Source organism: Puma concolor, chromosome D2, assembly GCF_028749965.1.
Source record: "Puma concolor isolate L17-30 chromosome D2, mPumCon1.1.hap2, whole genome shotgun sequence".
NCBI lineage: Eukaryota > Metazoa > Chordata > Mammalia > Carnivora > Felidae > Puma > Puma concolor.
Genome location: NC_141677.1, coordinates 69,682,709 through 69,754,797, shown reverse-complemented (window position 1 = coordinate 69,754,797; position 72,089 = coordinate 69,682,709). Strand labels below are relative to the sequence as shown.

At 41.5% G+C, this 72,089-nt stretch overlaps 1 long non-coding RNA gene across 2 annotated transcripts; it reads right to left on the bottom strand.

The window, feature by feature from the left end:
* Nucleotides 1-22,923: 22,923 nt before the first annotated feature.
* LOC147576166 (uncharacterized) lies at nucleotides 22,924-70,346 on the bottom strand. Of its 2 annotated transcripts, XR_015241831.1 has the most exons (4): nucleotides 70,182-70,346; nucleotides 68,801-68,964; nucleotides 24,200-26,644; nucleotides 22,924-23,299 (listed from the first exon to the last, which is right to left on the bottom strand). It is a non-coding gene; the product is annotated as an uncharacterized LOC147576166 (long non-coding RNA). The 2 variants fall into 2 exon arrangements; XR_015241832.1 differs by lacking the exons at nucleotides 68,801-68,964; nucleotides 70,182-70,346 and adding an exon at nucleotides 52,310-55,355.
* Between the last annotated feature and the right edge of the window lie 1,743 nt (nucleotides 70,347-72,089).

Here is a 72,089-nt window from a genome sequence, read left to right as displayed (position 1 = left end):
GAGCCTAGGTGGCTCAGTCGGTTAAGTGTCCAACTTCTGCTCAGGTCATGATCTCACAGTTCTGGGCTGACAGTGCGGAGCCTGCTTGGGATTCTCTCTCTCTGTCTCTCTCTCTGCCTTTCCCCTGTTCACTCTCTCTTTCTCTCAAAATAAATAAATAAACATTTTTAAAAATTAAAAAAAAAAAAACTGCAGGACAGTTCCTGGCATACGGTAAACATTTGCTATGAGTTAACTATTATACTTATCCTAATCTTGATGAGGTAGCTTGGGGCAAGCCGAGGGCAAAATATAGGCTGGCACACTGTCCCCACCCCCACCAGGTAGAATATGTGTGATATTCATTCCTCCGACACTCCTGGCTACCCAAGAACAGAGAAAAGGGGTTTTAAGTGCTTGCCATGGTGGTGTAGGGAACTAAGGCAAATGAAAAATTAAATTCCCTTACTGCCTACAGCCCATTGACAAGTCTTTGAAACAGGCAGACTGACCTCCCTCTGGGAGCTCAGCTGCCTGATGATGACACTTTGCTAGGGGCAAAAAGAGAACCTTTGCTCAACATCATCCTGACCCCTTGAGAATCCTGTAAGTCTACTTCCTTTATCTCAACTGTCCCAAGATATATGCTGGCAATCATACTCCAGGTTTATGGCTCCCCTCAATATACATCTGAAGGGTCTCATGACTGAGGTTTCATTAAATGGTAATAAATGGTATTTCCCTAGCAACACCTAGCCCCTCAGTGTCCTGGAAACCTTGCTTCCAAAATACCTTAGAGACTTATGCTGTCCCTGACCCCCTCCCAACCTGAGGCTATATAATGAATTACCCATCACAACCCCAGTGCAGCATTTCCTGCCCATGGGTCCTGTCCCCCATGCTTTAATAAAATCACCTTTTTGCACCAAAGACGTCTTCAAGAATTCTTTCCTGGCCATCAGCTCCCGACCCCATGAACCCCCATCATCCCCAAACGTCATCAATCTCTTTGCAAAACAGGAAATGTAACACCTGTCTTCACCACCACCTTTAATGGTTGTGGCTATCAAGTATGTTCTAGAGCTGAGCCTGCTTAGGGCAAGAGTAGAGAATTGGGCAGACTCAGCAACATGAGCATCAGGGTGTTGGGTCATGGGGGCTCTTAGCATGAAGCAGTTCCCCCACTAGGACCACTCTCCCCCATCAAAGATGAGGAGACTGAGGCAAGTGGGCCAGAGTGTTGATGGGACATGTCCAAGATCACCAAGCTAATTAGTGACAGGACCTGTTTTAAAACCAGATTTATCCAACTGTAAAGCCCGTATTCTTAGCCACTATTTTGTAGCACCCTTATGCCATCAGTCAAAAAATCAATTCTGCCATATATTACATGAAAAACATGTCAGTTACACTAAATGTCTATAGAATCCAGGGTATATACGACAAATTTTGGTTTTATATGTGAAGTTTTTGGTTTTTGTTTGGTCTTACTTGATTTGTTTCTATTTGACATCTTTATTCTGAAACAGAGCACGGGTGAAGAGATGGGGATGGCATGGAGGAACCTTCCAGATCATAGAAGACCCTCGTTACCCAGACTTTCTGTGGCTGATGATTACTGCAGACTCTTTCATCAAGACTCCAGGACCCAGGGAGGCCGTGGCTATGCATCTCCTTTGAGGAAGGGCTTGGCATTAAAGAATCCTCATAGCCCATTTGACCCAGTTATCTTGCCCTGGTGGTCAGAGAACATCTTTACCTTAAACTCTACCTCTCCGAGTCCTGTTAGACACTAATGCTATCTCTCTAAATTGCATTCAGAGCCTGTCAGTCATACTGGATTCAGATTTGAAGCTCATATTAATGAAAATTTTATTTTAAGAATTGGAACAGGGGAAATAACATATGCTTGCACTAATGGGAGAAAACAATAGCAATTGCATCTGCACGTTATGGTTGGGTCTCAGATTCAATGAACTCTGGAATGAGATGGAAAATATAATAAGCATGATTCTGAAAATTGAATAATCAGCATTCCATGTGGTTCCAATTGTAATGGATGGAAAAACATAAGCAAAATAAAAGGATTGTTTGCTCTTAAACTTTTCTGAGCCTGTCACCCTGAAGGTAGACTTCTCTCTTCAAACAATTGCCCATTGTACTGTGGGATAAGGAACACAACCTGCATAGTTGAAATATCACATTTTAAGTCAAATTTTGAAAAAAAAAATCCAGACACTTTTAAATTTATAGGATTAATCTTCTGTCTTTCCTCCAATAACAAGTAAATTGAATCTGCAAAATTACGTTCAGTATATTATTTTCAACTGTATAATTATTGTTTAAAGATACATGTCTTCAATTTCTTCTGTTCCCTTTTGAAACTCAAGTCCATTTCAAATCTTTTGTTAATAAGCAATTTAGTTCTCAGAGAATGGTTTCTTTGTGTTGGTAATTAAGTGTTATATTTACACAAAGGAAATAGTGAAATACAATCTCTTCCAAAAAGAACAGTCTAAAACATTCCACTGAATGCAAAAGCATGACCCTACAGTGTCAGAATTTCTTCTGGGGATGCCAAAAAAAAATCCTTGAGCAATTTTACAAGGAACTAAAAAGAAAGTCTGATTCCTCTGAACGATATGGCGCTATAGCTGTGATAGTTGAGGAAATACTGACACCCTTCATTAGCAATTGTGAAAGTGAATAAACAGCCAGTAAGAGACTTGCCACCATGGCAGGAGTTTGCTTCTTTGGCAGCAAATACCTTCAGTGCAAGATTTTTTTCCTGCACATTTAATATAATCACAGATGTGAATTTTTCCCTAAGGGGAACAATGGATGTTAGTTAATATTCCAATAAGCATGCATAGGGGTACGCCCTGACCATGTGACAGGCATTCTTCCCACGAGCTGCAGAAGCCTTCCAAGTCTTAGTGACATGAGGCCCCCCTCACTGGTATCCAGTCTGGTCAGGGAAATATGGGCAATGGAGCGGCAGGAAATGTAAAGCATGTTTAGGAAAGAAGAAGTGAAATATATATATATATATATACACACACACATATATATACAAAATATATATATACGAAATATATATATGAAATATATATACGAAATATATATATGAAATATATATATGAAATATATATATAAAATGATTGTTAACATATTTATTATGTGCTAAGTGATGTGGGAAACAAAGGCAGAAGGAAATGGCAGATAAAATTAAATTTCCTTCTGACCTGCAGCCCATTGACAAATAAGGCTGGCAGAGTAAAACGTTTCTCCAGGAACTCCCCACTGCCTTAATGTTAATGTTTTGCTAGAGGGAAAAACAACCTTAGCTTGACAACAGCTAGGCCTCCAGTCTCCTGTGTGTCTACTTTAGCATATGAAAATCCCTTTGGAAACTTCCCCTTGACTTTACCTCCCCCAACTCCATAGTGTATAACCAGTCTCTGCTCATGGTCAGAGGCAGCTCTTTTCTGCCCACGGGTCCTGTCCCTGTGCTTTAATAAAGTCACCTTTTGGCACCAAAGGCATCTTCAGGAATTCTTTCTTGGGGGCACCTGAGTGGCTCAGTTGGTTAAGTGTCTGATTTCAGCTCAGGTTATGATCTCATGGTTTGTGACTTTGACCCCGTGTCGGGCTCTGTGCTGACAGCTCAGAGCCTGGAGCCTACATCGGATTCTGTCTCCCTCTCTCTCTCTCTCTCTGCCCTCCCCAAATTGCACTGTGTCTCTCTCTCAAAAATAAATAAACATTAAACAAATTTTAAAAAACAATTCTTTCTTGGCCGTCGGTTCCAAACACCACCATCACCTCAAAACTTCATCCCTAAGCACAGTTGTAAAGGTTTTATTTGTGATATGTCATAGAGAGTGACCAACTCATTCCAGTTTGTGCAGGATTGTCCCTTTCTGGCAACTAAAAGTTCTGCATACTACACATGCCTCTCAGGCCTGGACAAACTGGGACTTCTGGTCCCTATATACAGTCCTTACAACGACCTTATGAGATTTAGCCTATAATCACCCTCAGTTTACAGATGTAGAAATGGAAGGTCAGAAGGCATGGGATCTTATCCAAGATTGTATAATTGCTAATACATGGGGGAGGGGACTGAGATATGAAATACAGTGCTCTGAACTACTAGGGCAAGACAAATCCCTCAGCTAAAATGGAGCGTCTTCATTGCACAGTTCTAAGTGACCAAAAAAAAAAAAGTTGGTATGGCATCGTGGTGGGATCCAAATTCAAAGAGTTTTCCTGTGGGTGCTGGAGAGCCATTAAAGGTTTCCAAGTAGCAGAACACGGTGGAAACTTTCCTGATTAACTTCATACAGAAGACACCAAAAAATTAGTTCAAATCAACAATTTGTCCAATCACTCTTCCTGTCTCTAGAAATCTGTAACCTTACCCCCACCCCCCCCTTTAAGGCTACTTCTCCCAAACAATAAACAAAGCAAAGAAAACATTTTGAAGATGCAATAAATATTCTTCTGTCCCAAATCCACTTCAGGATTGTTTCTCTTAACTTGTTAGAATTTTTCCCATGTTTCCCTCTAGAGCAGAAACTAGAAATACTTGGAAGGCTGTAAGCAGTTTGCTTAAACACACTTCTTTTATAGTTTATCATGCCTCAAATCTCATTTCCTTAGAGAAATAGCAGGTAGAAAAAGTGCTAGATCTAGGTTTTCCTCTGAGAGATGAGAACAGAAGCAAAGAAATTGTGTGGCATGATTTAGAGTCTCTGTGTGTGCATGCATCTTTCGTCATTCTACCAATTTCCTGTGAGTCTGCTTATTCCCTTTCATTGCCTTTTATTCTGAACTGTCATATGGTTTATTTTGAGATGGGGACTAAGTGGGGATCTACACATCCTATCTGTTGAGATGTATGTCGTCTGAGATCAGCATAATTCCATAGTCCAGTGCAGGACAGCCAAGCAGAGAAATGTCCATTCAAAGGGAAGGTGGCAATTTTCGTGACATGCCTCCCCCTGTCTGATTTAAGGAGGTACATTGTGCAGAAATCTGAAACAGTGAGCCTTTGTCCTGGGAATATTTAACTACATTCCATAATGTTTCCTGCCAAGTTGCCAGGTTCATACATTCTCAGGCTCTTGCTTGTTGGAAATTGAGATCAGTCCCTTTACAGAAACAACCTACCCTTCTCTGTGAGGTCTTGTCCAATTGGTCAGAACTCCTGTCCCAGGGTTTATTTGATGATACATTATATCAAGAAATTAAACAGAAACATCATTAGTAATGTTGACAATATTCCCCGCACACATGAAATATTTAATGAAAATCAGGAGCTGGGGAGTTGAATTTTGCACGCAGAGAACCTGTGTAAGATGGATGTTCTCTGATTGCAGATGCAAGCATTTTCCCCCCAAAGATCTTTGCAAATGCCTAAGAGCTGTCCCTTGTTTTGCTTTTAGTGACAGGGAAACATCCATTTATTACTCTCTTGCCTCGGTTGATCCCATCCAGAATAGGATATCCAGAGAGAATTTAAAAGTCCAGGGATGTTTTGAATATGGAAGCACAAGGGTAGAACCAGCCCAAATGGTTGGTGCCATCTGCAAAGGAGTTGGCAGTATGAATGACCAAAAGAATCCTTATTCTTCAGTGGATGAGTGAGCTCTCTCACATTCAAAAGAAGGTTGCTAAAGGAGAGTACACGTAGCTAAAGGAATTATTTACAGTGGGGATAGCTGAGGCTTCAAGTAAGAAATAAGAATTAAAAAACAATGTGGTTTGGTCCCCTAGGTGATTTGATGGGGCAGGTAGGGTTGAGAACCACTGACTACAGAAAGCTATGACTTAGGACTCTGCTCAGGCATTCCTGGTTTGCTTCTGTTTTGCCCCAGTCCCCACTCAGGGGACTGCCCATGATCAGCCTTCTCCTTCAGTCTTCATGTGTGTCTTTGGACTCTTGCCCTTTGGGATCCCACAATTTTCCCAGCTTTGAAAACCTCCAGCCATCATTGGCTCTACAGAACCCAAGGCTAGGCAATTAGAGAAGAGGGTTGGACTTTGATTTCCATGGAGTTTGTTTGGGCTTATGATTTCAGGGACCATATATATCTGGAAGCGCAGCTTTTAGTTCTGATGGCCAGTCCCAGCAGCGGTGTGCTGCCATGGGCTTTGATGAGAGCCTAAATAGGAAAAATCTGTTATCCTGTGAGGTGTGGGTAAATGAAAATGTCAGATGTCATGCCTCTGCTTTTGTTCTCTGGTGAGCCTAATTGGGTTCTTTCTATTAAAGGTGGAGTTCCTCACTTACAAAACACCAACCTGGTTAGATCACAAGAGATATAAGGCTAGTCCTTCTCATGCTGAGGACCTCCCACATACGTGAAAACACTGTAACTCCTCATTCAAACCATTAGAATAACTGTCATCAGGCTTCAGCCATTCTTACAACAAATAGATATTCAGCGCCTAGTGTAAGCTAAGTACTGTTATAGGCACTAGAGGTATTGCAGTGAACAAAGCAAAGGTGTTTCCACATGGAAGTCACATCCTGCTTGGGAAGAGAGACAATAAGTAAATAAACAAGTAAACCTATAATGTACGAGATGGCATTTTAGTTATGTATTACTGTGTAGCAAATTACCCCAAATTTAGGAAACAACAAAGATTTATTACCTCAAAGCTCTTGAGAGTCAGAAGTCTGGGAGCAGAGTAATTGCATGGTTCTGGCTTAGGATCTCTCTTGAGGTTGTAGTCAAGTTGTCAGGAGGGGTGCAGTCTTGTCTAAAGCTTTGCCTGGCTTGGGGAGATCTCCCTCCTTCCTTTCCTATCATGTTCCTCACCATGTGGACCTCTCCAGAGAGCTGCTCTCAAGTTGAGAGCTGGCTTCTCCACAGTGAGTGATCCAAGAGAAAGAGGGGTTAAGACAGAAGCCATGGTATCTTTGATAACCTCATCTTGGAAGTGACATGTCACTGATTCTGTTGTATTCTCTTGTCCCTAACCCTGATAAAAGTGGGAGAAGGCTACACGAGGGCAAGAATACCAAGACGCAGAGATCTTTGGGGCTCTCTCGAAGGCTGGCTTCCATGGATGGTAGTAAGTGCTCTGGAGCAAAAAAAGCAGAGTAAAAGGACAGAAAAGGCTGGGGGTTGGGATGGCTACTGATTGTTCTTGAGACAGATGGTCAGGGAGGACCTCACTGATACAGCGCAGAGCCCTGAAGGAAATGAGGGAGTGGTTTTATGACTTGCTTTTTTAAAGGTTTCCACCAGGGTTCACATTTTCGGGGAAGACTTCCCTCAGCTCCTGTCTCACCTATCAGGTTTGCTAGGAACCCCTAGGTATTCTCCCAGGGATCCCACATCTCTGAAAGCTCTTGTCATCCTTTGCTGTCCTCTTTCTTCCTCTTCCCCTACAGGGGAGCATTTCTTAGTGCCATGGACAATGTTTTGTTCATCTTTGCATCCCTAGTAAAAGATCAGTAAATGTTTGATGAACAAATGAAATAAATGAAAAGATGCACTTACTCTGCAGTCTTTTTTGGGGATTTAGCTTGAACCCCTCTTTAACAGTACATGGGATTTTTCGGGTTTTTTTAAATTAAACATCAGTTATCTTTTGTCTAAAGCAAAAAAGTCCTTTGACATGGATTGCTATAGCTACTTGAAACATCTAAGTCTCCCCCTCTGCTGCTAAGTCAATTGCATTGCCTACAGACACTGTTAGTTTATAAAGCACCATATGGAACAAAACTATGTGGCAACTTATTGAAAGGGAACATTTTGTGAGAAAAATATTTTTGTTCCCATGCGGTAACGTTTCTATTAAATAGCTTCTAAATATGTAAAAAGGAAAAAAAAAAAAACCCTCCAAGTGGCAATAGAATACCCTAAGGAATCTAGAAAGCATGCAAAACAGCAATATTATTTTATAATGAAAAACAGATATGAGTAATATTATTTCTTCCTACCCTCCTTTCTTTTGGCAATCATTTTCTTTCTAAATATATGTCCTTTGTCCACTAAATCACATGCTCTGATTCACCCACAGCCCTGGGCCAGAGGCAGCCACTTATACAAAAGAAGGTCGGTCACTCACAGAAATATGTCCCCCTTGTGTTTGGGAACTAAACCGTCATTCAGAACATCAGCAGTCGCTCTCTGTGTGGCTCCAGAGGTCTAGTCTGGCATGTAATTTAGGATTGCTCCCAGATTTCAGCCCTGAGAACTCAAAAGTACCAAAGCCATAGAAATTGTAATGCGCATAAGAATCCCAAGAGTACCTTGTGAAAAGCAGATTCTGGGGGGGATCCTAAGAGTCAGCATTTCTAACAGACTCCTGGGTTATTGTAGGTAGCGGGCTGGTGCTCATAACATGCTTTGCATAATATACTAAAATAAGTTTGGAGAGTCCGAAGTTTACCTGTCTGCCTACATCTGTACATGGTTTGAGATTATTGTTTCCTTTCTTTTACTTTTCTTTTCTTTCTTTTATTATTATTTTTTAATCATCCTAACGAGAGGGGAGCCTGGATGGCTCAGTCAGATAAGCGACCAACTCTTGATTTCAGCTCAGGTCATGACCTCACGGTTTGTGAGTTCGAGCCCCTAATCGGGCTCTGCACTGACAGTGAAGAGCCTGCTTGGGATTCTCTCTCTCTTTCTCTCTCTCTCTCTCTCTCTCCCTCTGCCCCTCCTGTGTACTCTCTTTCTCTCAAAATAAATAAATAAACTTAAAATTAAAAAAAAAATAAATCATCCTAATGAGGAATTCCCTAATAATTAAGAAACAAATTTATTTATTAATTTACAAAGTTGTTAAACCATATATTCTCCACAAGATAATCTATATTTCAGGTCTCTGTTCCCTTAAAAGATTAGTTTGAAAAACGTGTTCTAAAAACAAAAAAAAAAAAAAGAAAAAGAAAGAAAAGAAAAACATGTTCTGCCATACATTTTCACTGGAACAAATGCCAATGCCAAGGAATCTATACTTTAGAATTCAAACCAAAACTAAATCCTTGCCTCTTATCTCCACATCAAATGTTCTGTGTTTCAAGCAAGCATACGCCACAATTTCTCAGTCTTAAGATGTTTTTCTTGGACCAAACACCCAGACTTTAAAATCAGAAAACACATTAGGGTGCCTGGGTGGCTCAGTCAGGTAAGCCGCGGACTCTTGATTTCGTCTTAGGTCATCTTGTAGTTTGTGGGATCGAGCCTCGCATCACGCTCTGCACTGATGGTGAGGATCCTGCTTGGGACACTCTCTCTCTGTCCCTCCCCACTCATACCCTCTTTCAAAATAAATAAACATAAAAAGTTAAAAATAAAAATACAAAAATGAAATCAGAAAATGTATTATCAGAATCCAATTCTGGGGAATCCAGAATCCAATCCTACAGGGGTGGGTTTGGGGAGACACCACAGGAAATACAGGGGAAACTAAATTTGAAGAGCTCTCAGTTACTCTTTTCAAGTCACTTCCAGCTTTTTTCTATTTTATATGTTGAGGCTCAATTTTTAAATATACCCACTCTTATAATGTAAAGTGGAGAGGAAGCCAGGAGACTTAAACCTGTGTTTAGCACTAGCTTAGTCCCTATGTCCAGTTAGCCTGGGACACCACCCATGGCCTCCCCATGACTCGGTGTTTGGGAAAATGGACCAAACACTTTCAAACACTTTCACTCAAACTCTTGTGAGAGCAAATGAAATACTACAGCATTACTTGGGGAGTAAGTGCAAAGTATTCTCACATTCATGCCCTTTCTGGGGCAGGGGCAGGAAGGGGGGGTGCTGGGGTCATGGTTAGGATGAGAAGAAACAGTCTAGAGCCCAGGGCATGGTAGAACCTGCAGAGAAATTGCCATTGCTTTCCCAAGGATCATCCTGCCCTGGGAAAAAGTTTGAATGGTCCTATAAAGAAACTGGACCCTTTTCCTGTTCCCCATTAGGAACACTGGCGTCATCAAAAGAAATGGAATCTTTGGGGAAAGGGAGAGTGTTTGGCGTGTTAACATTCAGTTCTTTCCCAGCAGGGACGATGAGAAGACCATCTTAGAATATACCTCGTGGGAATATGCTAGAGAGTGTTTCCTGAACTGATAGCCTGGGAGCAAGCAGGACATCAGAAGCTGGCTTAAGTGAATTCATAACTCATTGTAACTGGAATCATGTCATCTGACTGGGATACTTTTTTTTTTCTTTTGGTCGATATAATTTCAACCTGAGGAGGAAGCATGGAAGAATAGAAATACAAGGAGCCTGGGTCGGATCTCCGCGTTTAAACTCTGGTTTAATCCCTGCTCTGTCATTTACAAGCTGAATGAATTCAATTTCCTCCCATATAAAATGAGCATATGTTGGGATTTGAGCAGGTCAGTAAATAATGCTTTTCTTCTCCTCCAAATGAGAATCTGAATAAAATAAAACCAGACACGAGTGGAATTGAGGGGTCAACGTCAGTTTAATAACTGGCACGTCAGGATTTGGGAATACAGCCTGGATTCATAGCCAGTAATTCCCAAGATTCCTAATATTTCACCCTTTCCAAAAACCAAACCGAATTAGGGCAAAAGAGCTAAACAGTCATAACCATTTACCTTCCCCAAAGGTTACTCTTGGCGACACAGAAAAAGATAATGGGCATCAGACAGATCAAGTCACTTCCAAAACGAGAAGAGAATCAGGGATTCTATGGTCTTAAGTCACCTGGGAAAAAACAGTGGGCCAAAGGCTGTGCAGACCCTTGGCCATCCTACCAACTGAAACAAGGAAGCAGCTTCTGTAAGAGAGAGGCTGGAAGGGTCTGGGATAGAAGCCTGAAAACATGAGGACAGAGGAAAGGGTTCCCCAGATACCACTCCTCTCCCCCACCCACCTCATAGCATTGGTGAAATAAATGCCATCAAGGAGACGGAGGAGTACGAGAAAGCCAGTGAGCGAGGCTTGGTGATCATTCCTTCTTCTTTCTTCTCTCCCCCAACCTGCTTTAGGAAATGAGAGAGGCCAAGTTGCGAAGCAGCTTCCTGAGACCCTTTCCGGAGGGCCGCGCCATCTACCTCAGTCTCCCATGTCCAGCTGGAACCAGCACACCTCCTGGTTCCACCAAGCACCTTGGGCTTACACCACCGTGGTCCCCGGTCCTGATTATTTACTGGCCGAAAGAATCCTTGCTGGGTGATTCTTATCCTGCTGCTGTCTTCCTAGCAGGAAGTTTTTTAGGCAGAGAAACAAGTTCTCCTCCCTTTGTTTCCAAATTACTGCTTTTTCTTGCCTCTTTTCTCTTCCCAGTCTCCTTTGCTGAGTTCTTTTTAATGAAGGTCGGCATTTCCCAGGTGTGGTTCTTTCTCTTTTCTTATTTCCTTCTGCTTGTTGCCTCTGGATGGTCCCCTCCCCATCCCATGTTTTCAACTACACAAGCTGCATTTGACCCAATTCCTAATCTGTGTCCTGCCCTACCTGCCCGGCTCACAGCCTCCCATCTTCAGCGGCTGTGCCCCCACCTCGATTCCCTTCCAACACCACAAAGGTAGCTCCCTTTCTTACCTTCCATCCCTCAAGCTCCTTCTCTTTCTTGTATTTCCCGGCTCTAGTTTTCCACTTTCCCCGAAAAAATATCTTCAAATTATCCTCAGTTGCCAATTCTTTCTTACCCCCTGCCTTTAATAGACACTCAGTTCTGTCAGTGCCTCTTCCATCTGGCGCTTCTCACCATGATGGCTGTCACTGGCTTAGACTCGATCCTGGTCTTGCACCTGCCTCCTTGCAATGGCCTCGGAAATGATCTCCCAGCTACGAGTGTCAGCCTCTCTAGTATATCGCCCACCCTCATCGACAGGTAAGGTTGTCTGCAAAATCTATGTCTCCCCTTCCCACACACACACACACACACACACACACAACTTGCAACACACCCTTGAGTCTCTTCACCTCATGCTCTGAGTCTGAACTTCTCAGAATGACCAACAAGCTTTCTGGCATCCAGTTCCCATGCCTTGTCTCCCATTTATGCACCCTACACATCTTAGGACCCGACGGCACTGAATTTATATCACCGTTCCCAGGACAGTCCATGCCCTTTAACACTTCTCTGTTTATGACCTTCCTGTGCCCTCCATTTTGAGTGTCCTTCCCCAACACACACCCCTACTCACTGCCTTGTAAACATATTTTTCTTTTAAGGATAATCTCAGATGTCTCTGCCTTGGCAAAGCCTTCCCTGACTTTCCTGCTGGTTACCTACATGCCTTCTGCATGCCCTGGATATTTAACTGCTGTAACAGTCACGCATAATCAAATTGCTGGTCATCCATTGGCATTTACGATTCTCCCATTATTAATGGTAGCTTCTTGAGAACGGAATCATTTTTTTCATCTCTTTGTTTCCAGCATCTCGATATTGACCCCCTGTTAGGTATAGTCACTCTGTCATTCACTGCACGCAAAGATAAATGGAAGAATGAAAATTGATTTACTTTAGTGTGATAAAGTGTTCCCATTAACTGCAGGTCTGAGAATTAGGAAACACAGCCCCAGGCATTGGTGTTGCCTGCACTTAGCCTTGTGAACTTAGACAAGTCCCTCCTCCAGGTGTTTGGTGTTTTGGTTCTTCAGTCGGAACAATGGTCAAATAATAACTAAACAACTCTCTTTCTTTTTTTTTTCTTAACAACTCTCTTAATGGGTATTAATGGCAACATGAGAAATTACATGTTTCAGTATATTTCCATGTCTAATACACAAGTTCAGTATGATGCCATATATCAATGTTACATAAAATTCACTCTGGCCAAACATCTAGGTGAGTTATGTGAGATACTTTGTAATAAGTGAGTAAAAAAGATGCTATATATGCAGAAAAAGATTTAAAGACTTAAACAGAACTCAGTTTATGGTTTTCTTATTAAGCCATATATATTATCAATTAACAGTCAGTAACATCCTGACTTTATAGATAGGCTTGCTTAGATTCTTTTTTTAATTTACACAAGGATTTATTTTTAAGTCAGACCTCTCCTGGGCTCTGAATTCGGGCCAGCCTGTCTTCAAACTTCTTCCCGACATTCTGAGAAATAAAGAAAATAAACAAAGAAAGAAAATAGAGGCGAATACACTGCTTTGGTACTAGAACTCACTCTATGTTAAAATCTCTCTGAAGAAAATAATTCCAAATACAGAAAACTCTTTAGGCTCTGAGAGTTCATCACAATATTTTCTCCTGCAAGAAGAAAAAAAAAAATAGAAACAACCGAAACATCCAACAAGAGAGCAATGGTTAAATGCGTTACAGCATATTTGTGCCATGGAAACAATGCAGCAGTTATATATTCTGTGACAAGATTTGTAGCAATGTAAGCATTTGTGTTACAATTTTATGTGAAAAAGCCAGGTGAAGAGCATGTGTACAAGATGAGGACAAGTATCTAGAAAATAAGCATAAGAAACCAGAAGTACACCTGCATACCCTTGGCTATTAAGAACCATCTTGTTTTCAGGAGTAGGAACACTGCACCCAGAACTTTTCACCCATCGGCAGACTCCCTCCACCAGTTTCCCCTGTGGGAAGAGGATTTCAGTACTCTCATATTCCCAGCCTTACTTCATTTCTCAGAAGGTTTTTTTTTTAATAACTCATGTTTGATTACCAAAGTAATTTATGTTCACTTGAAAATCTCCCTCATTTTAAAGTTCCTTAACCATGTCTGGTTTGAAGTGAAATTGGAAAGTGATTGTTCTTTCAGCGACCAAGACTTTTGGCAGCTTGCCTCTGAACAGAGCTCGGCATTACATAACTCTCAGTTTTGTAGAAAAACTTTCTAAAAGAGCCAACTTCTAGAACCCGTCATTTCAAAACGGCTCTTAAGCAGATTGTAAATGTATTTTACCACCACCGTGGTGTTACTTCCAGCATACACACTTGGAAGTGTGATACCATTTATGGGTTGCTTTAATGCCTTGTAGTAGGTGGTGAATTCTAGATAAACAAAGGGATCTTCCTCTCTCCCCCAAGAGGGCTGTTGGTGAAAAATTACCAACTAGAGGGAATAAAAAGAGAAGAGTAAAGCCTACTTAAGAAGAAGATGTGGGCCAGGGGATGCCCATCTTCTCGATGAGTCAGGCAGCAGATGGGTGAATACACCTGACATGTAACATTCATCCCAGTTCTGTCATATGTTCAGAGGCTCTGGGGTCCTCACTGGTCTGAATAAATCTTGCCAGGGCCCCAGTGTAGATAGGCTTTCATACCAAATCACCTGGCATGACAATTATAGTCTGCAGGGCCTCACCCCAAACCCACTCAACTGCAATCTTTGGGGTGGGCTTCAAGATGCTCCATCTTAACAGTGTTTCTCTTCTTTCTACAGAAGAGAAATCTGAGTACCAACATGGGAACTTGACTTGCTTAAGGTCACACCACTGGGTGGTAGCAGGACCTCCTGACCTCCAGGTCAGTCCTTCTCTATGGAGAAATTAGGCCTTAGGACAGACCTGTGTAAAAACAGAGGGCTGCACGTTATGGGTGCCCAGGTCAGACACAAATATACCCTAAACATTGGGCTACCACCACTCCCGTCCTCCTTGGTTCACAGAGGTGTCTCTCAGAGGTTTTTAGAGGGAATGAAAGAAGAAAATTGCAAATTGAAGCTGGGCTTCTGCAAACACATGTCTTAGAAAACTACTCCTCACAAGGTAATCCATGAAAACAGAACTCCATTATTGAGGAAGTCACCGTATCCTTTCTTACTACCGTGAATCATCTCAAGATGTCACTTGTCATGTGAGCCTATAAAGGCACTGAGAAGTCCTACAATAAATAAACCCATTTAACTTTCCTTATTCTGGTAATTCACTGACATATTTGACAGAAGTGTGTGTGTGTGAGAGAGAGAGAGAGAGAGAGAGAGAGAGAGAGAGAGATCGTTAATATTTTTGAGAAACTAGTGTTCTAGAGAAACCATCTAATCATCCAGAAGTCTCCTTAGTCAAATCCATGTCACCAACATGAGCTGGCTAGTTTGGTGGGAAAGCACTAAGCTCAGAGTCTGGAGAGCTCTCTAACACTTGCTAGTTTTGAGACCTTGGGAACATCTCTTGCCTCATCTTACAACTGAAGAAGCCGAAACTAAGAGATACATGCCTTTTCTGTCCATTCTATGGGGTTGTTTGTATGACCACACAGAACTGCCCACAGAATAGGCAGCACTATACAAGTAAAGTTCCATCATTGCTTCTCTTCTACTCCTCCTCATCCTTCTCTTCCTTCTTTCTCACATGCTCCTCACTTACGAGGTCATCTCCATCCCGGAGACCTCAACCTGTCTTTAATAGCAGGGCCTTGACAAGATGACACCACGAATTTGTTGTGATACAAGTATGGCACCCAAGGGTGACCAGCGGATTCTGGAGTTGCTATCATATCAACATTCTCTTGTCATTCATGACAAACTCTCAAAGCATCGACTATAAATGGTAGTGACTCAGGGGTCAAATCTTTCTCACTGAATTACAGGTCAGTTATTCACATAATTGATTTCCTCTCTAGAGACACTGGCATTGCTAACACTGTTCCAGTCAAATGGCAGAGGATGGAATCATTTTCCTTGGTCTGTGTTCCAGTGGGTTGTTCTCTGACCAACACACTTTTATCAGGAGCAACTCCTTCCCTCCTCCCTAAGGGAGGGACCGTACTGTAGAGGAAGGGGATGAAGGCTAGAAATGGAGGCATCAATCTGTCACACACTGACCTTAGGGAAATAGTCACTCATGTGTGTCATTGGCCTGATGAAGTGTGACCAGGCACCATGCTTCATTCATCCCTGTGCCCCTCAATGTTTGGCACGGTTCCTGCTACCTCCTAGGTTCTCAGGAAGTATTCCTGAGTGAACAGACGAACAAATGAATGAACTATATCCTACAATGCCCAACATATTTTCTCTGCTTTAATGGGGCCTCCATGAGCCATCCTTCTCACCCATGATTGGCCACACCTTATCATGAGGTTGAAACATTAATACACTCAGAAAACGAGAAAGTAGACGTCCAGAAATGAATAGAACAATCTTTGGACTCTCAATGATCTCACTGTGCAGTAGGGGAAATTTATTGGGCCACAAGTATCCCAGGGTAAGGCATGGCAACATGGGAGGTCATTTTATTTCCCCCAATAGATTTTAAGCTCCCGGAGGGTAGGAGTCATCTTCGGTGTCATCACCAACATCTTCATCTTCCTCTTCATCCTCATTGTGTAAACTCCATGAGGACAGGGAGTTGCATGCATTCCAAGCACTCAACACAGCCCCTGGCACATAACAGGTGCTTTTTAATCCTCAGTGAAGTGAATAATTAGTATCAAGTCTAACGTTTTCTGCCTGCTTCTTTCCAGGCACTGTGCCAAGTACTTTATGTTCATTATTTTAACAACAGGAGGAAACTAGGAGCAGAAATAGGTGCAGAAATGTCCTAAGTTGATGGAGACACACTTCTTACCTAGGCAATCTGACTCCAGAGAACATGCTCTTACCCACATCCCTCCACATTATGAATATCCACAGCTCCCTCTCATGCTTTGCTATGTCCCTCATGGTTCCTTGTGGGATGAATGGCGAATGTCAAGTACATGAAAGGACAAGATTCCAAACCAAATTAACGGCCTTGGACTGTTGACTATACCTATCCCTGCACTCCTGTCCGACACCAAACAAAGGTTAATAAAGGAACAGACACAGGATTAACCAGATAAACATGCCAATCTTAAACCCTGCCCAGTCAGGCAGCTAACAAGATTTTTATTGACAGGAAAATAAAGACTTCAGAGAGAAATATGATGCATTCTGCCCTGTCTTTAAGTGAAAAATGAGTTGGTCCAGGGACGTAACAGATCATTTCCCCTTTCAAAGACACTCTCTCTAGTTTCTCTCCAGTGATACTGATGCAACCAAGCAAACAGCAGGACCACTGGTTCAACTGGGACAGGGGGACAAAAAGCCACTGGGACAGGGGGACAAAAAGCATGATGGCTGGGGACAAAAGGGAGGGAGCTACACAGCTTCCTAGGCCTGGAGAATGCCCATGCCACTGGGAGGGACATCTCTGTATGTGCCAAGAAGTGTGCTGAGCATTTCCCCCTTGAAATGCAAACAAGAATGTACCTGGGCAAGGGCTAATATCTGGTGCCAAGCAATATTAAATAGAAAAATATTAAATAGCAAAGCCTCCTATTCTCAATAATTATATTTAATTCATGTCAACAAATATCTACTAGTCACCTACTCCGAGCCTGGCCCTGCGTTAGGGATTTATTTCCTTTATGCCTGAATTACCTAATAATAGTAGAAACACCTAATAGTATGTGACACTTTGCAATTTACAATGTGCTATTAACATCTGCTCATTTTGATTTGGCACCCAGGCAATGGGATAAGCACGGCAGAATTCACTATGCCTGTTTTACAGTTGAGGACACCAGGGTTCAGAGGACAGCCACTAAGAGCTCACACTTATTGGGTGCTCAACCTATGCCAGGCACCAAGCAAAGAAGTCTGCATACGTTATTTTTACAACGACCCTGTAAGGTAGTTACTTTATTATCTCCACTGTACAGACGAGAAAACTGAGGCCTTAAGTTTCCCAAAGTTGCTCAAATAGTAGGTGACAGAGTTGGTATTTAAACAAAGGAAGTCCTATACCCTTGCTCTGAAATCCAAGGCTCTTCTGTCTTCAGAGGTTAAATAATTAGCCTAACATCATGCAAACTTCCAGAGGTAAGGCTCTCCTCCTACTACAGCTCTTTCCTTTATTCCTGCTGGTTGAGGGAGTTATTTATTAATATTGGAAAGGGTCCCTGCTTTAAAGGCATTTGTCATCTGGTAAGGGAGACAAGACAAACGTAATACAGAGATGATATCAAGGCAGGGCCAAAGTCTAGCTTTTCCTCAATTAATAGGATCTCCAGGCATAAAATACTGTTTGTGTTCAGAACAGAAAGAAAATCAATAGGTATGCAGTCGACTACGAGCAAACCTTCCTTGAGAATTTAGTTGCACTAATATTTCACTTGCCTTGGTGGAGGCATCTGCCCCTAGGGAATACTTAGTTAGATGCCGCCCACACCTCCTTGCCCCCGTTGCATTTAGGCAGAGCCATGTGATTCATTTTGGATAATAGGTTGCAGTTGGAGGTGACATGTATCACTTCCCAATGGAAACAAAAAGAGCACGTGAACTTTCCACATGCCCTTTTTTCCCCAGCAACATTCCAGGTTACGAGGGCCTTATCAGCCTATGTTCCTGAGTTTCTTTGAGGAGAAAAGGCTCCCGCTGAACTTCACTGGATATTTATTCTGGAGGAGAAATCACTCTGTTGTGTGTTAGCCCCTGCAATTGGAGGTGAATTTGTTGCTGCAGCAAAACATAGCCTATCCTAACTAATGCAGAGGGATGAAGCCATTTAAAAGGAAAACACACCAAAGAAAGGTTGGGATTTAAGTTATGCCTCAGAAATTCTACACAGGGGTAGGTGAACATGGGAGGCTGGAAGTCCAGAAGAGAGAACAGCCCCCAACACTTAGCAGAGGGTGTGTGTTGGGAACCAGGATTGGCTATAATGGGATTGGGGAAATAGGGTAAGGCCAGAAAGAGCTCTCAGTGCCACACCCGGGGGTTAGAATGATAGCTTGATGAGGCTGGGAAGTGCCTTAAAGATCATCTTATAGTTGAAAAGATATAATCTTGTCATTGCTTATTATCTAATTATAAATCATGACAATGGTGCTGAGCAAGAAGCATAGAGCACTTTGCAGCCCATAAGAGAAGGCCATGGTCAAGTTTGTTGGATAGAGGAAGACTTCCAGGAAGCACTGGGAAGCTGAAAACCAAGGACTAAGCTAAACAGAAAAGTAGCAGCACATGCCAGGCAGAGAGAGAGGCAGTCTGCAAATGCCAGGAGGAAAGGGCAGGACATTGACAGTGCGGAGAGACAGAGTCAGGGAAGATGAGACTGAAGAGGATGGTTTCCCATTCCTTGCCATGACCTACCAGGCTGCAATAACAGCCCCGTTGAGAGCGATGGGGAGGCCCTGGCCAGGTTGCAGGAGCGAGGGCAAAAATGAGCAGTAGATTTGACAACAAACTAGTTGACCCGTGGGGAACAGATGTGAGGGAGGTCAGACAGCATGGGAACAGTTAGGAGCTACTGGGCTTATCCAGGGAGGGGGTGGCAATGATTTGGTTAGGGGGCTGGAGGGAAAGGTGGGAAGAAGGGGATGGATCTGAATGATGTACATGAAGTTACAAGGTCGGTTGGGAATGGAGGGTGAGGGAGAGGAGGGGCCAAGGATATCGTCTAGTTGTACAATCGCACAATTGTGTGGATGGTGTTGATGTTGACTGAAGTAGTAGAAAAGAGAGAAGAAGCCATGTTTGTGGAGAGGGAAGATAGTTAGGTTTTGAGCCAGTTGGAAGAATCCAGATGGCGCTGTATAGATGCCAGCCATCCAGGAGGGCCTGGGGATTGAGGAGAAATGGGTCCCTTCCCAGACTCCCGATCAGAAGAGTGGGAACAAAGCTGTCACAGTCACCCTGCTGGCCACATTTCCAATGAGCTGACTCAAAGATCAGAGCTACAGTGTTTGACCCTTTAATCTTCTCAGTTTTGCACATTTTATGCTTTATTAAGCCCCAGTTCAGCAGTTGACTTAAGAGCCATAATAAGAACTTTTTACAGGAATAGACACACAGAGATCATACTGAACTCGGGCGCTAGGGCACAGTTAAGCATCTGGGGGTTTCCACTGTTTACAGGAGAATCCCATCAACATCCCAGAGGAACACAGGATTTCAAGGCTCAGGAGGAGGAATAATTGCTTCTGGCTGGGAACATTAAGGAAGAATTTGCTGTGAAATTTGCATTTGAGTTGCATCTTGGAGGATGAGTATGATTTAAACAGATGGAGATAGAAAGGAAGAGTTTCAGCAAAGGCAACAGGGAGGTAGGTAGAAGACATGTTTCCTCTCCTGGGCATCCTCCACTTTGGTGCCTTGTCCTGAGCACAGAGCCCTTATGATCCTTAGTTGGCAAGAGTGATTGCCACCTGGAAAGGGGGCTTCTGATCAATCTGGGGGTGACTCCACTGGCTGAAGCGAAGTGGCTGAAGACAGGAAAGGCAACACAGAAAAGTCATTTCATTGTCCACCCATGTTCCTCTCTTCTACATCCACACATGTACCCTGAGCCCTAGAGTGCCCGTCCATTATCCCCTACATACACACCCCCGCTGTCCTCTGTCTCCCTTTAAATATGCTCTTTCTTCTGCCAGAAATGCCTTCCCTCCTCCATCATCATCTGTCCAAAGCTTCCATGTCCTCCGTGAGCAACTCAAAGGCTAGACCAGTACTCCCCCTTCCTTCTCCAGCCGGAGATGATGCTTCCCTCAGGGCAGCTTCCCTGCACCTCTCATTCGGTACCTTTTACTTTCTGAGCCTACATTCAGCTTCTTTGGGGTCATGCTTTGATGCTCCTTGAGGCAGGGACTATATCTGGCTCCTCTTTGGAGACCCAGAACAGCCTGGGACATGCATGAGAGCTCCACACAGGTAAGACAGAGGACAGAGCCTGAATGTAGAACTCCTGGGTCCACTTTCCAGTTCTGAGTTGCAAAATACACAGGAGCAATGCAAAGCCAATTACACTCACTGAAGAATTTTATTCCATAGCCTGAAACCATGAGAGTGCAACTTTGAGCACCTCAAGGCTCTAGAGCTAAATTTGTTATTGCTTCGTCTGAATCTCACAGCTTTATCTTGTGGGACAAATTGCTTCCTGCCAATATATTGGTAGTTTCTCGAGGGCCCAATATGCTCCACCTGGTGGTAGAGGAAAGATGACTATGACAAAAAAAAAGTGTCCCTCTGCCCAAGCTGAAGTCCAAAAGCCACTGTGTGAAGGTGTCTGGGCACACCTGTGCATGTGTGTGCACATGTGACCGAGGGCATGGGCAGAGATGTGGGTGTGGACGTGAGCATATGTCATGGCCTTACCAGCTCAATCCTCTATTTCAGAAAATTTTTGCAGAGATGATGAGTGATGAGAGACACAGAAAGAGGGAGAGAGATCTATTCCCCAGGGGTAATCGTGTTACTGAAAACCACCAGCAGTCATCGTGTTTATCTTTCTCATTTATCCAAACCCCAAACAGCCCTCTGCAGCAAATCGCATTTCAGCAGAGAAGATCATTCTGTCTGTAGCATAAACTTCTCACTGCATCTCTCTCAGGAGCGGCCTCTCTAGGTAAATATAAATCTATTCTAATGGCAACATTTGCAGAAGTAATGTTATTTGCCCTGATTTAGAGAAAACACAACATAGGCTCTGGCAAAGCTGATCTTTTTTCCTTAGAAATTAATCAAAAGCACATAATTCAGAGGCAACACGAATGTTCCATTGGCAGAGTGGAGCACTGCTGTGTGTGTGTGTGTGTGTGTGTGTGTGTGTGGCGGGAGGGGTGGGGACTGTGATGAATTATTCCAGCCTTCTAACCCCTCCTCTGGGGAAGAGGAGTGGGCTCCCCTTTTGTTTCCCGTCATGCAAGTGGCTTCTGGAGACCCAGTTCATGAGATTCATAGAGTTGAGAGAGTTCAAATGGCTATTTTCCACTGAAGGACCAAGAAGCTGTACATTTTGCCCCAAGGGAATATAAAAGCTCAATCCATCAGTGACCTCTGGTGCCTCTGCAGGAGAGCCTCTGAAGGTGCCGAAGCAGGCAACTACCTGGCGGGGAGAGGGGAGGGGGCGGCAGGGGAGATAGGGTTTAATGCCCACAGCACTGTGGGAGAAGGTGGGGGAGGGAAGGCACTACCTTTCAGGGTCCATTCCACTGCTAGCCCCTGAGGACAGGGAGACAGAATTTGTAATCAATGATTTTTTAAAAAATTACAGTACAGCCCTGTTTTAAAGTGCCACTCACTGCAACCAGGACAGTAAGGCATCATGGCTCCAGAGTCAGACTTACTATCCTCAAATCTCACTTGTACCACTTACAAACTAGGTGATCCTGGGCTAGTTACTTAGCCTTCCTATGCCTCAATTTTCTCATTTGTAAACTGATTTGATAAGAGTTGTGAGGTTTAAATGAGTTGATGCATGCAAAGGACTTAGAAGGGCATCTGGTACAGTAAGCACATGTGCTATCATATATTATTGTTATTTGCAGTATTGATTAAACCATCATGTGAACCTCTTGCTGGCCCATGCTCCTGTAACAACCACATGACAGGAGACAACCAAATTTGTGGATTTGCAAACCCCATAGGTGACAAAAACAAAAAACAAGCAAACAAAACAAAACAAAAGCTCAAAGAGCTCAGGATGGGAGGGTGGTAAGAGTTAATCCATCCATCCCTTCACAGTCTAAGATCTCTCTGGATCCAGGCCAAAGACTTGCTGAAGCATTCTATTTTTCTTGGGTTGGTTGTTAAAAATCAGCTTTTATTGTCAGAGGCCATTTTCCATCTTCTGAGCAGAAGCAGGCTTCTAACTACATTTAGTGTTGGAAGGAGAATACGATGGAGAATCAAGTCCAAATTTAACATCAGTGGGTCATGTGATTTGTCCAATTCCCTTCTCCCCCTACATGGCTTCAGTTTCCCCATCTGTACAACGAGGAGGTAGCGCCAATGGCCTCTAAAGAATCATCCAGCAACACCCACAGTCCATTTACAGCCCTGGTCCTCTGGGTAGACTCAGTGTGGTAAGAGACTTTGGCATGGGCAACACGTTGGGGGTCACCACTGGCCCAGGACTCAGGCCAGAGAGGTGAGCAGAGCAGAGTCATGACCTTTTGGCTGTTTGTATCTGAGTGGTTTGGTTTGTGTCTCAGCAGACAGTGGAATCATAATGACCATGAGCCTCCTGACTGATCCTTACTTGAGTGCTTTTATAGTGAGACCCGTAACAATGACCAAAGTAGAGGAACAGGCTTCTGTGGATCAGCCACTTCCCTCCAGAGGGCTGGTGATTATCAGACTTCTTCACTGTGTGACCCTCCAAGAGTCCCCAGAGTGCCTGGGCTCTGGTAATCTCACCTTCCAGAAGACACCGTTCATGGTACAGGCCTCGCCACCACCAACAGCCTCTGGGAACTCGGCACTTCGTCTCCGTCTTGTACTGTGGCCCTTGTCAGACCCGGAGCTGGTGACCACCCTTGTAGAGCTGAGGCTGGCCCTGTTTCCCCTGCATTTCTGTTTCTTGAAACCACTGGTTTCTCCTCCATTGCAATTTCAGAGCAGAGTCTGAGGAAGCCCATGTTTCAAATGCAGCAGGAACGGTGCCATCTAGATAAGGCAAGAGGATTGAATATGTTCTCAGCTATCAGAGAGTGGATCATTCAATAAATCTTCTAATAAGGATGGAGTACTTGCCATGTACTAATAACAGTAGGGGAGCTTTGGAATGTGAACCGGTACTCGATATTGTGGAGACCCTTTACACTTTTTATCTCTTCAAAATTTACAGTAACCTTATAGAAGAGTTACTAGTACAGTTCACATTTCACAACTGTGACACTGAGTCTCCAAAAGCATTAAGAACATCACCAGGACTTAACCCAGAGATATTACAACACAAAATACAAAGAGGCAGAAAGCGTGGCCTCTGCCTCATAGAATGCACATCCTGTTGGAGAAACAGGATGTGGGCTCTGCCTGGCTTTGTCCTGTGCTGCTATTTGGTGTTTTAATTCCTTTGATAGATAAGATAATATACTATGCAGATTATGAGATATGAGAGCCCACTCGCTGGAGCCTAGAGAAGTGGGGAAAGCTGAGTGGGCTTTTAGGCAAGCTTTGCAGGATAGAGAGGGATGCTCTCAGCAAGAGGAAACAAGATTAGGTGAGAGAAATAGCACTAGCAAAGGCCACCCAACTGGGCCATTCAAGATCCCATTTCCTTCTAGTTATCTTGGCCTGAGGATGCTGATTTGGCTCATGAAAAAGGAGTTCGGAAGCAAATGCTGGGGTATTCCCTCTTGTTCAGAGCTACTGCTGGCCTGGAGAACAAGGGCTGTCTGCATAGAAATGTGTTGCGGGAAAGAGCACTAAGAAAAGGTCTTAATGATATGTGATAAGGCTCAAATTAAAGTCAAGTGGGATATTCCTAAGAGGCAGCTCTTTAAACATTTGCAGCAAATGTCACTAGTGGTAGAAAATATAAAGCCGCACTCCCAATATGTTTACCTGTTTGGATTTTTAAAATTTTATGCCATGCCTGTGTGATTCTAAAATATATCCATGTTTATTTCAATTGACCTGTTTAATAATTCCACAGACATTTGTTGAGCCCCTATTCTGTGCTGGGAACTGTCCTGGGCACTGGGGGGAAAGCAGTGAATACACAACAGTTCCCATTCATGACATTGCATTCCAGAGTTTCTTCTCACATTTTGGTAGAAAGTGATAGTTCCTTGGAGATGTAGACATCCATCCTGAGCTTCCTGTAACCCCAACACCTTGCCCGTGGGGGTAAGATGAATCTTGGATTAAAGAGGGGTCTGTAAGCAAGGTGAAAGTAGAAATGCCCTCCTGGTAGGCAGCAAAGACTATCTGATACCTTGGCTTCCTCTTACATGTTGAATTTCAAGACGGAGCTATTAATAAATGTAAAATGAAAGCTCCTGTGTTTTGATTGCCTCCTACCTGACAAACACTGTCCTTGGCACAGTAAAAGCCATTAATTCTACTTGGCCCCAACCCTATGTTTTCTTCAAAATCCCTCTCATATCCTAAGATTACTTGTTGTAGATTACTGCTTGTTTATTGTGTTGCCTCCCCAGTTAGAATACAAGCTCTAAGAGAGCAACACTCATGTTTGCCTTGTTCATTGTCCGAACATCTAGCACAGCACATGGCAGGTAATTGGTTCCCTAATGAATATTTTTGAAGAAGTAAATAAATGAGCTCCATTACAAGATGAGAGACTTTCCCAATTCTTCTATAGCCGTTCTTCCTATCTTGCATTTGCAGATAAAGGCTAGGTAACTCTCTCAAGGTCACTTGAGGAGCATGTGACACAATCGAACTTTAAACTTAGTCTGTCAGATTCCACATCCTTGCTCTTGTCCCCAGTGCTATAAACCCTTGTCCTTGTAAGAAGGCACCCTTTGATTTAATGATTTCTCTTCTTAGACAACTACAAACAAGTAACTGCAAATTGTAGCCATTCTTTCAGTCTCCTCTGCTCGTGCTCTTTTCCTGGGTTAGAACCTTCTCTATCCCTCTGTGCAGAGCTTCCCCCAACATATACACATCCATGTCCAGAGTTCAGTTAGCACACCCACCTTTCTGAAGTCATCAATCACTCTATTCCCTGCCTCCACTGTTACACCCTCTACCTGTAGCTTAATTATCCCCACACCTAGACCTCATCTCCCCATGGAGAATGAAAATCCTCATGGGTCAGGAATACCCCATCACCTTGGGAGGCCACATAGAATAATGGTAAAACCTCAGATTCTAGGACCAGACTAGCTGTATGCAAACCCCAGCTCTTCCTCTTGCGGACTGTGTGATCTCAGGCAAGTTTCTTCACTTCTGTGGGCCTCAGTTTCCTCATCCGTAAAGCGGGAATAATAATGGTATGTAGGGCTATTGTAAAGGTGAGTTAATATGTGTGAAACTTAATGTGAAGCACACAGTAAGAGCATGTAGATGTCAACTATCCCTTCTCACTTATCTTCTTTTCCTTTTCCAACTGTGCCAGGCACTTAAAGAATATTTTTAAATTCCTACTAACATGAATCTGCTAATTCTCTGGCCACCTCCTCAGTGTGTAGCATTTCCCCCCTACTACACTGCAAGTTCTGAGGACAGGCATTACTAGTGTTTTCTCCTTCCTCCCTTTCAGGGTCTACCATAGTGGGAAGAACTCAACAGGTACTTAATAAATCCTTATGGAAATGAACAAACCAAAAAGGCCTTGGGTTTTGGGGGAAAATTCTCATTTGATTTTCTTTTCTGCCTTTCCTCTCTCCTTTAATTGCACACCTCTCCTTTCTTCCTGAAATCAGATTAAGCCCCACTGAGCCTAAACCAATAGTGTTTCACGTCATTTTCCTAATGGGTATGAATTGACTGTAATCCTTTTGTTTTGTGGCCACTGGCAGTTGGTCAGGCAGGTGACTGGGATGGAGATTTTAATCACTCCCAAAATATAGTATTAGTTTACAAAATGTCAGCCTTCCACTGCACTGGAGAGTCATTTATGATGACATTGCAGCTGAAGGAAAGCGCCCCAAGAAACCTTAATTGGCCTTCAGCTGATTTTAGGAACCAGGCCTTCCTTGTAATTTGCTGCAAAACTCATACAATTCTCTGAAATAAGATCAGTCATGGGACACTGCAGTGAGAACATTACAGAAAATAGCTCAAGGACAGATCTGTGCACCACAAATTCATTAGGAAGCTACCACCAGACCCAACCTCCAATGTACTTATCTTTGGGAAGAACTCATTTCTTGTCAAGACTTCACTTCAAAAGGCAATGGGAAGAGGTGGTCCCAACAAGATTTCTCAGCTGCCATTTAATCCACACTCAAGGGAACCCAAACAGCAATATTGATAACAACAGAAAACAGGAAAGCTGATTTCCTTTGGGCAGAAAACGGTTTTCCCAAAAAGATGCATCTGAAATGGAAATTGAAAACGTGAGAGCATTTCAGCTGAGGACATTCCAAGTGCTACCTGCACTCACACACACACAGATCTTATTAACTTAGAACAGGGCTGGCAAACGGGTGCCATTTTGCATAACGTTTCTCTCTTTTTAAAAAAAAAAAAATTGTTTGTTTTTGAGAGAGAGAGCATGAGCAGAGGAGGGGCAGAGAGAAACGGGGACAGAGGATCCAAAGCAGGCTCCCTCTGACAGTAGCAAGCCTGATGCTGGGCTTGAACTCATGAACTGTGAGATCATGACCTGATCCGAAGTCGGACGCTCAACTGACTGAGCCATCCAGGTGCCCCTTGCATAACATTTCTGATAAATTATAGTGGCTGCTAAGAACACCATATCCAAAGGGATTCTTCTGTTGCATTTCAGCTCAACAAGAAAGAATGCGGTAATCATTCAGCAATGTCTGCTGTGGCAGAGGAAGTGAAACCCATGTATTAAAGGCTTGCCATCCTCAACTTGGAATCATGGGGGCAGGATGGATTTCTGATGCAAGTGTAGAAATATCTATAAAGTTCTGTTTCATTATTATTTTCTATTATTGCTTTTTATTGCAAACAGTAGCATAAATCATAGATATGAATATCCAAAGTTGGAGCACTTATTTCAAAGTTTCTGATCAGTGGGCTGTCCCATTCTCTGTTTCCTTTTCATGAGAGCCATTTTGACAAGTTTGCCAGTGAGAGAAACAGGTCTATGCTGAGGAGGTATTTTATGGTAATAAAGGAGAGAAACTTAAATGCCAGTGTCACTCATGACAAACAACTCCCTGAGTAAGACTTCCTTGAAGCAAACTTCATACACCCGCCCCCTATTTCCATAGTGGGTTTAGTTAGGAAGGCCCATAAAAGAGAGGTCTTGCTCATTCTCACCAATTACTGGGAGAATCAGCTGGTGAGTAACTTACCTGTCCCCTGGAACTTGAGATCTGTGTCATTGGTTCAGAACAGTCGAAGGGAACAGGGAGGAGAAAAAATCATGTCACCAAAGGTAACTCAGGCTCCCTGCTGACACTGCCCCCAGCATTGGCTCTGACAGACATTTGGCAAATCCACCCCTCCAGTACTGTTCTCAGTGACAGCTTGAGAGGGGGCTGGGGCAACCTTCACTTTCTTGAGAGGAGTCAATGCAGCAAGAGTCAACTTCTTTGCACATTTTATGGGGATCTGCAGTCTGATGGAAAAGGCATCATGGATTCAGGACAAGGGCAGGTTTCCCTGTGCATCTGAGACTGGAGTGCCAGAGACCAGCAGCAACTCAGGAATAAAGATGGTGCAAAGATTTCTAAAGACATTTCACTCTTGTCAAAGTTCAGTCCTATAAGTTTCAGTGGAAGTTTTAGATATAGGGAATGTAGGATGGCTTTTCTGGGAAACAGCTGCCAGCGGTTCCACCTTCTGGCTGAGCAGCTCCCCTTTCTAGCTGATGAAAGCAAGTAGGCTTCTTCGGCATCACCAAGAAAGACATTTGGAAAAAGGCAACAGAGTCGGACTAGATACTGGTTCAGAAAAGTTATTGTCCTCCTTTCCCTCCCCACTGTGACATCAGTAGTTGCAGAATCAGCCCTGGTTTCTAACAAACTTCTTGATGGAAAGCTGAACAATTTTTCTGTTTTACCTTATGAAGTGGAAAATCCCCAAAGGGGGAAGAAAAGGACTACAGTCTAGTTGGAAATTAAGTTAAACTCAATTAATTTACATAAATGCACTGGCTTGCTTTGGTATTGTAATTAATTCTTGGTTCGTAACCTGGAGTTTGTCCCTGCAGATTGTGTCCCAGAACACGCCATTGCTCTAATCTGGCTGGCAGCCTGGCTTCAAGGGCACCAGTGGATTGATTGTAAGCTCTCTGAGGACAGAGACAAGGCTGATACTGCTCTGTTGGATAAATATGTGTTCACTGGGCAAATATTTATAAAGCATCCACAGTGGTTGTACATCAGCACACGCATGGTGCCTAAAAGTAAATAAAATAGACAGGTGCCTACCTTCATGGATCTTACGTTCTAACTGAGGAGAGATAGATTATAAACAAGTAACCCAGTCAATAAACAAGATCCATTCAGGTGGTGACAAATATTGTACTATAAAGAAATAAAACAGGGTATAAAAATAAAAAGCAATGCCACAGGAAGACGTCCAAGAGCTGAGAAGTAAATGATGGGGAATCAGCCATCACTCCTAGCAGGGGCTATGGTGTGCGAAGGTGCCATGGGTAGGCAACCTTGGCATGTTCCAAGGATAGAAGGCAGACCAGAATAACTGGAACCTGGTAAGTGAGAGGGAGAAAGATGTAAGAGGGGACTAGTGGAATAAAAAGGGACTTGGTCATGATATGGAGTCAGGATTCTATCCTAAATCCCACGAGAAGCCTTTGGAAAGTTTTAAGTGAGAGAATGACATGATGTGACAAAAGTTCACACTGGCTTTTGGTTGCAAAATGGATTACACAGCATAAGAATGGATGCGTTTTAGATGTATATTCTCATTCCAAATCTGGGATGGGGGTTAGTTGTGGGACAAGAGTAAAGAGGCAAGAAGTTCTGCCATTTCACAGCCATGATAAAAGGGCAATGGGAGAACTACAGGCAGTCGTGTGCTGGTCAGTGTTTAATAACTGGCTTTCTTGGGGGTGGGGGGTTGAGGCCAGTGGAGGGAAGGGGATCCGATTTGTAGAATTTGCTGATGTTCACGGTGTAAATACTTCTACCATGGTTGATTTCAAACTATCAGCATGACCTCGCTGAATTCAGAGTTAGAAAGAGATGCATACAATGGAGTCTCACAGGTCATGATGGATTGATTCTGGCATACCACTGTCTCCAGTGCAAAAGCTTCTACTATAAAATAATCTCATCTGGGGTCATGACAAGTTATAGCACACCTGAGAACACTAGGCTATAGTGTTTAGGGGAAGTCACACATCCATTAGTGCAAAAGGGTCCAAAGTTTTACTAAAACTCAGAAAAGGAAAACTTTAAATGATCGCTATGAGTAAAGTATGGGGGATTCTTATAGCAATAAAACTATTCTGAATGATACTGTAATGGTGTGTGCACGTCATTATACACCTGTGAAAGTTCCATAGCATGTCCAACAGAATGAATCTTAATGCAAATTACGGACCTTAGTTAATAATATCAATATTGGCTCATTTATTGTAACAAACATACCACACTAATGCATATGTTAATATGTATATGTTAATCAGAGGGAAGGGGTATCACGGAGTACGTGGGAACTCTGTATTTTTCACTCAAATTTTGTAAACCTAAAAGTGTTTTAAAAATAGTCTATTAATTTAAAAAAATATATCAAGAAGATATCAACACATGTACTTGTGTAAATGTGAATGTGTATACGTAGGCATTTGGAAAAAATCATCTTTCATGTCTCAAAATATCCCATTTCCTTGCTATTATATTATGGGAGGCTGAATGATGGCCCCTAAAGACTACACCCTAATCCGCAGAACCTGTGAATATGTTCTTTACATGACAAAAGGGACTTTGCGAGACGTGATCAAGTTAAGGATCCTGAGATGAGAGATTATCTTGGATGATCCAGTTCAATTCAATGTAGTCACCTTTTATTTTTTTATTTTTTTTAATTTATTTTAATTTTTAATTTTTAAAATTTACTTATTTTTTTAATTTACATCCAGGTCAGTTAGCATATAGTGCTATAATGATTTCAGGAGTAGATTTCAGTGATTCATCTCCTATGTATAACACCCAGTGCTCATCCCAACAAGTGTCCCCCCCAATGCCCATTACCCATTTGGCCCATCCCCCTACCCACAACCCCTCCAGCAACCCTCAATTTGTTCTCTGTATTTAAGAGTCTTTTATGTTTTGTCCCCTCCTTGTTTTTATATTATTTTTGCTTCTCTTCTCTGATGTTCATCTGTTTTGTACTTTAAAATTTTTTTTAATGTTTATTTATTTTTGACAGAGAGAGAGACAGAGCATGAGCGGGGGAGGGGCAGAGAGAGAGGGAGACACAGAATCCGAAGCAGGATCCTGGCTCTGAGATGTCAGCACAGAGCCCTACAGGGGACTTGAACTCATGAAACGCGAGATTGTGACCTGGGCCAAAGTTGGACGCTCAACCGACTAAGCCACCCAGGTACCCCCATCTGTTTTGTATTTTAAATTACAAGGGTCCTTATAAAACAGAAAGCAACATCATAAGGGAAGCAGAGGGACACAGAGAGAGACTGGAAGATTCGAAGCTGCTGCCTTTGAAGATGCAGGGTGGGCCACTTACCAAGGAACGCGGGCGGCCTCCAACAGCTAGGAAAAGCAAGGAAACTGATTCTTTCCTAGAGCATCCAGAAGGAATGCAGCCCTCCTGACCCATTTTAGCACTTTTGACTTCCCAATTATAAGAGAATAAATTTATATTGTTTCAAAACACTAAGTTTGTGGTAATTTGTGGCAGCAGTTTGTGACACGGTAGGAAGCTAATATATATTCCTTCTACCTGGGATTTGCCCTCTCTGTCCCATCAAACCACCAGGTATCTCTCTGGCTTATCCTGTTCTTTTAGCTCCTCTCTTACATCTGTGCCTCCTGGGCCAAGCCCAAACAGAACACATGCCACCATCTTGCCTCTATTCTTAGTCTGGCACAATTGCCGGCTGGCAGATGACGATACTCAACAAGCATTTGTTAAATGAATGAACGAATGTTGCTTCCAAATTCATCCCACACTTAAAAGGATGATGTGGGGGTTTTTGTTTTTTAGTATTTGTTTTTCAGTTGTGCTGTTTGCTTTAATCTACCCTCTATCCCATAAGAAACCACTCACACACATGGTGACTTCTAGCTGTAAGTACACATGGATTCATTTTTTTCTTTTTGGTTTTGACCTGCCCCCGTGGTTTGAGCTCTTTATGGGGCTCCTGTTCCCAGGACTTCCTGCTGGTAAATTCCATCTCAACTTCTTTTTATGTGGGGCATCAATCTAAACTAGAATCAGATGGAATCTCTATAGAGCCCCAAAATATACAGCTGTGGGTTGGGGTCAAAAAGAGACAGTGACTGATCTGGCTGGGCTAGCACAATGGTTAGCATGTGGAACTAATAAAGAAAACCGGGGAGCTGCACAGGCTTGTTGGATTCATAAAGAGGAAAACACTCCCAAGTCACAGATATTACCCGTGACCCAGTCATCCATCTCAGATATGCAATGTCCTAGGTCACAAGGGGACAAGGCGACAAATTGTAAGCAGATGAGACCTCGAGATGAAAAAACGACTCAAAGGATGTCTCCTTCTGAGGGTGGGTCATAGAGTCTAGGAGTACACGAAAATGCATTGCAAAGAAATGTAGATTCCCGGTAGTCCCACTTCTCTTTTGAGTTGGGTGAGTTACTTCTCCTCTCAGACCTTGGTTTGCTGAAGACCACACAGAAAGCAAATGGCAGCATGAATACAACAAAAGAGGCACATTCATTTTTCCCTCAGGATAAGTCGGAAGGCAGTGAGATGATGAAATGATCACATCGACTCTCTAGATTTTAACATTGAATCATTTTGCTGTTTTAGTTATCTGCAAAATGACTGAATGCAATCAACCAAGAACACACGCCCCCAATTGGGAGGAGCACTCACTGTTCCACTGAGGTGACAGTGGCCATGGGATGATCAGCACTTCTCTCCCTTGTCTCTCTTGGATTCCATCCCATGAAGCTGGGAAATGCCAAGTGTCAAATAATTCCAGTTACCTAAGCCCTGCAAGATGGAGCCTTTATTTCCTGAAGATAACACTAAGAAGAAGACTTCAGAGAAGGCACCATTTAAATGTCCCAAATTGGTTTGCCTGACGACAGGAGCAGAGAAGGAGGAGGAAGATACCAATTAAACGGAACCCTCAGGCGCAGATGTCTCATTAGAGGCATCTGTTGAGTAGAAACTGCTCAGGACCACCTCCACTGTGCCGGACCTCATCTCCAGTGATTGCCCACCTCTTGGCATGACCCCCAGGCTAATGACAGAACATTATTTCGGTCATCCCAAATGAGACCCCCACTGCCGTAAGCAACATTTGGCATTTCTGTAGGGGTTCATTTAAGACTGGCTCCCCACAGTTCTAGGCAGAAAAATTTATATCAGCTTAAATACAAGGAAATGCTCCCAGCTCATGCATGTCTAAGTAACATTGGCAGAGTCCATCTGATAGGAAGAAAGGCACTTGTGGCTTTGTAGTACTGTTTTGTACAGAAAAACCTCACACACTGGTGTTCTCGTGGCGCTGAGCTTCCGTCCTAAACTACCACCCATGAAATTATTAGAGGAGAAAGTTCACAGAAGCAGAAATACAGGTTGACAACCATAGGGAACAAGTTTGATCTCACTTGTAATCAAAGACGCCTAAGTTTTACACAACAATGGGAAAACACTCTTGTCTGCAGGATATGAGGGGATATGTACATATCTTACTTATTTATATATCAGAGCTGTTGAAGTTGGATGTAATAAACATTCTCGTAGTGTGCTAGGGACACTATTTTACAAAGAAAACCAGTCATTTTTATCAAGAACACTCCAAAATCATACCATTTCTGAAAAAAGTATTTGAAGGTAAATACCCAACACTTAATGCACAAAAATCATCAACGAAGTATTATCTACAGCAGCAAAAATAGTAAGAGGAGGCATTCTAGAGAGCCCCTAGATAACTATGGCACACCCACATGATGGAAAACTATGCAGCCCTTAAAGTGGTATCCAAATACCATCTTAAAAACATCTGAAGATGTTGTGAGATATAAATATTGTTGAATTTAAAGAAAAGGATAAAGCTGTATATACAGTCTGCTGAAGACTTCTGGGGGGAATACTGTGTAGTAACGTAAGCACATCGAAACGCAGCTGGGAGGTAAGGTTGTGGAAGATGTCTTTGTTCTTATTACTTGGCATTTTCCAACTTTCACAAGCACATACTATTTTCATAATCAGGAAAAAAAAGGAATTAAAGAAAAACTATACTTCACAACCCAAGTAACAATGAAAGTGCAAGGAAAAACGTTGCACATTTATACCTCTACTCTAGGGAACATAAACTACAGGAAAACCCACATCCTGTTTTAATCCATATGCAAATAAAACCCCTTGTTTTTTATATGCAGATATTCATGAATACGGAGAATCTGGCAGCTGAAGCTAGTACTTTGATGTATGCCAATGCACGCAGAGCTATTAGAAAGAGGATTTGTGATAATCCTGTTGACACAACCCAGAGAACCTTACCTATTCCAGAGCTCAACTGAAGCCCAAAAATATCATAGAAAGCCAAACAGCATGGGGCAATTTAGCAATTAAGGGAATTGCAGTAAACAGATTGGAGGATGGGCTCATTTATCCCCATTTCCAACGTTTCAATAGCAGATTTCTTTGGAGGCTAAGAGAGAGTAAAATACTGCAAGCTAATATTTGCTTTGAGAAACAGTAAGGGGCGGGAAATGTTTCCTTTGCCAGTTTGGAAAGGTTAGGGTAATGAAAAGCTACCAAAAATGCTTTGGGATCCCACAGAGCGGCACGTATCACAGGACAGATCGTGGCTCTGGCCGTGGAATGGTCCTCTGAGATGAGACCCCATGCACAACCCCAAACAAACTTGCCCACAACAGATTCGGGAAAACTCTAGATTGTTTGCAGGAGGCAGTTTTTACTTCCCTGCAAGAGTACTGTCCCATGGAATCTGCTCTGACTTGAGACTTTTGATAATATGTTTTGCCAGAAAATACACAGGATGATAGAAGAGAATATATTTCAGGAAGTTGCCAAAGAAAAAATTCCTACGAAGATGCAATTTTGTTTTAAAGGCCCAGTAAGCAAGTAATGTGAATGACAGTGGGCAGGGGGCAGTACAATGGAGTTTCAGCACTAAATCTGAACGTTTCATGGCTTTTCCTCCCAGAGACTTTGTTTCCATAACTATAAAGTGGGAGGCAGGAGTATAGCAGGGTCGGGGAACAGGGAGGGGTTTGCATCAGGTGAGTTCTGTGTCCCATTACAAGGTTAACGTTCCGCTGACCCTAAGGAAGAGGATGAGAAATCTTGCTTGGGGTGGAGGAGAAGCATCTCGCAAAGAAAGAGATTATGCAAACCATACAACCTGCCTGGGCAGCGCTGTCCACATCATTGAGTCGCAGTTGATGATACTGCACAGGACCGTGTGGGTGCTATGGTTTAACCACACCAGCACTCAGTTGCCTGATATGAGGCACTTGCCCAGGAAACCAGAATCAATTGCTCTGTCTCCCAGTAAATCTCAAACTGCACATTACTCAGGGAATCATCCCTGAGCTCACAGTTGTTGGTGGTCAAGCTGTCAGCACTGGGTGGCCTCATTCACATTCAGTGTTGGATGCTTGCTCCTTCTGTGGGCAGGGAACAAAGCTGCTGCCCCAGGCAGGTCATGGCCCTGCATGCCCCCATCAGCCTGCTGTCTTACTTAGAAATTCCCCCTGGTGCTTAAGTCTTTCACTGGTTCCCGGGCCTCTTTCCATCTTGGGGCAACAAAGCCCCCAGGTGACAGAGAGAATCATGGATTCATCAAACCAGCTGTGTTCACAGGCAGTTGTTTGTGGTCAATATTTTGAATATAACCCCTGGCTACGCGTCACTAAAAAAACAAGTCCCTAAAATATGGAGAAGGTAATAATTACTAACTTAAATTCTTGCCCCAGTTCTGTCACACAATGAACTACTGACTTCTCTGGGCCTTGGTTTTCTTTTCTAAAGAGTGTCTGGGCCTGTTGAGAAGGATTTTGCTGTTTTATTTTGTTTTACTTTAATCTGTGTCAGGGTTAAAGCAAACCCCGTGAAACTGTGTGACAGATGTGGGCATCTGTGCATGTTTTTCTTACAGAGGATCCACAGCTTTTCAGAGTCTCACAGGGATCCATAATCCAAAAGTCGATTAAAAGCCACTTCTTTAAGCAGATCCAGAATTTGTACACAGGAGGGGCCTGGTGGCAGGATGCTGGCTGGCAAACAATTGTCTTGAAGCTGTGTTTGCCCAGCAAGCACGGTAATTTTATTTACACCATATGACACAGATCGATAGGAGAGGCAGAATTTTCTAAAGATGCATTACATCAGTGTAAGCAAATGGTGTGTATTTGTCCCTGTCGTTGGTGCCATTTTTTACCAAGAGTATCACTGCCTACTGAGGATGACTATGGAGATGAAGGAGAGGCCAAAGCACTCCCAGGTCACTTCTTGGCTCTAAGACCTCAAAATGTTCCATAATTTCCATTTGGGATTGTAAGGTCTGGAGAAGATCCAAAGAACGTGGTGCCTGTCCACAGAAGGCAAGTGCAGGAAACCACAGGGTACAGAGGCATGCCACCAGCAAGGCCAAAGAACCAGACGGATGGGCACCTCAGCAGAATCCGCCCCATCTCGTAACTGTCTCTTTAAAAATCCCCTAGCCTCTGCATCCTGTCTCAATGTCACTTTTTGAGAAGACTGCAGTGACTTTACCAGCCTACTGTATTCAGGTGGTGGTAGGAATAAGTCATGGAATGAATTTAAAAAGATGGTAACAAATTTTGCCAAAAGAAAAGTTTGATTAGATTTGCATAATCATGATGCTTTCAATAATGATAATCCCCACTTTAGGCTTGAGTGTCAACTCTCCTGGAGGTGTTAACATCATTATTCCAAGGAACCATCCACAGGAAAATACACAAAAGTAAGAGAATATTGTGTCCAAACCTCTGTTGGGTGATGTGAAATCAGCACTAAGTGAGCTGATGGCACATCATTAAGTAAGAAATTTTGTTTCCCCATAGGCTTCCCTGGAGAACGGCATTAACTCAGAAAACTTAGTTGGGGGAAGGCAACTCTTTCCTGGAAAGCATAAATGTGCAAAGACTATGTTTAAAGTTCTTGTGGACCACTGTTCAGCCATAATGACCTCCTAGGGGAGTTTCCCAAGCGCTCACATGGTATCATTACATGACAAATACGTGGAAATTTAGAATGGCTATCCAGGATGGTCTTAGGATGATGAACACGTTGGTGACCTCCCAGTGACCACCATAAAAACAAAACCACCATGACAACTACCAGGCACACAATGAAACACAACACTGGAAAGAAGTTAAATGTCCAATGTTAGAAAAATGGTAGCAAATTATGGTATGTCCATAAGGTAATTATGATGCTGTCATGAAAATTATGCTCATGAAGAATATCTAAGGGCAGGAGAAGAAAGCTTCTGATGTGTTAAGTGAATAAATCAGGATTAAGAGCTATATATAAATAAAGCATGATCCCAGCTATGTTTAAAAAATAATGATCTAACAGAGTAACCATTAGTAACATTTGTTATACAAATGACTTTTTTATACAAGTGACTTTTACTTTCTTCTTTACAATTCTGGTGAAAAAGATAAACATTTTAAAATATGATCTTTCTGATCAAGAAAAACTTTTGAATTTAAATATCTAAAAGTAGAGTTTCTCCTAAAATTAGGAGGACATATGCCTTTTATCCCCAGGATGTTAAGCTGCTGTATCTGATGAACTCAAGGGAAGGAATATCAGGTCTACTGCCAGCAGGAACTTCAAACTCCTTACCAGCCTTCTCTCCCTGTTCCTTCCCCTCCCCCACCCCCCCCCCCCCCCCACTGCTCTGAGTCCCCAAGACAGAACACAGTAGAATACAACAGCCTTTGTCATGTTCCTACCCAGTGAATTTTGGCACAGTTGCAGGTACACATAGTTCCCCTACTTGCGACCTCTAATGGGCCCTGAGGTAGAATGCCATTTGTTGCTGGCACTTAGAAGCCAACCGGAAGCAGTGACACATGTACAGGACGGAGAATGGAAATCGTTGCAGAGACAAGATTCCATTTCCACTATCAATTGTCACTGAGCCTGGCTTTGAGTACTCTTCTGCCAGAAGCATGTTCTCCAAGTCAGGTATAGGAGAAAAGGCACAAGATAAAATCCTGGTAGAACCCTAGTTCTGCTCTTATGAACTGTGGGGCTTTGGGCAGATGGTTCAACCTCTCTGACCCTCAATATCCTTTCTGTAAATACTATCTACCCCTAGATAGTTGCTGCAAGGATTAAATGAGACCACATATATATATAGTACTCTGGCCAAGGCCATCTGTGTGCTTTGGCATGAGTCAACCATCACAACTAAAGTGAAGGCTCACCTGGTGCTCCTGCTGTGGAAATATATTGATCCTAAGGGACAGCATCTATCCCTAGTGAGCACAAATCCCTCTGCAGAAACATGGGAGGAAATGGCACTAATGAAAGACAGTCTTCAATTAAGGGCTCAAGTTAGTGGTGCCAATTCCATAGGGAATTCAGACTAGAAAAAGGCAAAATAAAGACTGCCATAATCAGAAATGGCCATGGAGGAGGTTGCATTTGAGCTAGGCTTTGGTGACTAGGTAAGAAAAATATTTTTTCTCTATCTTTCTAAGCTAACACAATTATTCTTGGTAAAATGCACCCAAATGACCATCCTGCAACATTAAATATGAAGTCATAAAAAGGAACAGCCATATTTGTTTTAAATAGTTATCCTTTCCCTTCCTCCTTCCCTTCCTTTCCATCCTACACCCATTTTTCATTTTAAGGAGTTTAAGGTTAATGTGTTTGGGGAATTAGGTGATCAAGAAAAAATATCACAAAAAATGGGAATATTTTGCAGATTATAGAAGTCTACAAGTTATTACGGTGGACTTCTCTTTTAGATGGCAGATGTACTTGGTAGTCAGATGGTCAGATGCTAGTCTAAGCATCTCAGATTTTACCCTGAGATGTATCTGGTTTGATAGCAACTTAGCCCATTTAGGTACTCACAGTCATTTTCAAGTCCTGTGTAGAGTTCCACAGTCCCACAAATATCCCTAAGAGAGGAAGCTGCTAATCTAACTGGCCCTAATAATTCTTGAAGTATGTTCCTCATTGGCTTTATTTTGTCGACCAACAAATATTTACCAATTTGTAAATATGGGAGAACACAGCATGCATGGCTTCTGTGCCTGGGGACACAGTGGTGAATAAGGAAGAGTAAATCCTTGCCTTCATAGAGCCACATTCTGGGGAGAAATATCATGCACACCCATGTAAACAATTAAATGCAGAAGATGATTTCAGATGGTAGAATGTGTCACAAAGAAATAAGGCAGAGCAACAGATGACCTGTAGATGGGTACTCACCGAGCAAGGCCTCTTGAAGGAGATGTCTTTTGAGCAGAAACCAGAGTGACAACAAGCAGACTTGTCTCCTTAATGACTTCCAGCCATGTTCCTCACTTCTTTAGAGGAATGATAGACTCCGTGGAACAACACTCTCTAGCCTTTTCTGTTTACCTGCTACTCTTTTTCAACAAGTATTGAATGAGGCCCTATCATAAATGATTTATAGGTAAAGGAATAGTACTGCAATGGCCAAAGCACAGAATGTGCAAAAGCATCATTTATTGCACTGTGCGGGGTTTCCCTTCTAAAACCTCTACCTCCCCAATTATACTAGGGTCAAAATGACAAACTGTTATGGCCATGTAAAATAGTAACTGGAGAGAGCTCTCTGAAGAAATATACAAATACTTCTCAGAGAGAGTGTGCTGGTTCATAAAGGAAGACTTGAAATTCTCCAGGCAGAGAAGGGTAGAACCTTCTGACAAAAGAAACATCTTAATTCATATGACTAGAATCAAAGAAGTATTTCTGGGAGAATGAAGAAGCTGAGACACAAAATGGAGGTGGGAAGACCACTTGAGTTATAACTACAAACAGACTTGGATGCTTCACTAAGTCATTGAGACATGAATCCTTCGGCAGTGATGAGAGGAGGCTAACCTGTTGTGAGACACGGCCTGATGATTGCACTGGGAAGATCACTATGGGTGCTGGTTGAAGGTAGGGGATCCAACCAATCCAGGGGAGGGAAGGTCTGACTGGGCCACCTGCTTGCTGGACAACATTAAACACCCAAGCCTGGAAGATCTTACCTGGTAGATTGGGCTTAATGAATTGTATGAAAGATAACAGGCAGATGTTCAAGCAAGATGGCTAAGTCGCGGTCATCATGGTTTGAGAAGACTTCACTCATTCATCTCATAATTCGTCTTTCATTCAACAAATTTAGCTAAATTAACACTTCCTGTGATCTAGCTGCAGGATTTGGCACTGGGTGTGGAGCATCAATCTTGATACTGTTTGTCCTCAAGGAGCCTTCAGTCTTGAGAAGGGGGTAGACTCCTCAACAGACCAGAAGAGCAGCCAATCCACCCAGAAAATCCCCAGAGAGGGGGTTATGTTCTGAGCAGTGAACTAAAGGATGAGAAGGTATCATCCAGGTGAGAAGCAGGGAAGGCTGCTCCAGACAGAGCGCAGCACAATTTGAAGGACACTTCAGGGAGTCACTGTGACCAAAGTGTGGGCTTCAGCACAAGGAGGGGTAGAAGAAAAGCCCAGCAAAATAGATAATGGACATTTTCTGAATTTCTGTGGAAGAAACAGAGGGGAAAGGAGAGAATTCAGGCTAATGATACAAAGCTTATCATGTATTTTCCTGTAGGCTGAATTTCCTGCTGCCTATCCCGAGGCACGGTAACCACCAGGTGACAAAGGAGAAACCAGGAACTTTTTAAACTTTTCTTTCCTTTTTTTAATACCAGACTGATGAATCAATAACATGTCTGGTTCCCAGGGCAAGCTCTCTATTTTCTTTTCAGTACATTTGTTTTATAGTTCGAAATGTGTGGCTGGGGGATCTTAACCTTCTCTTGATCTGTGTCCATCCTCTTCAAGGCCGGCTGTTGCTCAACCAAGCAGGACTACTTTTCCAGGGGAAATCAAATTGATAGACTCTCGCATGTCCTGCAATTTCACCTGCCATACATTCCAACCACCAAAGAGAACGTCCATCATCACCAAGTGGAGGAGCTTCACTGTAGTCATTGCCAGGGTTTGGAGAGTACACAAAAAGTTGGGGCAGCACTGAAGGCAACTCAGAGCCTCTAAGAATTTGCTCCCGGTGGCAAATATGACAAGTGTCAATCATCTGCTTCCTTCAGATACTACACAGTGTGTTAAATTGTCCATAGATCTCCTCTTCTAAAAACACCTTATCAGTGCGTAGCTAAAACAAAAAGCCAGGGACATCTGAATAGTCTGAAATACTCTTTCCTCCTGCTACCCCACTGGCAGCATTCGTTTTGCAAATCAAGGATAGAGATGGAATCACTGACCTGCACCAAACATTTTTATAATCTTCTATCTCTAGACAGCCCATGCAACTTGAGGGAATCAAGCAGGGGGAAGAAAAAAATCTACAAGAACCAACTTGCTAATTGTGCCTTAATCTTCCTTGTATCCCAGAGTCTGACTTATAGAAGTTAATTTTTTTTTCATTGAGTGTCTTTTTGAGTGATGACAGCTTCACGGGCAGGTAGCTGTGGATATAGGGTTGAGACATAAATTAGGCCAATGGTTTTTAATTATTTGTGGCCATAAAATTCTTTCTTTAAAAATAAAAATGATAGGACATGTGGGTGGCCCAGTCGGTTAAGCCTCTGACTCTTGGTTTCTGCCCAGGATATGATCTCATGATTTTCTGAGTTGGAGCCCCACATCCGGTTCCACGCTGACAGTGCAGAACCTGCTTAGGATTCTCAGTCTCCTTCTCTCTCTCTGCCCCTCCCCTACTTATGCTGTCTCTGTCTCTCTCAAAATAAATAAATAAACATTAAAAAAATCTTTACTCCCTCTCTCTCTCTGCCCCTCCCCAACTCATGTTCTGTCTCTCTCTGTCTCTCAAAAATAAATAAATGTTAAAAAAATTTTAAAAGAAAAGGTGGGGGGCACCTGGGTGGCTCTGTCAGTTAAGCTCAGACTTCAGCTCAGGTCATGATCTCATGGTTCATGGGTTCAAGCCTCACGTTGGGCTTTGTATTGACAGCTCAGAGCCTGGACCCTGCTTCGGATTCTGTGTCTCCCTCTCTCTCTCTCTCTGTCCCTCCCCCGCTCATGCTCTGTCTCTCTCTGTCTCTCAAAAATAAATAAATGTTAATTTTTTTAAAATCTTTAAAAAATAATAAAAAATAAAAAAGACAAATACTAGGAATTTCTGATTAAGTAAGGAGTGGGGCCCTGAGTCACACACACCCCTCTCCACCCATGTCTGGTTGATTCATGCTAAGCACACATGAACTTAGTTGTGCTCACTGCTTTAGTATTGATGTTAATCTTTCCACTTTTGTTTTTACCCACCTTTCTTGTCTTATTACTTAAATAAGACACAAAGGATAGGTCATCGGCTGCACTAAGTAGACTTCCAACCAGGAAGTGTGATACCTGTCTCCCTCTTAGAAATACCCTCATCCAAGGGGTGATTCCTCTGGAACTAGAGTCTCCCCGTCACTTGCTACAACTTTGGGTATGACTACATCTCTCTACATCCCCAGTGAGGGGAGAAAGGCTGACAGTTTACTACGCTAACAATTTTCGTTGAGTCCTTCCCTCATCCCACACCCCACCTCCAGTTGTCAGATTTGTATACATTGGTACAAAATGGAGGGGGGTGACTAGGTGGTAGATGTAGTAGCAGAGCTATCAAAATCCTCAAGAGGCATTGTCCTTCCAAATGTTTTAGGCTCCCTATAGAACTTGCGGTACAGAACTTTGCCCTTTTCTTGGTCCTAATTGTCAATTTCCAGACAATAGGAAAAGTCCCATTTAACATCTTCATATACAATGAATATACTCTCGTGACTACAGGAGTTTTAAGAAGATAGGTGATACATGGCCCTTCACTTAAGAGAACGTCTCGGTCAGTTGGAGGTCAAGGCACACATGCATATGTATACACACTCACACACATGCACACACACAAATGCTAGCAAGACAAGTCAATAGGCTCTGAGTTCTTAAAGAAGTAATTCTAGAGCATGGAATAGACTGTCCATGTTGTGGTTCAGAGGAAAAATGAACACTTTGGATTGGGTGATCAGGAAATGGTGGGCCTGAAACTGTACTGTGAAGGATCACTGCCAAGGTTAGGGTGTTGTGGCAGAAGACAATGTGAACAGAGCATGTTTGGGTGGCAGATCTGCCATCTGGCTGGTCTGGAAGGATCACACAGGGGAGTTGTAGGCAGTCAAGGTTGGAAAGTCTTGGTGCCTGACTGTGGAGTCTGGAATCTATCCTCCAGGCAGCGGGAGAGCCATATGGGTTCTTGAGCTGAGACAGGACAAGATGAAGGCACTAAAAGGGGAGACATAGAAAGGCAGCAAGTCCAAGTCCTTCCTTTAGTTCTGTTTCAGAGTTGGGGATGTGATTTCATCATTTAAGCAGTCATGAAAAGACCATCCTTAATGAAAAGTCTGGACAAGAGAGTCACATGAGAACAGGTCAGAAAACAGGAGATGTCAGAGGGCATTTGCAAGACACCTGGCAGGCACTCATGGGAAAGGCTGGCCCAGGTACAGGGGCCAGAATGAACCAAACCCCAACCTTCTGTCTTATTTCTTTTTGCCCCTAAATCTGGATATGCTTCCTCCTAAGCCCTGTTTTCCATTATGTGCTCTAGCTGACAGATGTCATGACTCAAAATAGACTCCATTAATCACACCCGATGTTTTCCTTAGCACTTGCAGAGATGTTGGATGTGTGAGCCATGTGGCATAAAACTCCACATGACTTCTCAGGGCCTGTCAGAGTGACGCAGTGATGGAAGAATGACAGAACACTGAGGAATGCAGGAATGAGGATGCTGCTGAGATGTCCATGAACATGGTTCACAGAGCTGCCACATGAGGTCACTAAGGCCCACAGTTATTCATAAGATGTTTGAAATCCTTTCATTCACATATGATTCTGACTTCTTCATCTCTGGAGGCTCAGATGACCAGTAGCTATGCCCTGTTCTTGGACTCTGGGATCTCATCCTCTTCAGCACAGCTGTCTGCCTTGGAGATTATGAACAATACATAGAGACTGGAGATGATGGTGGCAAAGACCTTAGCCTGGAGCTGTCTGACCATTTGATGGAAGAGGTTGTTTCTAGATTCTCTGGTCCCAGAAGTTGGGCCTGGGCACTGGGCATAATGGCACCCATCAGCTGAGTAGGAGACATGGACTGGTTTTCCTATTAGAGAGACTTTATTTCCAAGGGTAGATTGTCTCTGAACTAATAGATAAGGAGAGAATGACCCCTTAACTTTTGATATAAGGAATTTCTTAATTTCTTAATTCCTTGAGTTGGGCTTCTGCTGTCAAGTCAAGAGAGGGACAGGGGGGCCACACCACTGAAGCGCCATCCCTTGGCTCATGCATGAAATAGCTGATTGCTGAAGGCTGGGACTTCAGCCTGGTTCAAGATCAAACTAAACTTCTCTGGTTTGCTGGTATGTTGGTAGGAGTTTCTGAATTCCAAATGGACATGGCTGTGTGTATAACAGACCTGGTTTCTGGTGAGGCTCTTTTATACCATATACTCCCTTATACACACACAAAGAAAACAGGTGTCTTTTTAAAGGCACATCCCTTGCAGGATAAACACTGAACACAAAAAGAAACGCTAAAAAACAAAAATCTAAATTTTAAACTGTTTACAGTAATCATATTGTTAGTTGAGGTAGTGGAAATTATTATTTTGAGACATTTATGTGTATTGTGAGATAAAACAAATAAGTAATTATGTGATATTCTAATTCTTTTATTTCAGGTGTTCTTGAGAACTGGATTCTCAGAGTAGGAGAAAGATATGGTTGTGAGATAGCAGACCTTAAGAAAAACAGTGTTGATTTAAAGAATTGGTATGAACTCAAGATGTATTTTATTTTAAATCAAACAAACAAAACAGAACATATTTCTTAGTTCTGCTCACTAAAAAGACTTATAAAGGTCTAGAAATATTGAGCTATTCCTACAAGCAGAGACAGAGAAAAGGACCTGGGTTCAAGTAGTTTTGGTGGAGTGGGGAGGAGTGATCCCAGGAAGCAAGAGTGAGGCATCAGGGAGAGTACAAAGAGAATGAGCAAAAAGCCAGTCAAAGGGTGTGTTATCAGGGTCGCAGCAATGGACAGTGGGGATTTGATTCTATGAAGCCCTCTGAGAAGGGTACAGAATGCCCCCCAGAATTGTCCATCTGCACACAGGAGGCCAGGACATGATCTCCCATTTCCATTTCCCATCTGACGAGCTGATAATGCCAGTACTGATAACTCCCTATATTTCAGAGAAGACTTTGAGGCAGAAAGGGGAACCATGCATGGCACACCCTTGACCAGTGACACTTACACTGTCAGTGAGAGTCTGAGATCCCACAGAAATTCTGCCATAGCGGCAGTTGAAATCAGAGACAGACAACCAGATGTGACACAGGGCACCAAGAGCTACTACAGATCCATGTTGTAATATTTACAGATGAAATGCCATATACCTACCTAAGACTGGTTTCTAAGTAATATGGAAGGGGGTACATGAGGCTATAGATGAAATGAGTGTGGCCAGAAACTCATAATTGTTTAAGCTGAGTAGAGTACATGGTCATTTGTTAAACTATTATGTATTGTAAGTGTTTAATATTTGCCATAGCAGAAAGTTATATGAGTGGGGTGGGGAGGCAGTGAGGGAGGAAGCAAGGAAGAAAGTAAGGGAGGAAGGGAGGGAGGAAGGGAGGGAGGAAAGAAGGAAGAAAGGGAATAAAGAAGGCAGGAAGGAAAGAAGGAAGGGAGGGAGGGAGGGAGGGAGGGAGGAAGGACAGCAAAAAGAGTGGGGTGTGAAAACAAAGAACAAGATCTAAGGTTTTTCTGGCTCCACTGAATTGGGCAAGTCAAATAATCCTTCCTAGTCTTGGCTTTCTCATCTAAAATCGAACCGGTAAAAAGAACCAACTTCCTAGAATAAATATATACATAATGAAAGTGACTCACTGTTCAGACAATGCCATATACACAGTAAGTGCTCAATAAATGTTAATTATTACCTTATTATTATGAAAACTCCAAGTCCTGAGAGAACAGGAAAGGGTAAGCACACTAATCCTCGTTGACCAGGGAGTGTGTCCGGAGCAAAGCGATTTTGCAATAATGCTGTGATTCTGCTCAGCTAACATAGTTTGAAATGCTCAGAAGAAAAAAAAAGCCAGAAAACTGTATTGTATGTGTGCCTCTGAGGGGGAAACTTGTCACTGAAATAGGAGGCCCCAGCTGCCCAGCATGCTAGGGTGCTCCCCGTAAAAATGTGGGATGTCACCTGCTTCTCTCCTGTCAGAAGGAAACAGTACCTGAGTAATCTCATTTAGAGGCTGAAGGGGAAAAGCACAGCATGGTTTCTGCCATGATGTGCTCCTGAAATGGTGGTCATGTTGAAACAATTTCTATTGTGTTGGCTGCTGCTGTTGCTAAGAACCATTTCCCCGTCTCCTGACATTGAGGCCACCATGACTCATTCACCTCAAATTCTTAAATGAGATCATCCCTTCCTCATCAAATGCCTTCCAACCTCAAAGGGCTAGCATGAGAAGTAAAAAAAGTAAATGAAGAATATTGTGAGATATTGAGAGCTATAAAAATACACTCTCTTACTGTGAAAACTTCACCAACTAATGTTGTTCAGGAAACAAGAGAATAAACTTTCTCATTCTTTGTGAGTTAACCGGAAACCTCCTTATTTCCACACTTGTTAAAATCTTTATAACGTGCATTAACCCAACTTGCTGCTTTCAAAAGTTTAATCTTTGAAGGCTTTGATCATATTATGCTTCAGGATCATCTTTCTGACCATCTCTAGTTCTGTGCAAGAGGAACCAACAACATGGAAGTCACATGACCTCAAAATATTCCAAAGGCATTGTGTTGACCAATAGGTAATAATTTTCTTTCTTCTCACTTGCCTCCTATGTATGAAAAATTGAGTGCCGGAAAACAGTTGGGTTACTTGAGTATTCAAACTAATTAAATTTTTATTCCATTTTATTGGCTTATATGAATCTGATGTTAACTTAATATAAAAACCCCCATGGGTAAAATCCAAGTTCATAACCTACCATTTTACAGTCTCGAATAGATATGTTATAAATGGTGCCTGAATTACACTTACTGACTAAATCTTGTCACCTTTATTGGGCTACTTTGAATATTTTCTCTAAAATTGGAGAAAAGTACCCTTAATATAAAAATTCTTGAGCTCTCTTGGGTCACAGCTCCCTTTAAGAAGCTGTTGAAAACCATGGACCTTCATCCCTAGACAGAGAATGTACACATATACCCAAAGAGCATCCATAGACTCCTAGGGGGTTCCAGGGACCCCAAGTTAATAGCTACTGCCTTAGATTTTCTTTCATTGTTGAATGGTTAAGCCCTTCATTAAAGAGTGGTCCTGGATGCTGAAATTGAAATTGTATAAGTAAAAAATAGTGGGACCCCTGGGTGGCTCAGTCAGTTTAAGCATTTGACTTCGGCTCAGGTCATGATCTCATGGTTCACAAGTTTGAGCCCTGCATCAGGCTCTCTGCTATCAGTACAGAGCCCACTTGGGATTCTCTGTCCCCCTCTCTCTCTCTGCCTACTCCCACTTGTGTGTGTTCTCTCTCTCTCCCTTTCTCTCTCAGAAATAAACATTTAAAAGAATAGTTATTCTGACATTTATAAGCCTCACATAGAAACCATTGAATTTAGGCTAACTGAATTTTTTTAGGCCATCAAATTTTGCTGAGAGGTCACTTATTAATTAACTAAAGATAGGCTCTTTCCTTCCTATAAGTTGGCCACATTGGAACATGCCCCTATCTCACTCCCTGAAAAAAATATGACGTACTGGTATCTGTCACCTTTGTCCACACTCAGTTGTTTTCCAGCCACCGTGGGAGCTTCCTGGTATCCTCGGGAGGGAATATGTTTCACATCAGAGTCAAATGAAAACTTCAGAATAGAGGGGGGGAAATGGACTCCCAGATAAAGAAGCACTGAACAGAAAAAAAAAAAAAAAAAAAAAACAAGAAGAATTTCCAGGAGAGGAAGGACATCCCAGGCAGAAGGAATTCATTGTTGCATTTTTTGAAAACATTCATATCCAGCTGTATCTTTGTAGTCATGAGACTTAATTTCTAATTTTAAAAACGGATCAAAAGCACATGTCAATAACTGGTTCAGATGGTCTCTGAACATTTGGGATTTATGAAATAGATGGGGAGTTTTAAAGCCAAGTCTCCTCAGCTGAGATGCTACACATAGCCATTTTCCTCTTCACTAGCCTATAAACCTATCAAGGTGAAATATAGTGACACTGTCTCATCTTCTTCCCCAAATTTAAATTCTAGCTGATTGATCTTGAGAAAACTATGTAATTCTTCTAAGTTTCCCTTTCTTCACTGTTAAATGAGGATGTTAATACCTACTTGACCTGAAGCTTCTGGGCAATCAGATTATACTTTATAAGGTACCTATCACTTTACTAACATGAAGTAGTAAAATGTCATTTGAAGGTAGACAGGGGTCAGAAAAAGAGGTATACTCCAAACCTGAAGCAACCACTGAAACAACAAAACATTATAGCTAATCAGTCAATAAAAAAGACTTAAAAAAAATTAATTAATCAAAACGAAGACAAAAGAAGAGAAAAAAATAGTGAAGATGGATATGTCGAAAACAAGTGGCAAGGTGATAGATTTAGACCTGGCTGTAATAATAATCACATTAAAGGGAAATACTCTAACTATCACACTTGGAAGGTAGAGATTGTCAAATTCAATTTAAAAAAAAAGTAAGACCCAACTATACGCTGCCTTCAGGAAATGAACTTCAAATGTTAGTACAGAAATGGTTGGTATGGTGTAAAAATGGGAGATGATATACCATGATAGTAACAATCAAAAGGAAGTTGGTGTATCAGTGTTAATATCAGACAAAGCATATATTAGAGCAAAGAATATTACCAAGCATAAAGTCATTTCATAATGATAAAAGGATTAGTTAACCAAGGGTGCACAACCATTCTGAACATTGATGTGCCTAGTAACAGAGCACCTAATAAAGGAAGCAAAAACTGATAAACTAAGACAAAATAGACAAATCCACTATTTTATATTTACACAGTTTGATGGAAGGGTATAGTTCAATATCCCTTTCTCAGTAGTGGACAGAATAATCAGACAAAATCAGTAATAATGCAGGAGATCTCAACAATGCTGTAGATTAACTTGACTTAATTGACACTTACAAAGTTTTCCATCAAACGGCAGAATACACATTCTTCTTAAGTGTGTATGGAACGTTTACCAAGATAGACCACATTCTAGACCACAAAAAAGCCCCAATAAAAATAAAGGATTTAAGTTATATGAAATACAGCTTCTGAACACAGTGGAATTAAATAAGAGATAAATAACAGAATGATCTTTGAAAAAAATCTCTGAATATTAGAAACGAAAATTATACATTTCCCAAAACCCATACACTAAAAAAGAAATCAGGGGCGCCTGGGTGGCTCAGTCCGTTGAGCGTCCGACTTCAGCTCAGGTCACGATCTCACGGTCCGTGAGTTCGAGCCCCGCGTCAGGCTCTGGGCTGATGGCTCAGAGCCTGGAGCCTGCTTCCGATTCTGTGTCTCCCTCTCTTTCTGCCCCTCCCCCGTTCATGCTCTGTCTCTCTCTGTCTCAAAAATAAATAAATGTTAAAAAATTTTAATTAAAAAGAAGTCAAAAAGGAATTAAAAAGCATTTTATACTGAAGTAAATTTTAAACGTATGAATTTTAAACATATAAAAATGTGGGATGCCGATAAAGCTAAAAATGTGTGCGATACTGCTAAATTTACAGCCAAAAACTTTAAAAAGAAGAACAAAATAGGAGAATTAACATTACCTGCTGTCAAGACTTAATATATAGTAATCAAAGACAGGGTGGTATTGACATAAAGACGGACAAATACTATTGATTCTCATTTTTCAGATTATGTATTTGCAAATTCACCAACTTGTTAAAATTTACCCAGGGCCAGGGGGAAGCTTTTGAGATAAAAGATATTTTCATTGCCTTGATTGTGGTGATAGTTGCATGGATGTATCCACATGTGAAAATTGGTCAAATTCTTTAAATATGTGCAGTTTATTGTATACCAATAAAGCTGTTAAAAAATTGGAGACTCACCCAATATTTACACTTACTTTCTACCATGCTGGACTGAGATTTTCACACATCCTTTAAGAATTTCCTAATTTTTCAGAGAATTTGAAAACAACAAAATATGCTAAATATTCCACTGACCAGATGATAAACTTTTCTGTGATGTTTCAGAGGGCACATTGGACTTTGCTTGTATCTCCAGTCACCAATATATATATATATTGTAGACAAATTAACATTTTCTTACGGAGTCGGAAGTTTGGGATAAACCAATGATTTTTTTTAAGATTTCCTCGTGAACACTCAGATACATACAAGAGGGTCTAAATTCTTCTACATACAAATAATTAAACTATGAGAGATGTCAAAATCTTTTCTCTTCTGAGATGTGCCTTTCAGCACCAGAGAAAGGGAGCAAGGAGAGCATGAACCATCTGGCACTTGATTAGTCAGACATCAGTATGGACTCCCATGTAGCTTAATATACACAGAGAGACATGCACAGAAACAATTATAGATATGTGTATATACACTGGTTACTAGGCATATATAAGTTTCCTAGCTCTGTCCTTGAGAGGGCCTAGGAGCAGTGACAGTCTGATGGCAAGAAGCACATCTGTGCCTAGATCTTGGTTTCTAATACCACCATCCACTAAAAGGAACCAGGGCTCCTTGGAGACATGCTTTATTCTGAGATTGGGATAAAGAAAATACAACAGGACCCTGGGGCATTTTATAGTGCCAGAAAGCAAGAAAGGATTCAAAAGAACAAAAAGGATGGGGTCTTATCAAAGGGACATAGGAACCAACCTGGAAGAGCCTCCGATGGCTAAAGCTGAAATAATTTAAGCAACAAAATAAATACATAGTATTGAATAATAACTCAAAGTATAAAATATACATGCATCCATGTTAATATAAATAATATAAATAACCAAATAAATAAGAGAGCTATATCTTCTTTCTAGAATTCTAAATAACATATATAGATATTCCCCTATCCAGAGAGTGAAGTTTAATTCCCTACCTGAACTTAGTGACTGACTTCCAAAGAACAGAAAATGGAAAACAAAACATAGTAACTTTCAATGGAGAGTCCTGGAAAAACACTATCTTAACTAAGTAATCAAAATTGCCATCATCAGTGATAAGTCATGTTGTTAGCGTATAACCCCTGATATAAAGAGATAAGAAGAACACTTCACTTTTGTGGGGTTTTTCCCCAAAATTTCATATTCCCAGTATCTGCATGAGGAAAACATCAGAGAAAACCAAATGGAGGGACATCCTACCAATTATCTAACCAGTCACTCCTCATAAGTGTCAAGGTTTTAAAAACAAGAAGGACTGAAAAACTGAGAAGGACCAGAGGAAACTAGGGAGACATACAATATAAATGCAGTGTAGTACCCTGGATGGGGTCCTGAAATAGAAAAAGGACATTGGTAGAAAAAAAGGTGGAATCCACACAAAAATTGGACTTCAGTTAACAGTTGTGTACCAATTATTATCTCTTAGTTTTAAGATTGAACCATGGCTTTTAAAGAGATTACATTAGGAAATATTGGGTGATGGATATTTAGAGGAACTTTCTTTACGATTTTTCTATAAGTCTGAAATTGTTCCAAACTGAAAGTTTATTTTTAAAAAAATTCCATCCTCTCATTAAATTGGTTAAAAGCCTTCAAAGAGTGACAGAAGGTTATCATCATGAAACTGCTCAACTGGACAAATGAATGCTGAGATTTGATTCTGGCCTGTGGCGTTGAGAATGTCACTCTGAGTAGGAGATGGTAAGTCAGTTGTTCTCTTCTCCCTAGCCCCAGGAACACCAAAAACTGCAACTTCCCTTGCCACCTAGCCACCTCTCAGAGAAGAGGTGAAGACCTTTAGAGAAGAGAGAAGCCCACGGTCTGGAACAGCATGGATGGCATGTGTCATGATTTCTCATGACAACTGAGCAGCCAAGAGCTCTGCCTGGCTGTGGGGCGACAGCACAAGGTTCTAGAAGCTTAGGTATTGGCAGGTAGGGAGGTAAGTTCAATGAATCTTTTCTGTTTAAGCAATCTGAGCCACCCTGCCAGCTTGATATTTTAAATTCACCAAGAATTTTAAAAAACAAGGCTTAGACATACTGAAATGTATGTCATCCTTCCCAAGAGGCAGAATCACAAGCTTATCCAATTTGCCAGCTGACAATTTGGCCATCTCACTGTCTGTGTCTCCAAACCAATTCAAATAGACACATTGCTCATCCTGAGTGATGCTAGATGGACAGACGTGTCAGCAGCCAGACTGTTCTGAGGCTTTCATCAGGCAAGCTCTTCTGTTTTATTTTTTTAACATTTTAAGAGAAGAGCGTACCTTCAAAGGATATGAGATCTCCAATCATCTTCAAATTATGCTGTCTGGAAATGTCACCAATCTCACACAGGCTCCAAGAATTAATTCATGACAAGCTTGAAAGAATGCCTAGCACTCATCCCTGTAATTCATCACCATACTTACCAGCTGATCTCTTCCATGACTCCCTTAAATGTCTTTTCTCCATCACGTGACCCACACTACATGTAAAAGACCTGATGAAAAGATTCATGAAACATCATTTAATCAAATGAACTGTGTTTAATTCTGCAGAAAGAAACAAGCCCCTCCAAGAGTGAATTCTGATTTCTAAAACCTACAGCCAAGGAGGCATCAGGGACTAGCAAGACAAGTTTCACAAAAAACCCTCAGAGAATGTCTACATTTTACCCTTGCTGATGCCACCGGCCTTCCTGGATGTCTGGGTGTGACTCTCCCTAGATACCAATCCCTGGTCCCCTCACCCAATTATACCAATCCCCAAACAGTTTGTCATGGGTTCAGCACTCTTTTGGTGACCATATGTCCCCATACTCTGCTCACCTGCCAGACTAGGCTACCACATAAAATAGAAGGAAAGTTGGGATAGAGGAGAAATCCACATCTTTGGCTTGAGTTTGCTGATCTACCATCACAATAGTATATAGGAAGATGCTCAGTTCTGGTATGTGTTGAGGATAAGCTGTTGTTCTAGGCAAAAGAAACCCATGTCTCCATGTGGCTTCAGATTTATCTAGAGTGACACAGCCCTTACCTCAGGTAGCATTGACCCAATTTAAAAGAAGCTCACGTTCTTGGCAGACAAGACTGTGTATCTCCAGACTGGGGTATGGTGGCAGGGGTGGGGGTGGCAATAAAACTAGGCAGTACCACAGGAAGAAGTAGAAGAACAGTCTTGCTCTAGACTTCCTGACAAGTTGGTTAAGTAACTAGAATCTGCTTTCCCTGGCAACAGGTACTGACACTGATGCTCATCCAAGGAGCACATCTTCTGTCAGTCTGGGCAGAGTCACAAGAAAGGTAGTATATCTGAGACAACGTGTTAGGGGTATCAGGTGGGGTATAGGAGACAGAGGTAGTATATCCAGGGTTGGCTGCACCCAGATGTCCAGGCAGTCCATTGTTGTGGGTAAGGTGCAGCAGATACTCATCAGAACCCATGGAGCACTTGCTCTAGAAAGAGGCTGCAAAGCACCATCCATTCTGATGATTCTGTTTTTGGTGTATGTCATTCCATTTGTTGTCTTTGTTTTATAGTGATTATACTCCATGGTTATTTAGCTATTCTAGCCTGAGAGCTCATGTCTCCTAGGACAACTAGTCTTTCCAGTAATGTGTAGAAGGGAAGGGCTGAAGTTCAAGCTCTAGTCTATGAAGTGAAAGAGAGAAAAGAGAAAGATAGCTCCAAGCACTGCAGAATCATTGCAGGCTCCTCCTATTTGCCACCTTTCCATCAAGCAGTTCCTCTGATCATAGATTCATTTTTTTTTTTAATTCGGTAAAGACAAACAGAGTTGAGAAAAGGTTTACCCCTAGACATCAGCCCACCGGCCCAGGGTGGCAAGAGGAGGAGGAAGTGGATAGATTGCTCAATGGAAGACAGCCAGCCCACAGGTTTTGTCCATCTTTTCACCCCAGAAACCCTTTTATGTTGCCTTGATATTATCCCACTGTTGATGATAGTGACTGTTAATGTCAACAGGTGACTAAAATAGGGGCAGACCATGGCTGCCTCAAAATAATCCTGGGGAGAGGAAAAAGCAAGCATAGAACTCAAAAACTTTTTTTTCCAATTTGCCTTCTGTGCTGCCTCTAGCTGTTGTCTGCCCCACAGTACAGACATCTCCCTTCCAACCAACAGCAGAAACACACACACAGGCACTCATACACCCATAGTATTTCTGTCACTTACTCTTAGTCATGTTTTCTTCTTGCTTCTATAATTTTGCCAAAGTTGTGTTTCTTCAGGGTTTGTTTTATCATTATGTAAATTCAAGTTTTATTTCAGGGAAGTTTCTTGAATTGCATCTTTAAATATTTGTTCTGACAATTATTTCCTTTTTATTCCTTAGGGAAACAACAATTGTACATATGTTGGATTTAATTTGCCTGTCCCATCTATCATTCTCTCTCTAACTTGCTTTCATCCTCTCTCTATTTCAACTTAATGTTGTTTACTTTCTGTATTTTGACTCCTTATGTTATTTATCCTGTTTTCAGCACAATCTATTCTCTCTTGTGAGTTTTCTAATTTATTTTTCATTTCTGTGATGAGTTATGGCTTCTCTCCCTCACATACACATGCATACTTCTTTCTTGAGTTTTGACAACACATGTTTTTTTCTCTTTTAAAAATCATAGTTAAACTTTTGGCCACAATTTTTACCAGTTCTATGGTAGTATTTTTCTGATTTTACCAGAGTTTTTCCTAACTTTTCCCTTTTATTTTTTTCTTGTAGTATCTTATATAGATCATGGGTTAGTTTCTTTTTTATTATTTATATCTAAAGAAGATAAGACTTCTCTGGACCAGCTATTGACTCTTTATGCTTCCATATTTTTCACTAGTAATATGAAGATAAAATGAAATAGGGCAGGGGTGCCTGGGTGGCTCAGTTGGTTGAGCATCCGACTTCAACTTATGATCTTGCAATTTGTGGGTTCAAGCCCCATCTCAGGGCTCTGTGCTGACAGCTCAGAGCCTGGAGCCTGCTTCAGATTCTGTGTCTCCCTCTCTCTCTGCCCCTCCCCTGCTCACACTCTATCTCTCTCTGTCTCAAAAATAAATAAATGTTAAAATTTTTTTTAAGAAATAATGCAATTATTAGAGTTTGCCCTTATAATTATATAGATGTCAGTATTTATAACCTGATTTGTTATTTAGATTTTTTCCCTATCTATTTCCACTCTTCTCTTTAAATGCCAAATTCATAAAAAGAATTCATAAAAGAAGATCTGGAGGAAATTCTAGCTTATTTAGGACCAATGTAATGGGATCTCCATGACAAATCTGATGTCTTGCCCTGCTCTGTGGCACATAATTTCTTCTTCTCTGAATTAGAAAATGGCTCAGGGCACTTGGATGGCTCAGTCAGTTGGGCATCCAGCTTCGGCTCAGGTCACGATCTCACAGTCCATGAGTTCAAGCCCTGTGTAGGGCTCTGTGCTGATAGCTTGGAGCCTGATGCCTGCTTCGGATTCTGTGTCTCCCTCTCTCTCTCTGTGTTTGTCCCTTCCCCACGTACACTCTGTCTCTCAAAATAAAATAAAAAACATTTAAAAAAATAAAAAAAAAAAAAAAGAAAGAAAATGGCTCCCAAACTGTGCTCTATGCAAATTGGTCTTCCATGAGATTTGAATAGACAAATCACCAAAGAAAACATACTGATGTCAAATAAGCACACGAAAAGATGTTCAACATGATTGGCCATTGAGAAAATGCAAATTAAAACCACAGGACACTACTTCTCACCTATGAGAAGGGTTTCAAAACACTTGATTGACAATACCAAGTTATGGAGAAGATGGGAGCAACTGAAATGTTCTACCAAATATTGTACAGCCACTCTGATAACCCCCTTGGCAGTTTCTTATAAAATAAAATATACACTTATCATATGAACTAGAAACTGCACTCCTATCTTTCTCCCTAGAAAAATGAAAACTTATGTTTACACAGAACTCTGCAAAAATGTTTCCAGCAGTTGTATTCATAATTGCCAAACTAGAAACAACTCCAATGTCCTTCAATATTGGTCAATAGATAAAATAATTCTGGTATATTCATAAAATGATTATTGCTTAGGTATGAAAGAATTTGCAAACAACAATATGGATGAATATTCAAAGCATTTTACTGAGTGAAAGAAGCCAGTCTCAAAAGATGACATATCACGACTCTACTTAAATGATATTTTGGAAAGAGCAAGACTGTAGGCACAGAGAAGAGAGTGGTTTCCAGGGGTTAGTGTTGGGGAAGGGTATGTCTACAAAGGGGGAGCAGAAGGGAAGTTTTGGGGTGACAGAACTGTTCTGTATCTTAATTGTAGTGGTGGTTGGATGAATCCACACATGTGTTAACATGTGAACACATTTATATGAACCATACACCAAAATAAAGATAACTTTACATTACGCTAACTTAAGAATACCATTCATGCTGGGAGAACTGGACAGCAACATGCAGAAGGATGAAACTAGACCACTTTCTTACACCATTCACAAAAACAAACTCAAAATGGATAAAGGACCTGAATGTGAGACAGGAAACCATCAAAACCCTAGAGGAGAAAGCAGGAAAAAACCTCTCTGACCTCAGCCGCAGCAATTTCTTACTTGACACATCCCCAAAGGCAAAGGAATTAAAAGGAAAAATGAACTATTGGGACCTCATGAAGATAAAGCTTCTGCACAGCAAAGGAAACAATCAACAAAACTAAAAGGCAACCGACGGAATGGGAAAAGATATTTGCAAATGACGTATCGGACAAAGGGCCAGTATCCAAAATCTGTAAAAAGCTCACCAAATTCCACACCCAAAAAACAAATAATCCAGTGAAGAAATCGGCAGAAAACATGAATAGACACTTCTCTAAAGAAGACATCCAGATGGCCAACAGGCACATGAAAAGATGCTCAACGTCGCTCCTCATCAGGGAAATAAAAATCAAAACCACACTCAGATACCACCTCACGCCAGTCAGAGTGGCTAAAATGAACAAATCAGGAGAGTATAGATGCTGGAGAGGATGTGGAGAAACGGGAACCCTCTTGCACTGTTGGTGGGAATGCAAACTGGTGCAGCCACTCTGGAAAACAGTGTGGAGGTTCCTCAGAAAATTAAAAATAGATCTACCCTATGACCGAGCAATAGCACTGCTAGGAATTTACCCAAGGGATACAGGAGTGCTGATGCATAGGGACACTTGTACCCCAATGTTTATAGCAGCACTTTCAACAATAGCCAAATTATGGAAAGAGCCTAAATGTCCATCACCTGATGAATGGATAAAGAAATTGTGGTTCATATACACAATGGAGTACTACGTGGCAATGAGAAAGAATGAAATATGGCCTTTTGTAGCAACGTGGATGGAACTGGAGAGTGTTATGTTAAGTGAAATAAGTCATACAGAGAAAGACAGATACCATATGGTTTCACTTTTATGTGGATCCTGAGAAACTTAACAGAAGTCCATGGGGGAGGGGAAGAAGAAAAAAAAGGGGGGGGGGGTTAGAGAGGGAGAGAGCCAAAGCATAAGTGACTCTTAAAAACTGAGAACAAACTGAGGGTAGATGGGGGGTGGGAGGGAGGGGTGGGTGGGTGATGGGTATTGAGGAGGGCACCTGTTGGGATGAGCACTGGGTTGTATGGAAACCAGTTTGACAATAAATTTGATATTAAAAAAAAAAGAATACCATTCAGAGAAAACTATAGTCAGATGTTATCTTTTGAGATATGTTCATGCATTCACACACATAATCTTAAATACATGCATGTATTTTTGTTTTATTTTTAACTGAACAGTAATATTATACTTTGAGATTTTTATAGGATCCCCTTCTCTCAAAACCAGAAGTTCTTTTTATTCATTTTTGGTGGGGGAGGAGCAAGGAGACAGGGAGAGAATCCCAAGCAGGCTCCACACTTTCAGCCCAAAGCCCGATGCGGGGCTCGATCTCACAAGCCATGAGATCATGACCTGAGCTGAAATCAAGAGTCAGAGACTTAACCAACTGAGCCACCCAGGTGCCCCAGACTTAGAAGTTCTTAAGTACATTGGATCAGGGTGTTCTCCTTTAAAGATTCTTGTTGCTGTTACATAGACTGTATTCTCCTTGCAGTTGGGTAACTACATTGAGACCACACAGAATCAAACCCCCCCTGGGCAGGAGCAGTAAGGAGAGCTTCCACAGTCATGTACAATGAGCCTTTCCGAGAGGGACCCAGTAGACACTGCTGGCAGCATACTCAGCATTCTTTTCTCCCTTCTGCCTTCTCAGAATCCTAATTTTGTTTAGACACCTATTCGAACTCTTTCAAAATCCTGTTAGAGGCTCTGTAAGCAAAAACTTCATACATTTAAGTTGACTTCTAAAATTTGTCAATATATGCTTAAATAGCAACAAAGAATGAATTTTCCAGCACATTGCAAATATTGACATCTTGCAATAAAACCATTAGGTCCCTTTTAAAAATCCACTTGATGGGACTTAATACCACAGAGATTTGGGCCTCGTCACTGTCTATTTAAAAAAAAAAAAAAATAGCTGAAAAATCTCTTTTTTATATAAGAGGCAGAAATTAAATTTTTATTTTTATGTTTTACACTTATTTATTTTTGATAAAGACAGAGCGCAAGCGGGGGAGGGGCAGACAGAGAAGGAGACACAGAATCCGAATCAGGCTCCAGGCTCCCAGCTGTCAGCACAGAGCCAGACACGGGGCTCGAACTCACAGACCGCGAGATCATGTCCTGAGCCGAAGTCACACGCTTAACCGACTGAACCACCCAGGCACCCCAATAGGCAGAAATTTTATACCATTGATTTATTTCCTTGAAATCTTTTTTCCTTTCCACTTCCACCATAGAACTTTATCCTAATATATTGACTTAGAGATCTTTTGTAATGCTCATAACATTGACATTTTCCTACAATGAAGACTTATAAATGAATGTCCTAGTCTCCCAGATAGTCTCCCAGATTTTTATTTCAAGTTGTATCATAAGGTTACAGTAGACGCAAAATAAAATGTTCGCTGATCATTCTTTCAACATTAATAATGGTATTTACCAAAATGTAAACACATTCTCATTTTAAGGGTCAGGAGCAGGACTTGACAACCAGTCCCAGAGTGAGTATATTCAAGACTCTTATCAGCAATGAGAAAGCAACCCTGGGTGATGAGCTGTAGATAGGATAAAGCCAGGAAACTCTTACGACATGGAAACTCACAGGGTTTGGGGGTAATAAAGAATGTAAATCCAAACATTTAAGAAAGAAATCCTAACAATCAAATACAAAATTTTTTTAATAGAGAAACTCTTCGCAATTTGTTTTCTGAGGCCAGAAAAGCCCTGATAACCTGAAAAAGACACTACGAGAAAGGACCATTATGGGCAAATATCTCTTATAAACACAGGCATAGAAATTCTAAACAAAAATGCAAACGAATTGACTCCAGCAATGCACAAAACTATAATATGTAGGAGGGGAATTTTCTGACCAAAAAAACCAAAAACAAAACAAAAACAAAAACAAAAACAAAAAACCCAGATTAACAAGAGAAAAGCATACAAACTTTTAAAAAATGTTGTTAAATGTTTTATATGTCAATAAATGGGGTAGAAGTCCTTCAGAGAAAGAAAAGAAAACCCCCTAGCCTTGGAGACTTTTAGATCATTCTAAGAAAAGATAAATTTATAGAGATAACAAGTCAAAGGAAAGAAGCTTCTGGACTTTTTAGGGGTGGTAACTTGTCGGAGGATAAACTTATGGGGTACACTAATGGTAGAGAAGAGTTATTTAGTAAGATTTCTTATGTAGACTTTTCTTAGTGCCGACTCATCTTAGGTGATAAGCTTTTCTTCCCTTCCTGGCACAGGAAAGGTAGAGTCAGGAGGGGAACCTTAACCAGGGTAATTGATACCCCACTTTTCAGGCAGGTAGAGGGGAGAACAGGGGACTCACTCTGTGTTTGCTTTTTCTCAGCTGCCTTCAGCCCAAAATGATCCTTCTGCAGTGTGGCACATTTGGGGATGCAATCTTCTGATCCCCTGCAAATACATCATGATCAAGTGGGCTCATCACAGGAACACAAGGTTACTTTAATACTTGAAAATCAACCAACATAAACAACCACATTCACATAATAAAAGAGACAGCTATATGACCTTCTCAATGGAGGAAGAAATGGTCCCTGATAAAACTCAACACCTGTTCAGGATTAAGGAAAAAAGCTTGTAGTAAATTAGAAGTAGAAAGAAAGTTCATTCATCTGTTAAAAGATATGTACAAAATATCTATAGCCAACTCTACACTCAGTAGTGAAATATGAAAGTATCTCTCCTGGAGGTCAGGAACAAGAAAAAGGTGTCCACCATCACCATATCTCTTGACGTGGCACAGGAGGTTCCTGGCAATGATATGAAGCAGGAAAGATAGAGACACAGAGATTAGAAAGTTAGAAGAAATATTGCCATTACTTACCTATGATATGGTTGTGCACATTCCAAGATTTCAAAACGACATACACACTGCTGTCATTAACAAGTGGGTTTGTCAGGGCTGCTGGATTCAAGGTCAAGAACAAAAGTGAATATACATGTGCGTGTATATTTTGAGAGAGAGACAGAGTGCAAGTAGGGAGGGGCAGAGAGAGAGGGAGACACAGAATCCCAAGCAGGCTCCAGGCTCTGAGCTGTTAGCACAGAGCCCAAGGCAGGACTCAAATCTACAAACTGCAAGACCATGATGAACCGCGAGATCATGACCTGAGCTGAAGTCGGACACCCAACCGACTGAGCCACACAGGTGCCCCAAGAAAACAATCTTGAAATAGAGCAAAGTCGGAAGACTTCCATTCCCAAGTATTCCATAAAGCTACGGAAATTAGGACAGTGTCATATTGGCGCAAGGACAGAACAGAATAGAAAGTCCAGAACCAGATCCACATATATATGGTCACCTGACTTAAGATCAAAACATCATTGCATTTATACATACTATGATTTCATTTATAAAAATTGCAAGAGTGGGAAAAACTAATTATTGATGACAGAAGTCAGAATAGTGGTTACTCCTTGGGAGAGAGGTAGGACTAGAAAGGGGCGTGAGGGAATCATCTGCATGCTAACATAGATAATGCTAACATACTATGTCTCTTCTGGATTATGGCTACACAGGTCTATTTGTATTTAAAAGCTTGCAAGCTACATGCTTAATATTTGTGCACTTATTGTATGTGTTGTACTACAATAAAAAAAAATTAAGAATATAAGCTAGATCCTTACTCCATTTTTTGATGTTTGACTGCTGATAGCTTTTAAGTCTCACCGCTTTATCTTCCCCTTCTGCCCCACATGCCCTATACCTGGGAAAGCTGATAAGAAAGATGGGTGCTCCCTACTTTGGCCCCGACAGGAGGTTCAAATCACCCAAGCCCCTGCCCACGCATGGAGGTCCTTATCTCATCCCCATCCCCAAACCACCATAAGAAACCCCAGCCAGTCTCCTTTCCTGGTTCTCTAAAGGAGAACCCACTTTTGGACCTACTTGAGAGCTTTCCTGCTGTTCCCAGAAAGTCTCTTTATGTGAATAATGAAATTTTCATAACCTCTTGATACACATATGGCATTATCAGTCTCAATAACCAAATTTTGACTTGAAAGTCAAAAGTCCTCCTTCCACAAATAACCACAACAGAAGGGAAATGATTTTGCTTTGGTTTTGTGTTTGGTTTGCTGCTGCACCCTCAGCTACTATACCAATGCCTTGCGCATAGCACTTTCGCAACAACTACGTGTTGGATAAATTCTCGTTTGGTAACTGCAAGGATATGGTAGAACTGCAAGGGTAGAAGGATAGACGGAATGATGTCATCAGAAATCTCAACGTATATCTCTAAACCAAAAAACTAGATTCTCAAATCAGGGGTGTTCCATAGGAGGCGCCAACTACAGTAGAACTCCACCCATGGTAAAATAAATCGACTTAGAGTTATGAAAAAAGAGGCCAGCTGGTAAATGAATAAAAATGGCACAAGTTCTGGGGTAAAATATGTCAGGAATTTCACTTCTCATTACATGAAACAGCAGGCAAATAGGTCTCTGTGGAAATACTCCACCCTTCGGTGAGCACAGTGTGGCTCTTGCTTAAAAAAAAAAAAAAAGGAAAAAATAAAAACAAAAAAAAAATCCAAAAATGCTGCTTCTCTGTAATCATTCTCATTGCCTTATCCATGGGATGTTCTGTTCAGGCTTTAGTGATGCTTTGTAAAGAAGGACTGGAATCCAAGAATATCTCTGATTGGAAATAACTTGTCAGAAACAGGGGGCTCCTCTGAGCTCCCCAGTGAAGCACAAGTAGTCTAGAGTCAAGCTTCTCTGGAGAACATTCTTTGGCGGGCTCCAGGATTCAGCAACACAGCCTTCCCTGGGTTCCACTGCATTTTCTTACCTAGGAATGGAGCCCCAATGTAAGTAACCCTCTGTCTTAGAAAAGTTTAGCCTTCCCCTAGGGGTCAGGTGGCTTCTCTGTAATTTCAAATGTATGTCTGATATGCTGGTGTTGGACATCAGGGAACATCCATCCAAAGCCCATAGGGCCTGGCTAGCTGTGAGGAGAGAAGGAGGTCCAGGTCTTATCAACTGATTTCATGTCTGGGTCTTTGTCTTTCTACGGAAGAAGTAAAGTCTGTGCCTATGAAATGAAAATGCTCCACCTCGCTGGGAGGTGTTCTTAGGATGTCTCCCAAATGAGGTCCATAATGATAGCTCACAAGTGGTCTTATTTGACCAGTTATTTGGCCGGGTGTATAAGTATGGGCCCTTTTTCACAGGTAAGACAGTAGGGTCAGAATTTGTAGAACTGTAAGAGGGAAGGAGTTCTCCTGCTTTGCCTCTTGGTCTCCATCTCAAGCTGAGAGAAAAAGCAGAAAGAACTACTTGAGAACAGTGGGGGAGATCATCAAGGACGAAGGCCACACAGAGGCTCCCAAAATACAAGTCATTCTCCTTGTAGCTTCCAATTTTTACCATTTTATGTTTCAGGGTGGGATAAAAATCTACAGATTCTGTCCTTGAATGTGACTAAGATGCAGGATTTGGGGGAGGGCAATATGCAAATAAGGCTACACCAAAATTTTGCTTTCTAAAAATAAATAAAACAAAAGCATTTCCAAGGATCCTGTCAGTTAATAGCCACTAATGAAAGCTCATTTTCTAATTATTTGGAGACTAGATAGATAGATAGATAGATACACACACACATGTATATTCACTTTTGTTCTTGACCTTGAATCCAGCAGCCCTGACAAACCCACTTGTTAATGACAGCAGTGTGTATGTCGTTTTGAATTCTTGGAATGTGCACAACCATATCATAGGTAAGTAATGGCAATATTTCTTCTAACTTTCTAATCTCTGTGTCTCTATCTTTCCTGCTTCATATCATTGCCAGGAACCTCCTGTGCCACGTCAAGAGATATGGTGATGGTGGACACCTTTTTCTTGTTCCTGACCTCCAGGAGAGATACTTTCATATTTCACTACTGAGTGTAGAGTTGGCTATAGATATTTTGTACATATCTTTTAACAGATGAATGAACTTTCTTTCTACTTCTAATTTGCTACAAGCTTTTTTCCTTAATCCTGAACAGGTGTTGAATTTTATCAAGGGCCAGGCTACTTGTAGTGCCAGGACTCTTTGAAAGGGATTGAAATTATCTGAACTACTGTTTTCTTCATTAACTCTTAACTATTCCACCAGCAAACGAGGGCTGTATCTTAATTTTGCTAGCATTTGCTAAGCACTTAGCTATTGTAGTCACTGTGTTAAATTTTTTATATGCTCTACCTTCACTACACCTCACAACCATCCAATGAAGTTGGAACAGAGGCACAGAGAGGTTAAGTGACCCAACAAATAAAGTGTGAAGCTGGGATTTGAACACAGAATCCACCCTCTTGACCATTACTCATTCTACCTCTGTTGGTACAATGGAATATTGTTGATACAATATTGGGATTGAGTTGGAAAGGTAGGAAATTCAACCCATAATTACCTAAACATTAACAACTTCATTTTGTGTCTCATTTCAGCATCTCACATAACCCTCCTTGGGCCCATTTCCTTTGCCTAGAGGAAAGGTCAATATTGTGGTCAACCTGTGGAAAAAGGTGAAGACGACCTGAGACCTCAGCCCAAAAGTGTGCCCTGTCAGATTGGCAGTGTCTAAGGGTGCGAGTTGAAATGCAGGTAGCATACTAGCCAAGAATGTCCCATCCTTCATCTAATCTAGTATTCATTCTTGATCTAATCTAATCTCCATCCTCTCCATCTAATCTCCTTGTTGTACAAACAATGAACTGTTTAAGGCCACATGCCAAACCCCACCAGACCTCAGGTCTTCTTGATTCTAATTTTGCCACTTTTTCTATAAAGTCCTGCCGCCTTCTTCTTGTGAAGCAACATCCTAACCCCTTTCCCTATTTAACACTATTGCTGTGAATAGCCAAAATGATAATGCTCATGAAATGTCACTGAAATCCATAAAGCCTGATTTTCTAGCAGGGGGTTATAAAGATAAGCAGCAATATCAAGCCATTCCTTACTTGTGAGTTTTATCTTTTGGAAAGTTTCATTTTGAAGGGAATTATATAGAACATTTCTTCCAGTAGAGCTTGCTAGGCCTTCATCACCATAAAGACCTTTGCTAATTATTCTTACTGGGGCACCACTTAAGAGTCATGTGAACACTTAAGTGCCCACTTAGCAATGGCTGTCTAGTGGCCAAAAGTAGTTAATGCAGCTACCCAAGGTGCCTAAAATTACCCCCAGGAAACAGTTTTAACACTAGGAAAATCACCCTCACTCATGTAACTATCTAGCAATTTGAGGAAAGAAATCCATCAACTCTTCAGGGTACCATGATCATTTTTGTAATTTACCATTTGGGGCAGTAGCTAGCACTTGAATGCACCAAAAATGAGCCTAATTTTGTTTTGTGCCCCATCTCTCACTGCATCATCTATTACAAATCCAATTTGGCAAAAAGCATCATCTTAATGCAAGCATTACTAAGAAAAGAACAGACGGACACAAAGAAGAGAGAGACAGATGTACCTTTGGATGGAAGTTAGGTGTGGAACTTCACGCTACCAAAAATAAACAGTAATTTTGATACCAAAATTAGTCATGTAGAAGGGCATCCAAGGAATAGTCAAGGAACTCAAAACTTCCACAGATGTTGGAGAAATTGCTCACATAGAACTCTCTTCCTTCACACACGTAGCTTGAATTTGTTATAAATATTAAAGGACTTTTATCTGGTGTTCTGTTTTACTAGCCGAGAAGGTCAACAGTGACAACAAAAGTCTTACTTTTTTTTTTCAAGACAGACTTTGACACCTCAGAGGTCAGTTTTTGTGCCTGACACAAGGTCTTCTATACAGTAGATGTTCAGTAATTATTCTGTATTGTATAACATAAATTAACATTGACTCTATGTTTAGCACACTAAGTGCTCAGCACACTATCAGAGAACTTCCCCACAACAGTGCCTATTGCACATGAGGTTAGAAAGATTGCCTTTGTCTTACAGAGAGTAAAATGAGGTAACTCAGCCCAGATCACACTGCTGGTAAGCGATGGAGCCAGGACTCCAAGTCAGCCTCTCTAGTTCCTAGACATCCTAAGCACCATGTTGTATTTTATGTATGATAAAAATCAGACATTCTAGTCATCAAATATTTGGAGAAGATTGCATGTGAATTGTGCTCAATCGTGAGATATGATGGTCCGATGTCACGTGGCTAGTGTACAATGTGTTTTAGCTTTGAACTTTGAAGCCAGCTTTACAAAGGATTACACTGTTCTTGAAATGTTGTTTCTGATCAGTAATTTAGGTGTCATATGAGGGCTTGTGCCTCTCACAACCCTCTGCCCTTTTGGATTGTTTGCTATTCAATTTACAAACTGGAAAACAGATCAGTGAAGGGAGGGGAGGGTGAAATAGAAAAGAACAGCGGATATAGAGGTTTGGCAAGTAGCTAGGCTACATATACCTACCCCACAACCACCAAATCATGTCCTGCTCTATTATACTGAGAAAAAAAAAGCTCTAAATCATCTTTCTCTGGGAAGCTTCTTCATCATTAACATGAAGACAACAAGGAGAAATTCTTAAGGAGTCTTCTTTTTGAAAATTTGTTCCCTGGGCAACATTCATTCATCTCCCCCTCTTTGATCTATCTGCAAATCCTTGGTGCAGTCTGCTTCCTGCATCAGAACTCAGCACAAGCATATCATCCTATCACGGACATTAAAGCCCCACTGAAAAATAACAGTGGAGATAAGAGAAAGTTTCCTTGATTCTTGTTCTAGGTTTTGGGTCCCTCATCACAGAACTATTCAGGCTTTGCCAAGATAAATAATGAAAAAAAAAAAAAAAAAAGCATTAGCCTGGCCCAAGAAAGTTGTCTTTGGAATGAGAGAAGAGTTTTCTCTATGCACTGTGCTCTCCTCTGTTTCAGTGTCTGCTCACCTTGTACTGTAACCATGTGATCTGGTAAGATCAAGTTGGAAAGAACTCAGCACAGCATGGTCGTTTGGGTGGCCAGAACTACTAATTCATACCAAGGCAAGGGGTTTCCCTCCACTTCATCGAAGATCAGCACACTAGTTTAGTATGAGGACAGTTTTCCTATCATTGAGGGGAAACCCACCTATTTCTCAATCATGCTCAGATTGGGTCAACCAATGAATATGTTTACCAGAGACTGGGAAAGATACAAGTTGGCAATTACTCAGCAGCCAATTCGTGAGAACAAAATGTTTATATCCTCCAAATTAATAGGTATCAGGGAGGTTTGACCCAACATCAGAACTAGGAATCAAGGACCTCATGAGCAACACAATACCAGGGACACCTGACCCAAGATGCTTTAAGAAGAGTCCATCAGGATTAACACTACCATGTTCTCCAAATGCTATTGGGTTGTATGAACTGACAACTCTGTTGGAGACAGTGTAAGAGCTGGCTTTGTCTCCAGAGAATTTTAACATGGCCTTTGTCCAAGAATAGTAGAAAAAAATACCTTGTATACTTGGATTCCCAACCCTCAAAGTGCCACCACTGGTCAAGCTAAAACAGATTACAGCAGATATCTCAGGAGTCACTCCTGAAGTTCTTAGGCAATGTGTTACCAAGCTGGCTGCTGCTGGCCAACAGAGGCTTCAACAATGTGGCTAAAAATAAATATAACTTAAAGGTAATAATGAATATTTATCCAATCAGGTGATATTGAGCCTCACACTTACAACACGTTCCCCCTAAATTACCCAGGCTTCAAAGATTCACAAATACTCATTCCAAAATCAAGTGCTATTTCAGTTCCAGCCAAGACCAATCTTATGGTGGCTTGCCCAATCATCACCACCACCTTTGAGAAGCAGTTCCCTTTCTCCAACCATTCTGTGGTCAAGCCTGGGGTTTGGTCACTAAGGCCCATGAATGCTTGGACAGGATGCTCAAACATTTGGCACAGCTCATAGGAACCCCAGCAGTGTAATACAAGGGAGCGGCCACCAGTGTGTAGGAATTCTTCAACTTAATACAAGTAAGCAAAAGAGTTTGAAAAAAGTATCACTCTCAGGTGAACTGAAGCATCTCTTATAGGGGACACCCATGGTTCCTACAATCAAACAAAAATGACACAATGTTACAGACAGAGATGGATGCTCATTATATAAACCCCATGAAATTCATTGTTGGAATCATTCCATTTACAGGAGGTCAGGGCTCCCTCTCAAGTTCCTCTGAACAATCTGAATGGTCCCTGCCTTTGGTCTTAAAGCATTTAGATCTTAAAGCATTCATGTAGTTTCCCCAGAATTGAGGGAAATCAGCACATATGACTTGGAATTTTTCCAAGTTCACCTTTTTGTTTTCTTTCTTTTTTTTTTCTTTGCATATTATCTACACAGATATAAAGAAAAGGATTGGAAGCTTCTTCGTGCCTCAGTGCTGACACTTTGCCTTTCTGCCTTACTTCTTGCTCTACTAAACCATTTCCAAGCAAAATTTCCACCTTTCAAGCCTCAGCCAGAAATCAGCAACCAAATGTCTTTGGGGGATATCAAATGCTGGGGTTTGGCAAAAACCTTTGCACGTCTGGTCAATTTGTTTTGTGTTGGAAGGACATTTAATCGATATCTGTCTTATTTGCTTACACATGTATCATCCAAAAGTCATTTTGAAAGAACCATTTCCCTCCCCGGAAACTTTTATACATCTGTTGCTGGATATATAAGAGATATTATAAATTTTCTTGAATCCAGAGAATGACCATTCAAATCCTCCACACATCAAAAGCTTCAGGAAACGCAAGATTTAGGACTGCTCTAAACATATAACATCGAACAAATTTTCCCATTGCTCCTAAGTGCATAAATGACCCCATCTCCTTATTTTTATAGAGAACAAAAGGCAGCTATTAGACAAAAGTGATGGTATTGACCAATGCCTAACCAACCAGTTTCCCAAATTTCTTAAATATAAAACTTTGCATGTTCCCTCACATCGCCAAAAAAGGACCAGTTCAGATTATAAATAGACAGAAATAATCCCATTTTATTCCCCAAGGAAATCATATTCTCAAAACTCTACAGTTTTGGCACAACATTCAGGCCCCATCTTAATCTACAAATATATTTCTGTCACGAAAAACCTACTTAAACTTTGTGTTTCAAATGAGAAGTATGAAAACTTAGAGCAATAAAGAACCTTACAGATCATTCAATTTGCCTTTCTTTCTGTTTAAGTCGGTGTCTAGAAATATATTAAGATTTCTCATAAAATAACAACTAGCATTCACTAACAAATTAAACCCAATGCACTGTATGAGCACTTACCTCCACTATCCTATCTAGCCTTCACAATCGCCTTATGAAACATATCCAATTATCACTTGCATTTGACGCAGAAGAAAACCCAGGGAATCATACTGCTTATAAGTGACCACAACGGGATTCAAATCTTCTCTGTCTGACACCACGGCCAGGTTCTTTACACCAGTCTGCCTCCAAGGAAAACAGTAACATAAACATATTTCAAAAACTTCAGAAAATAGGACATAAACAACGCATTAATCCACCCTAACACAACATGTTGGAACATTCGGTGATTTTCTTCTATGAAGCTCTCTCCTTACCTGTATAATATGATTGTCTTTATTACTTAAAAATGATTTTTATGAATATTTCCCTGTTTTCTTTTTTTTTAATATAGTTTATTGTTGAGTCAACTAACATACAGTATATACAGTGTGCTCTTGGTTTTGGGGGTGGGTTCCTGTGATTCTTCGCTTACATACAATGACACCCAGTGCTCATCCCAACAAGCGCCCTCCTCAATGCCCATCACCCATTCTCCCCTGAATATTTTCCTTTTTTCCACTAACATCATATCAAATATTTTCCATGTTACTATAGAAACTTCATGACAGCTTTTTTATTGGCTGCATAACATTTCACTGGGTAGACAACCATAATTTATTTAACTATTATCCATTTGATTTAGCAGTTAGGTTGTTTCAATGTTTCACTCAATATTAAAAATTTCACCAAACATCTTCCGTACATATATTCATTCTTAGAACATGCTTACAATTGATTCTCAGAAACAAAATCACTGTGTCAAGAAAGGAAATCTATTAATAGCTCTTACTAACCCACTATATTCCTTTCCAAAAACTTATACCATTATCTGAGACTGCCTTTTTTATCGCATCCACATTAGCATTAGACATTATCTTTTATGTGTTTGCGGTGTTTTAACAAGTAAAAATGAAAATGGCTATTCAGTGGTGTGTACAATTGCATTTCTATGATCACTAATGAGACCCAAGGTCTTCCATGTTTAGGGGCCTGGGTGGCTCAGTCAGTTGAGTATCCCTACTCTTGATTTCAGCTCAGGTCATGTTCTGGGCACTAGGTGCAGAGCCTGCTTGGGAGTCTCTGTCTCCCTCTCTCTGCTCGTCCCCTGCTCATTCTCAATCTCTCTCTCTCTCTCTCTCTCTCTCTCTCTCTCTCTCTCTGTCTCCCACAAAAAAGGTTTTCCATGTTTAAATTATTAGATGAATTTTTATAACTCTCATTTATCAGATGAGGAAAGAGAGACTCAACATAAATGACACAACTGGCATTAAACTTGGTCACAGGATCATTTTTTTCCAGTCAATATTTGTTAGTTAAATAAATAAATGAAAGAGGAAATGAAGAAAAGAATGAGTACCTCATTCCAAGTTCCTGTCACCAAGCACACTGCTTTCCTTACACGGCTCTTGTTCTCTTAAATTCTACATGATTTTCTTTCCAAGCCTGCCACAATCGAGTAAGAATATTATGAGTTATCGGCCCCCTTCAGTGGAGTAGTACCTCTGACATCATAAACAGAGTATTGGAACAACCTAAATAGGCCAGACTCAGTCTGGTTCTTACTCTACCTGTATTGAGCGGGACTCCGCACAAGGCACCTGCCACATTTTCCTTGACTATGAAAAATGAGCAAAAAATCATTTCTCAAATCTTTGCTGTTTCCAACTGATTAGGGCTATGAAATTGCCACATTGGACATCAAAACAGATCATAATTACCCCTATACCCTAATGACACAAAGTCATGCCACCAAATAGTAAGACACAAAACATGATTTGAAGCCCCAGCACCTTTTCTCCCAGACCAACATGGCAAATTGGAATGCTTCCCACCAATCACTCATAAAAAGGAGAGATACTTATCCAATCAGTGCCCAGTAACACTGCTTCCTGTGACTTCACATAGTCAGTGGATGGATTAATCCCTTTGTGTCTGAAAGGAAAGAATGTGACCTAACAGAATACAGACCTGGGTCAGATGGACTTGGATTTGAACCCAACCGCTGTACCTTCCCAGTGGGAAACCCTGGGAAAGTTACCACCCAACCGAGGCTTAGTTCAGGCTCAAATATCTGTAACATATGGATTAAAAATTTTACCCCCTTATGGAGTGGTTTTAAGCATTCAAGGTAATAACACTTTATAAATTCTTGCCACATGGCGTGCATTGTGTAACATGTTCCATAAAGGTCACCAGTGGTTGTTACCTTCACTATTAATTAGTAAACCAGAAGATATTCCTTAGAACCACATCAGGGAGAGTGACAAACGGACTATTTAGAGATGACTTGGCTGTGCCCTCACCGAACAAACTCTTTCAGCCTGTTACAAGTGGCCTGTTTCCTCCTTTCAGGGAACTCAGGCTTCGGTAGATGCTAAAGCACGGCTTTGGGGCATAATTTTCTGGGGCTGAGGTAGCCGCTCTCTCTCATACAACAAATACTTCTTGATGCTAAAGGAAATTTAATCTTTTGGTACTTAAACTGAGCCCTGAGTCCTGGACCCAATCTTGGCTCATTATCTCAGACTCCACCTGGCTCTTTGAACTGTTACTACCCTCAACCTTCCACTTAGGCTCCAGAACGTGGTTGCAGGTGTTTTCAAAGGAAACTGCTACAAGCTGATTCTGGAAACCCTCAGCATAATTAAACACCAGAGATTCACTGAGAACCAGAGGAGCTCCAGGTCACAAATTGCCACAGTGACTGTTTACATGATATTTCACAGAATATTCATTTCTATTCCACAGAGGCAGAAGTATCCCTTTGTTAGCAAACATGCCTGCCTTCATCGCTTGGCCAAATTATTTCTTTGGATAATTGGGAGACAGAGAACTAGAGAGAAGAAACTTGGAGGTGCTTGCTGATTAATGATTAGCTACAGAGAACAGAAGGTCTTCTACTCAGTGGCAGAGGGCAGAGGAGGATAATAGCAAGAAAAGTCCTCTTCGGTCTCACTGAATAATAGATGCAAAGGCTGCAAAGGGACTCGGTTGCCAGGGTTTTGTTGTCATTGTTTGGGTCTGGTCTAATTTGGTGTAGATTGATAGAGCTTGGTTTTGACTTTTTATTTGCTTTATTTTTGCCTACATGTAAGGACAGTGTCTGCTTCAATTAGTTCCCCTCCCACCTGCCTTTCTCTTAACATAGATGGAGCACCAGCATTTGGGGCCCTGGGTTAGGAACTTGCCTAGGTTTATTCTCAATTGCTTCTTTCCCAAACATGTTCAGCACAATAATGCCTACTTCGCAAAGTAGTGCTGAGGT